This window comes from Larus michahellis, chromosome 4, assembly GCF_964199755.1.
Source record: "Larus michahellis chromosome 4, bLarMic1.1, whole genome shotgun sequence".
In the NCBI taxonomy this organism is placed as follows: Eukaryota; Metazoa; Chordata; class Aves; order Charadriiformes; family Laridae; genus Larus; species Larus michahellis.
This window is the reverse complement of record NC_133899.1, coordinates 14,567,049-14,637,981: the sequence shown is the minus strand read 5'-3', so window position 1 is coordinate 14,637,981 and position 70,933 is coordinate 14,567,049. Positions and strand designations below refer to the sequence as shown.

Sequence of the window (70,933 nt, the reverse complement as noted above, 5' to 3'; positions counted from 1 at the left end):
TAATACAGCTTTTGCCAGCAGTAGGAGGAAACTATTATTTGATTTAGCTCATCTTGATGCTGTGCTGTAGCTAGGCTCTTTGCCCTCTCTGTCAGCTCAGAACTGGCAATGAACTCTCCTTCTCCTACACGTTACAGCAGTGCAAGCATATACCCCTTTGTCATACATCATTAGCTGAGATGCTTCCTGTCAGGAGCACTGAGCTGTTATTGCCCAGAGGTTCCTACACTTGACAGGAAAAGGCAATGCTGAAGGTAGAATGTTTGTGAGCTGGAGTAATGCTGGAGGGCAACTGGGCTCATTACTCACTTCTCCATCTGGAAACAGCATATTTATTGTTATGAGACGTTACCTCCACCAGGGTATCTTATTTCTGAGATTATCAATACACTCAGTATAAGCCAGCCGCTCACTTAATTGTCAGCGTGCCAAATCCATGTACTGTAATTTTATTGACTGAGAAAATCAGCTTTTTTGATTAATTGTGATTGTTTCTGGTTTTAGCTAATAGAACTGAATGAATTAAAAGCCTGAAACTTTCAGGTATTCCCCCCCCATCCTCGCCCTGTATAAAAAGCCAAACTGTTTTAAAGCTTAATAAGGTAACAAACACTTAGCAACATACATACTGTCTTCCCATATGCAAATCAAAAAAAGCTCTTCTTCACTGTTCAGTGAATGTAGTTAGGAAGCGAGTCTGCAAACATACTACACTAGTTCTATGCTTTTCCTGTACAGAATCTAAATCATCTGACAAAGTCAAGTTGCCTGGAATATCAAAACAAAAAGCAGATCTGCCCACAAATCTTAGCTGCATTTTTATATAGGTTATGAAAGATGAAAGAGTAAAGCTGACTCTCTTAAAAGGATTTTAAAAGTCTGTCCACAATACCAGAACTCCCTTGACATTATACCTACTGAGGTGATGCTAACATGCTTGCCTACAAATAAAAATTTTCACAGCATATCACATATCATAACACCAGAATCAAAAGGTCACATTTCTTAGTGAACTATATGAACATAACACACTCATTGTGCCACCTTAAGCATCTGTCAATATTAACAGCCAGAAATAAGCCATATGGTTTCTAAAAGGTATTTTAAAATATTATTGAAATTGTTACTTTGTTTGGTTTTGTTTGTTTGTTTTTTAAATACACATACACAATAACAGGATTTAAAAATCTGCATCATCCTCTTTTGTCCTCAGACTTTTTACTCTGTAATTTCTGGTTTTCCCCATCCCATGGTTTGACAGCAGAGCACTTTATCTGTTAAAGGACAGACTACATTCCTACAATTAACAATACTACAGAAGAAGCTTCTGTCTATTCTGTTATTTAAATAATTAAGTTTTTCCTTTCAGCTAGTAATCAGAAGCCCCAGGATTATTGCCAAATGTGTCTTTCTTGGATACCAGGCGAAGTCTTCCTCTGTCTTCCATTTAATTCCTTAGTTACATTTTATGAGTTAAATTGAAGGCTCTACAATATATTTATTCCTAGTTTATAGAACTGCAAAATGGAGTAGGTTGCCTTCATCAACTCTTACCAATGATATCAGCAGGAAAACAGAAAATTTTATTTTGGGTATTCAAGTTAAAAATGAGTTTCTGAATAACTATTACATATAAAAACTATCTAAGTAACATAAAAGAGGGCTAGGAGATCCAGGCCTCTTCATAAAGTTATTTCTTGTTCCCTAGGAAATAATTTCTACACGTCTTAAAGGAGTGAGTTTTTACTCCTGTTTCCTCTGTGATGGATCAGGAAGTGAAAAAAAAAAAAAATCCCTCAGCAGACAAAGCTGTCTTCTGTATTAAAAGACAACATAGCGTGTTACAAGTCCTAGCTATGTTCATGAGATACTCAGGAGGGATGGTTACACTTGGCATTAAAAGAAACAGAGAAGTGGTTTTGGCTGCCACTCTCCATGCCACAGCACTTAGGTAAACTTTCCTTTTACTGCAAGATGTATAGCAAATAGAAGTCAGCCTCCGATTTCAATTTGCCTGCCAAATACAATTATTTTTTTCCCCTTCTTTTTAGATGTTACCTATAGGTTTCAAATTGTATTATTTTCCTTTTTTTTTTTTTTGAAAGCATTACCTTATTCTTCTCACTTATTTCTTTTAACAGTTTCAAAGTGGAAACATTGGGTCATATTCAAACAGGTTCCTCACATAGGCCAATAAATAACCAACTGCCAGAGTTGTCTGACCAGGCCATACGGAGCAGATTTTGCTCAAACTGACACTTTATTGAATTCACAGAAGTCCCGCTAAACTCACTATAATTACCAAAATTATTCGCAATTTAATTTACTGTCAGTTTAGTAACTTGTGTTCCTAAGCATTTATTTTCAAGTTACTACGGAAACAATTCAACATCCTGATATTTGTCATAACTGACAGACAATTTCAGATGAGTAGTTTTCATGAAAACTGTTTAGTTTGACAATGTGAAGTTCGGGGGTTTTTTTGTTTGTGTTTTTTTGGGGTTAAGAGAACTTTGAAGCAGGGTCGCGTCCTGGGCGCGCAGGGGTGGGAGTGCAGCGATCTCCCACGCAAGAGCTCCCTCTGGCGGCGCCCAGGCGCGGCGGCCCGGGGACAGCGGAACCGGCTGGTCCCCACTCCGTTACCTGCTGTCATTCTCCCTCCGGACAGTTACAAGAATACAGACGCAGAGGGGTAAACAACTCCTTGAATGAAAGGAGACGAGAATTGAGAGAGACAAAACAGTAACCAGAAGACAAGGAAGTTCATAACTTTAAGGCAACCGAATTCAAGCTTGAGAAGATAAGCAGCATCCCAAGCTGTCGCAACACATACAGTATTAAAAAAAACCAAACAAAAAACAAACCAACAAAAAAAATTACTTGGATTCGGAGAAGTGCCACACTTTAAATACCAGGCTTTTCTCCCCTTTGTTTCAAGATTTGCTGATAAAAATGAGACATGAACGAGAATGTTCTTTGAGCTGCATACTTCAGCTTTATTCAGAAATGAAGTATGCCAATTTCATCTTGCTTTAAGGGAATTAGCTTCTTCACTGATAGAAATAATAGGTTTCAAAGTTCAGAAGTTTATCTGAAGATATGCAAGATGAACCACAATAATTGTTTTTTTACTAGGATGACTGCTTCTCCAATAACCAAGGCAGAACAGGAAGTCTTCTGCAAGACAGCATGGCCACCCTACGCTATTTTCAGCAGTACATTACCTGATCTTCTGACACAGTACTAGAAATATGCACATTCCTCAACACAAAGACAGTTGCCTCTGCTTAACCTCCACACAGCAAATTTCTGAGATCCAGAAAAAAGTTTTCCTGCTTCAATAAGCAGCACGAGACAAGAGTTTAAGTCCTTATCAGACTCATACCTTTCATAAAGGGAGCCACTGGCATGTAATGTAACACAAAGCATATTACCTGATGACGGCAGTCTTTTTGGTCCATAATCTAAAGCTAAAAACTGTTCTTAGCTTTAATCAGAGATGGTTAGAAAGCATTCCGGGAAGGGCTCTGGCCTTGAGAACAGTCTACCTTTCTCAAGCCTCAGACCTCTAGTAGACAAGGGGTATTTTGTGAATAACCCCATCTCCAGGGGTCATCTCAGCAGTGCTCAGACACAAATAAGCTGGCTGCAGGTACTTGCCTAGTGACAGGTACGCTAGAGGAAACTGAGTCAGGATCTTGGTGGAAACTTGCTAGAGGTTGTGATGGGTATCTACTTGCAGAGATAAACAGAGTGGCCCTAAGCATTTCTACGCTTTCTCTTCCCATTTTCTTCACAGGGATCAGATGCAAAATTCCCTTATTCCTTACAGAGATGAGGTAAGGAAGAAAAACAAAATATTAAGAAATCTCCAATACCTTGCCGATATGCTGAGTTGCATGTCCAATATAATGCAGAATATTTAAGTGACATTTAAAAGCTGGGAAAGTTGCACAAACAAAAAAGCCAGACTCCCCTGTCAGTCTCCTTCTGCCTGGACTCCTCCCCATTCCTGTTTCATTTGCAATTGACATTTCATCTGGAGACACTGCAGTTATCTCATGAAAGGGATCGCTACAGTGCTCTATTAAAGCACTAACCAAAACGCATAATTGGGGCGAGTTCTTTAGAGCAGCAGCTTAATACCACAAATAGATGAGAATGAGAGAAGCTAGCCTTTACTTCAGGGAAACTTTGATTAGATGATCTTGAATCTCCCAATCTTCCACATGAACCATGTGACCAAATTGTGAGAGCCATCTTTGAGGACCATGAGTCTGAAAGTCTCAAGTATTACCATTTTTCATAAACCATTTCATTTTTCATTCAGGCCTTTCCTCCAAACTTCGATTACAAAAAAGGTCATTAAGTAACACAGGAAGAGACTATTTCCTCACCTCTTCCCCTTTCCAAACCTCTCAGAAAAAGTCAGAACAAGTCACTATTCAAGTGGAGTTTGATGACAAGTTAACACAGTTATTTTTCACACTCTCACAGAGTACAAAGTAATAGATACATGAATATGCAATTACTGCTTTTAATACTAGACAGGATCTGCAAGATAATTTTAATATTTCTCTCCACTAAGTCACATATTGTTCCCAAAGGTTTGTTGGTAGCTGAAAGGCAGACATCTCATACTTTCAGATACTCTGTCCACATTATTAATTCAGTGACAGATAAAAAGCTGTTCCCATTTTAACTTGTTATTCAAACATGTTTTAAATGGCAAAGTTTAGACAGATGTTTGGTAGAGCTCCAGACTCCCACTTCTGTTGAAATCAACAGTAAAACTGAGATCAACTGGAACAAGACTGAAGCTAACGTTATAAAGTAACCTTTAGAACCAAAACAAATAATGTCATCGATACTGGTGGATGGTCAAAGAAACTCATTAAAAAAAAATCATCTATATACGAGGACAGACTTGCCCTTTTGTGCACAGCTGTGAAATAGCACTCAAATTGGCCAAGAAATACTACCCCAGCTTGTAAAATTGTTTCATTTTGGAAAGCTCCAAATGTGACAATCCTCTGCATTTATCAAAACACAAAGATCTATCTAGTACATAAAAATTTTATCAGATGATCTCTCTCCAAAATAACACGTAACTCTAGACATCAAAATTTTGGCTATATAAAGGAAGAAAGGAAATGCAGATACTTTCATAACTTAAGGTGAAGCATTACTCCCTGTCATTTGTTTTGCAGTCTTTGCACTCATGGAAATAACTGTAGTGAAATATTTCATGTAAACTATTTTATCTGAGACAAAATATAACTGGAGAAAGCATGTACAATGGAAAATATTTATAAAAAGCCGATATCCAACAGTTTCTAATAAATTCCCTATGCATTTCCTGAACACTGACTATAAAAATGTTGATCTAGCAGTAATTTGACTTTTGACTATAATAAAATTAATTACAAATATAAGCTGAAAGCATAGAGGAAATGGTCAGTCACAAGCCATTGTCAAGCTGGAATTCAGTAACAGCTTTCAGAAATGTGTTTACCTTGCTCAAGGGCAAGATTCTGTCAAAAGCTGGACTGACTTCTTTTAAGAAGACACTGACTGATGAATTATTGGTAGACTAATGAATAGTTGGGGTTTCTTCTATAGAATAAATAAGCTATTGAGTGAATAGCTGATTGCTTCTATAGAATACTTTCATTATATTTTATACATGTCCTAGCCTCAAAATATTATAAAAAGCTAGTTATCTACACCTTTGCTGCCTCCTTTCTTCTAAAAGTGTATACAGTCTTGTAGATGGACACATTCAGAGGCAGTTTATTACTTTAAGAAGCCTTTTTTTCCTAAAGCATTCTTAAAACTGTGTATCTTCAACTCCCAATTTCTATTTTCCTTTGCTTCCCCCACTCATGTTAAGTGCTTCCTTCTCTAGCATACCTACACACATACACACGCACTCACTTCACTCTCTTTCCTTCAAAACCCCTGTAATAGCATAAGGTAGATCTGACAATATAAAGAAGGCTTCTGCATACTATCCCAAATTCTGTGGCTCAGAAGCCAGTCATTATTTGTCTGTATTTTCACTGCATCTGGAAAGAATTAAATCCCATATGACTGCTTACAGATTATCTAAGGATGATTCTCAGAAATAAGTCTTCTTTTCTAAGCAAACATTAAACAACTGCTGTTTGTCCCCAGTTACTGTCTGTAATGCTTTCTTTCATCCTTGCTCAAACCTTTGTACAGTCTGTTCAGCACTACCTAGCTACAACTCTTCACAGTTCTTACCTTCTCACCCTACATTTCCAGGGCCCAGTGTATTTTGTAACAGTTTATAGATACTTCAGGAAAAATGTAAATAGATACCACGGTATAACAACAATATCTTTACATTTATGTGCCAAGAAAATGTCCTTGTTACTCTCCTCTGAAATTAAGCTGTTTGTTGAGGATAGGCCTTCAATTAAAGAAAAGACACAACATGAAGTAGTAAAAGAGTATATTTTTTTCTTCACAGTGAATGTTCGCACGTATTACGGAAAACAAGATCTAATAAGGACAGTTTGTTAAAAGGATATAGTTCAAGAATATGTAAACTTTAGTCGCATCCAAATTTTAAACATGAAGATACACCACCTACATAAATCTGTCTTTGTATACAGAGACTTTGGTTTTGCATGTGTTTTACAAAGTGTAGCCTTTATCTTAAGAATGCCTTCAGTTCCCACTCCACACAGTTAAGGGCAAAAGTCTACACAACCAGCAGGACTTCTGAGTAATGCACATAAAGAGTTCTTAGAGTGCAAGTGAACTTAAATTGTTAATAAAATTGAAAGATCAGATACTTACAGTGCAGGCACTGATTTTGTATCAAATACTACTGGACTTCCTGCACACTGGAAAAAAGAAAATTCTTATATAAAAATAGTGAAGACAAAGGTAACTCAGTTATATTACAAAACATGATAACTAAAAAGAATAACAGTTGTCAAAGCCACTTCACACCATGTCAAGGGTCTTACTCACACCTCAGCTGTTACATGCAGTATACATCCCAATAAACTGAAACACTTTTTCTAAAGACAAACTTCATTAAAAACATTTTGTCTAGTATGATTCCCAGTAACACTGAGATCTTTACTTTAGAAAAGAAGGAAGCTGGAGCTCATTCAGGAATTTAAATAGAGAGACCACAAAAGGGAGGGTTGATTTTTTTCAACATTGATTTTGATGATTTTTCCTTTTCCTCCAAAATTGTATTGGAGCAAAGATGTTTTGTTCTAGATTTGGTTTTGTTTGGTTGGGGGTTTTTTTTAATACAAATGATGGTTTTGAAATTTAGAAATTCTTTGTCAAAAATTAGGTGTATATTTGAGTTGTGAATAAGTTTTTGTACTGCTCGCTCCACTCCTTGTGCTCTTTGTCAATTAACAATGTGGTGTTTGTCTCTCACTGGATAATGTAAACTTGAAAAAGGTTCCCACAAACAATAAAACTTCCCACAAACATTCTTAAGTCTTAAATTAATCTCTTTAAAAGATATTAAAAAAAATTCTAAGCAAAGCTTTGATTCCCTATCCAAACTGACTTTCATAACACCTTTGCTTACTATCGACATTCATATAACATACTTGTATCAGGCTCCTGTTGCCATAAGCTCTGCAGTCCATAAAAATCCCCCCAAAGAGAAGTTTTAGCACATGAGGAACAACAGACAAGAAAAGCCAAGCAAACACACAGGATAATGAAACGGTCAAATAATAACAAAAAATATATTTAGAATAATGAGCTGGAATCTTAGTGTGTTAAATGCTTATCCAGTGTTAAGACACAGGCACAGCTGCAAATACACAGTTTATTCTAAGACATTGCTTACTATAATGCTTACAAATTACATGGGTCCCAAGTAGCTGCAAAACAAATGGAGAAGGAAACTTCTTGCAATGTCAATTTTTCAATACATATATGCACACACATTTTTTTAGCTTTTTGTATACACACACTTCTTTTTTTTCTTCACTCATCCAGCTCTTCCTATAGGATAAAGTAACAATCCTTTTGAGTTTTCTCCTAAACTTTGAAGAGAAAAAAAAAAGAGGCTTTCCATCTTGCTAAAGACCATTACAAATTCAGCCTTATAATCTTAGTACTTTGTAGCTAGCTCAGAAGCTGTATGCCAAACTAGCACTGAAACTTTCAGTTTATCTTGCTCTGGCTCACAGAGGAAGGTACCTGACCAAGAGTTTATTGGGAAAAGATAAATTTGATTTAATTTTCTTTGTATATTTTTCTGATCTCCTCCCAATCTCCAAAAGAGTCTATACATAACACTGAACACCATTTGTTCATCACACAGCAATTATTTTCAGTGAGGAGGAAATTAAAGAACCCCTTTTCCCCTCACCTGTGTTGCTAACATGGGATCTGTTGGGAGCTCTGTGATCTCTGACAACAGCCTGTATGCAGGCAAAAAGGATAATTTCCGAGTAACAAAAAAACCAAAACAACACATGCAAAAAACCCCCAAAACCTAAATCCAAATTCAAAATGCTCCACTTCTAAGAAAAAAAGATTTGTCACGTACCCTTCAGATGGAAAAATCTAGTAGAGCCCAACTGCCTGGCTAACTCGGCATTTAAAAATGTGTAACTCCTAAGTTACTGTTCTTGCTATTGAGAGGGAAAATCCCTTAAACCATCTCCCTCCGCAGCTCCCTTAACAGATTCCTCCAGTACAGTCTTCTGAGCTTGTTATGACAGTCCCTGACAATGTTCCCCTCTTTGCTGATGTCTACTTTCATTTTGTAATGAAAAAATGCATAGCACTTAAATGTTTATGTATAAAAAAGGGAAAAAAAACGAGTTAAAAATGAGTATTTAATATTTTGATTTTCTATCAGTTAGTCAGCTACACTCGATTAGGCTTGCAGGCAAATGACAGGCCACTGACTGCTTTTTGGCACAAGATTCAGTTAACTGAACAAGATGTGGAAAACTACCAGACATCACATGAAAAAAATATCACTAGGAACTACAAATAACATTATGAGACAGTGACAAAAATTACAGAGTGCTGTAAGGGTGGCTGGATCCCACAGGTGCTTAAGAATGAGTTACAGAAATTGCCAGACATCAGAGACTATTGGAAGGGATGACTAGGGACTTTTTAGGCAGCAAAGTCATGCAAGGCCAACAGCACCTAGGTAACCATGTCGGTAACACCATATAAGGCTGAGATTATCTAAGTGACAGTATCTAAGTAACCCAATCTGAGTACGGATGTAGCAAAACTGGGACCAATGGGGAATAAGTAATTAGGGGTGGGTTGTTTATTTGGGAGGAGACTGGGATGGAAAAAACAGACATCTAAGGACAGCAAGAACGAGGGCCAGGAAAGGGCAAAAGGAATAAGGTATGCAACTCTCATTACTCACACTGCACAGAGGTACCTGTCAGGCAGCCCTGGGTTTCATCACCACAACCGGGGCAGGACAATACACCAAACCTGTTCTTCTGACCATATCACAGAACTCAAGCCTGCTTCCCTGGTAAGGGGAATTGGGGTAGGGACAGACAGGGTCCTCTTCCTGCCCAGCAAGGGATCAGCCAGCTGGCACGAAAGTCCTGGTTGTTTTGTCTTCTACACCTGCCAGCACAGGCAGCTGCCCACTCCCTAACAGGCTCTTCAGTTAGGGAGTCTTCAAATTCTCTACAAGGTTCAGGTTCTTTCTTTGTTCTTTACTGGCTTGCTTGCTTTCTTTCCGTAGTTGAAAAGTTCTAGAAATCAGACAGTGTGCAAAATACATCAACTGCCTTATCTGACAAAAGTTGATACCAAAAAGGTTCAAAGCAATCACCATATAGGCTCAGTGATTATTTTTTTTTTTTTAACAGTGTAACGGCACTCTTCTTCAGGTGTATTTAAACAGAACACTGTTTTTAATTTAAAGTTGATTGTATAGTATTAGATTAAAGCAGGATTCACCAATGCCTGCTCATATTTTTATGTTAAGACACATAACTTGATAAATAAACTTGAAGGAAGGGTGTTTTTCTTTTGCAGTAAGATGAAACTGACCTCTTTCCAATTCTCCAGTGATAAACATAATCAATACTTATTTGATTTCTAAGGAAGCATTGTAAAATGTTTCATCTTAAAACAAAATTACATTTGTTTTGTATAAAGAATAAAAAAAAAGTCTGAAACAAGAACTGAATTTGAATGATCTCCTTTTAGTCCCTGTGTTAGGCCAAAACACTACCTCAGAGAGCTGAGAATTGTGCAGTCTATTTTAAAAAAAAACACAAATAAACCTTCATATAACAACTGCTTTTCATCACATTGTGTGATAATAATAACATTAGAAGCTAAATGAAAAAGCTCTTATATGGAGGAGGAGGAAAATAAAAGACATAGAAAAAGACATACAAAATAAACACAGACAATGTGCAAGTATTAACAAAAAAAAAAGTGGGAGAGGACACAACATTTCAGCTGTATGCCTAACATTTCTGGCAGTACAACTCCCAAATTGATGGTAAAATCAATACGCAGGAAGAGGAAACTCTACCTTGCTATTCACCTGCATTTTAATTTAATAAAAAGGTAATCATCCAAGCTTGTGAATCTTTAGCTTCACTTGGAAATAAAATTTAAAGTTTCATCCCAGAGGAGTTTTCTTATTATTTATTGCATGGTTTGGTTGTACAAGACAAAACAGGCCTGTTGTAATAACAGGGATGTTTTGGCAAGGGAGAAGAAAGTATACAAACACTGTTTCCAAACTGCCTTCGTAGCTTGGGCTCAAGCTGGTACACCATGTTCAGCTACTATTCCTACTATCCGTCAGTCTGCTGGCTCACATTCTGGCTTGAGTTGCAAACAAGCCACTCAACTCACAGGACAGGTAAGTCTGGGCTGAATGATAGTTTTGGTGAACTTCATCCCTCCAGGTATAGATATGAATGGCACCCCACTGGTTTGAGTTAGCTCACCTTCTCAGATCTTTAGATTTATTTATTTTTAATATAAAGACACATATAAATTATATCCTATGGTATTTTAAATACTGCTTATATCAGTCATGCTGATTTTGCTTAACTCCTAAAATTATAAGTCTGACTTGCAGGGCAAAGAAGTGCTCCTCCACGTACTCCCAGCTTTTTCTCCTTCCTGACTGCCCACTAAAAAGAAAAACCTGTGGGGGGGAAAAAAAATAATCTCTAGAAACATATCAATCTGTAAGTAAACACAGTCCAAAATAGTCAAGCTGGGTATGCATGCCAGACAGTTCTGAATTCAGCCTTTACAAAATGAAAGATGACACCAAGTAGTGCAAAACACAAGTAAACCAAATTGTGAAGCTTTATTGGCTTTAGCCACATATGTTAAACCATACAATTACCAAAGACTGTATACACAGCCTCTAAAAATACCAGAGAAACGTCCCTCTCCTTATAAGATTGGTGTTTTTTTTTTCTCTTTCTGCACATCTCTGAACCAGACTAATAATTACAGTCCACAGGACTGTCTTTCCAATAGCTGTTCTCTGCCCCATCACTGTTCTTCTCCCTCCAAACCTAGTCTCCATTTTCCTTTGAAGCTCTTGACTGCTGCCACACCTGCAATACCAGAGGCAGATATTACCATCATCTCCTGAATCAGATTATGCCAGACTGAATAAACACAACAATGGAATTTAAGGCCCAATAAACACCAGACTAAGACGGAGCAGAGAAGCCACCAGCAGACCGCATTTCCCCAACACAGCCATTGCAGTCACAAGTTGCATCAAAGAAATAAAGATGAAGAGTCCTCCTACAGACAGCAAGAGAAGAAGCCTTACAGCACTCAGGCAAGGTGCCTATTCAAATTTCTACATCACAAATCCAAGAATCACTTCAAAGGGCCTTTTCTGCTTTCTCTCACATACCAGGTCACTAATCAGTTCCTAGCAGACTCTCCTCAGGGCTCAGCCTTGCTCACTTCTTCCTCAGGGAACACCCTCACTAAGGCATACCCCGGACTTACCCACAGAGAAGCCAGGAAGCTATTTTTTGTTTTTCTGCCCTTACAAAGATCCTATCCCCTCCTCCTCAGCCATACACCTGCCACAGCTTTTAGAGCCTTTCATCAGCCCCTGGCTAACGAGGGGCTAATGACCAAGACACTGCACCTGAGAAAAGGCTCACTAGCTGCTCTCCTGCCCAAGCTTTGAGAGAAAACCCTCTAATTAAACCCAACTGGGCTTTTTATTTTCCCACCTGTCTAGCTAGGGCCTCAGGGCCTCTATGCCGCTCAAGTACGCTTTGCTCCTATGAGTCACTTTAGGCCTAGCATAGCAACTAGTCCTTTTTTTAAGATCCAAGAAACGAAGCAAAATACGAAAACAGAGCAGATGGGTACCAAGGCTATTCGTAACTACTGTAGCTTTAGCACTACATTCCTGAAGAAAAATACATTGGTTCCTGAGGTTAGGGCAGCAGGTTGGTGCACGGGTGCCCCTTGCCCCATAAACTTCAGTTACATACTTCAGAGATCAGGAGAAATGGTGCCAGCCGGAGGGCTCCAGGGAAGTGCACACACAAGGCCCAGGCCCCGAAATGACATGGGGGAAAGCTGAAGATACGGCTGTCATGTGCAGTGCTCCTCAGCCGCAACGCTGGTTCATACATCGCCCCTACTCGGGGCAGACAGTCCCTGCCTCAGCCCCGCCGCCATCGCCATCCCCTTCCCTCAGCCCCTTCCCGCCTCCGCGCGCGGCGGTTACGGCGCGAGCGCCCCCTGCCGCGCCGCGCGGGAACTGGGTCAGGCGCCCGAAGTGGGCCGAGGGGGCGGGGTCGCGCCTGCCGAAGGGCGAAGGGGGCGGGCCAGCTCCTCCCGCGTCGCGGCGTGGTGACGCGGGGGCGTCTTGCGTGTGACGTCGCGGCGGCTTTCGTCCTGCTCCCGGTCTCGCCCTCGCCGCCCCTCGGCCTGTTCCGGCCTGCGCCCGCCGCCCGCTGCCGCCATGGCGAATGTGGCCGACACGAAGCTCTACGACATCCTGGGGGTGCCGCCCGGGGCCTCCGACAACGAGCTCAAGAAGGTGCGGGGCAGGGGCGGCGGCCGGCGCCCGGGGAGACTGGGCAGCAGCGCGGTGGGGTGGGGGGGCGGGCGCCAGCCTTGGCCTTGCGGAGCGGCTGAGGCGGGGGGCGGTCGGTTTCAGGGCCGGCAGGGGGAGCGGAGCTGAGGGTAAGGCCGCGGGGAGCGTGGTCTGAAGGCGGCGGCCCGCGCGACTGAGGCCTGCGGGGGGGGAGGGCGCGGCGCCGGCCGCCCGGTGCCGCCTCAGCCCGCCGGGGTAGGCCGCGCCGCGGGGCCGCTGGGGCCTGGCTTGCGGGCAGGCGCCGAGGGAGCGGGGTAGGCCGCGGGTAGGGCCCAGGGGGGCGGCGGGTGGAGGGAACAGCAGCGGGGCCCGGCCGTGCTCCCCGTGTGCCCGGCCCGGCGGCGCAGGGACTCTGCTCGTCTCGCCCCCGCAGCGTCGCGTCCCTCCCGCGCGGCAGAGCCGTGTGCGCCGCCGATGAAAGGCTTTTTGGGTGAAAAAAATCCTCGTGACGGACCAGTAGATTCTAACTGGTGCCATTGTCCGCCCCACGTGTAGGCCTTAGTAAGGGTTCGTTTTCCTTACATATTTGATCCCTCCCAGGCCGAAAGCGACAAGGTAAGGTAAACAAAGAAACGAGGTGAAAACTTGGAGCCCGGTCATCGGTGTAACAGTTCGCTACATCCATTTCGTCCTGTAGCCTGTAAACCACTTTTTTTGTAAAAGGACTTGATGACCACTTACACGTGAGGGAGGATAATTAACTAGACAGTTTACTAGCAGTGACCTGCTTCCGCTGATGGGTGGTGCTGGTATTAACAACTATGCGTTACCCATCATGCATGTGGTAGCCTAATTTGTGCAGGGATAGGCAATTGCAGTGTTGAAATAGTGTTAGAGGTGGAAGGCATGCGGTGAGAAGATAGTGCTGTATACTGAACGCAATCAAGTAGCATTTTTTTTTCCTTACTGAATTCTTTTCAAGGTATCTATGTCCTGCGAGAATGAAAGACAGACAGCAGTTTCCACTCAGATAACATGGGCTGCTCAATATTAGTTGCTATGGATTAGACTTGTCATGGAATGTGAAGTTTCCAACTGCCTGCAACAGCAAGAAATTCATCTATATCTTATTGTCACTGAGAGGTCACGTGGATGCTTTATTCATCTGATATTTTAACCTTTGTAACAGTTTAGGAAAATGAAAACAAATAGGTAGTAGCTTAGTCAAAAGGTGCTGAGAGAAGAGGCTTTAACACTGATTACTTAAATTAACTTTTATTGAAATTATAATATGGTACCAGCGTAGACCTTGATTCTGGATCTGTTTCTGATTAAATAAAGAATGGCAGCTTCCTTTTGGATCATAGGTAATATTAAGAATTGCTCTAAACTGGAATGCTCTTATCAGCAAAGACATGAGGGCTCTCTTTTTAAAGATCACAAGGCAAGCTCATTTTTTTCTGATTAGATAATGCTATGTAGGTTTTCAGTTTAGTGTTCTGTCTGCTTTTTTTCTTGGCTAGACTCCTTAAAATATGTGGAGAAAATCCTTTATTATTACAGAATACGTAGGTTTGTGGAAGATTATGGTTTGTTACTGATGGGTAATTCATCCTGTAAGACCAAGGTTTTTTCTTCTTCCTGTGGTTTAGAATATTTGGCGTGTAATATCAATGTTCCATTTTTGTTTCATTAGTTCTTTATCAAACTTTATTTCTTGATTGCATGCAGAAATACGGAGTATTTAAAGATAATCAGTAAAGAGAAGTACCTCTGCAGATACAAAAAAAATCTTACTTGTCCTAGTACAAAATATAAAGTTGTGGTGTCTGTAAAGCTTTGTGTGTGAAGCTATAAAGTTCTCTTAATGTTGTAGTTCTAAAGAGTTAGTTTAGATCCTCAGTTCTACAGAAACAGAGCTTTTGAAAAATCTACTCTAAGAACCAGTATTTCAGTTGTTTGCAGTTGCATTACTGTAGCTTTTTTTAGATGTATAATTAAAAAAATAAAAAGGCCTGCATACCATGTAATTTATTAATATCTGTCCCCTAATTATTACTGGGAAGTGGTTGAGGTGGAGTGGACGAAGAGTTGAGGTCTTTACTGTCAAAAAGTCAAATTGTGGGGAAAAGGCTCTGCCTGTCCTATTACTTGCTTATAGCCTAAAGTGTAAGCAAAACAGGTCAAGTACTGCTGTAGAAAAAGTGATGGTCCTGGAAGTCAAAGTACTGGTCAAAAAAAAGCATTCTGAAAAAAATCTTCTGGAGATATGGCTGTACTTATTCCTCATTCTGGTTTAGAACAATGAAGTTAAATAAAAGGAATAATCTGTAAATTTCTGCACATGTAACTCATATACTTAAAGTGAGATGAAATCTTCCATTATTGATAGGTAAGGAAGAATAAAAGGGTTATTGTGAGGATGACCGATAGAGTGAATGAGAAGCTGAGGCAGCCATTTTGTTGTTAATATGTTGCTGTGATTGAGGTGAAAGACAAATGGGTTGAAACTTAAACGCTCATATTGTAGGTTTTGAGTGAGTTCTGTAGAGTAAGTAATTTTAATGAAAGTCCAATGTGATTCTTCCTGTAAGTTAATGAAGATAAGCAGGAAAACTAGTTCTAGCTATTGTGTGCTATAGTTGTGTTTAAATCCAAGTGTAGTTAATTTATGCATATAGCAATGTCAGAATTTTTTCACCATTTCAATGTATGAGTAATTTCAAAACACTCATTTTCTCACTTTGCTTTTTTAGGATTTCCTTTCTTCCTGAAGATACCACTTGAGTTTCTCAGAAGAGAACTGATTAATCAAACTTTAAACTAATTTTGTACCTCTTTCAACTAGGCATACAGAAAACTGGCCAAGGAGTACCATCCTGATAAGAATCCAAATGCAGGGGATAAAGTAAGACCTTTTTTTTTTTTTTTTTAATTCCTGAAGTTTGATATTACAGTAGAATCTAAGGGACTAAATACATGTAGTGGAGGCTTGCTGTTACAAGTTGTTCAAAAATAATAACTGTGAGAGGGAACCCTGTCTTGTCTACTTCTTCCCAATCTCAAAATCTATGAGTGTACCTTGTGAATAAATGCAGCAGTTGGCTGAGTCAAATTGGTTGAGAAAGTAATGCTGAGGGAAAAACTGCCTCTCTTCATCTGCCGAAATGATGTCAACTGGCATGTCACCTACATAGGTATTTGAAAAAGGTGGAGTCAGTTTTCCAAATTTTTCCAATGTGGAAAAATATACGTGTGGAGGTTCTTGAAACTGCTGCAGCATAAAACAAATTGCATATGTGGGAAGGTTGAAGTAGATTTATTATGTTAATAGCAATTAAAAAAATGTCAATTAAGTTGACTCAGCTGATTCCGTTTAACTGAACTGAAGTTCTAATGGTTGCTTGGAGGTGAGCAGAGATGACTATGAAAATATATTCACTTGTTTTGAGGACAAACACATTAATATGCATTTTAATAAGTTGCTCAATTGTTAGTGTATTTTAAGTGCCTAAAGATATCTTGAAGTCTTTGCCATTAGCATGTAGCTGGATTTTTTTTTTTTTTTTTTTTGCCTGTTGGCTACTGCAGTATTGCATACTTGGGGGTTTTCTTCTTTGGTAGGATTTTTTTTGTTTCTTTGTAAGAAAACTGTCTTTTGCTAGGCACAGTAAAGAACAGAGTCAGTGAAGCTTTTCAATAAACTGTCATATTTTATGATAAGACGTAACACAGCTATGCCCAAATCTGACTGTTAAGTCTTGCATATTAGAACAAGCTGTTGTGTAGCTCCTTACTTGGTTGTTCATGCTGGCCAAGAAACAGTAGTAAAATGCTCCCTTGAATTTCTGAATTGTCATGCACTGTTTTGACTCTGTTCCTCTTCTAGTTCAAAGAAATAAGCTTTGCCTATGAAGTATTGTCAAATCCAGAGAAACGTGAGTTATATGATAGATATGGAGAACAGGGTCTTCGAGAAGGTAGCGGTGGAAGCAGTGGAATGGACGATATTTTCTCCCATATCTTTGGTGGTGGATTGTTCAATTTCATGGGTGGTCAGAGTAGAAGTCGTAATGGTAGAAGAAGAGGAGAAGATATGATGCATCCACTCAAGTGAGTATCTTGATACTGTAACTTGTACTTTCAAGCTTTCCTTATCAGTACTTGACTCTGCTAGTTTATATTCTTGATATGCTTCTCAGCTGAGACATTCTGCAGTCTGCATCTACTTTTCAGAGCTATGTGTAGCCCAGAAGGCAGTTATCTTGAGTTACTCTTCATGATTGGTTAATCTTATAAACTACCTAATACTTTGCTTTGCCTGTTTATTAGCCTGTATGTACTTTGTTAGCATTATTTTCCTTGGTTTTGCTCCATAATGACCTGTTTGGAAGTTCTAATCTGAAAAAGCATTCAACAGCTCATTAGCTGGATTCTTGGGGAAGCAGAGGTACTAAGGCTCTGGAAAGACTTAAGTTGACTTGCCTTCATAGCATAATACCAGCTGGAACTAAAGTTGAACTGCATAATTAATGGAAAAGTGTGTGTGGCAGGTTTGTTTCTTGTTTGTTTGGGTTTTTTAAGCCATGCTTGAATATCACATCTAATTGTGTTTTTTAGATCTCTGCTTGCAGCATGACTGGCTTTTTGGCTGCTGAGCAGGTCCTTTCTAAGTTCTTAAGCTGCATCTTTCCTGTGGCTGGCTAAACCATGCTTAGTAAAGTCTACATGCTTTCTTAGTTTGGTAGCCAGTACTGCATGCTGTGTTATTAATTAGCTTTGGTTTTGTTGTTATTTGTAAACACTGATGCCAGGCAACGTTTTCTCAATACCCTGAGTTGAAATTTCAATCCACTAACAAACCCTTTTAGGAGAAATACTAAATGTGTTCATAAACCTTTATCAATATATGAAGGTTATTGGAGTTTGACTGTATATTCAAGAGCTTCTAAAAAAAAAAAAAGATTGGAACATGAACATGTCTAAAGAATTAAGTCGCCTTGGGGACATGCTAACCCCTCCCCTCTAAACTGTTATTGGGAGTTGTCAACATGGATTCACCAAGGGGAAATCATGCTTGACCGATCTAATAGCCTTCCATGATGGCACGACTGGCTGGTTAGATGAAGGGAGAGCAGTGGATGTTGTTTATGTCGACTTTAGCAAGGCTTTTGACGCCGTCTCCCACAACATCTTCATAGGGAAGCTTAGGAAGCGTGGGTTACATGAGTGGACAGTGGGGTGGATTGAGAACAGGCTGAATGGCAGGGCTCAGAGAGTTATGATCAGTGGCGCGGAGTCTAGTTGGAGGCCTGTATCTAGTGGTGTTCCCCAGGGGTACTAGGTCCAGTCTTATTCAAAATGTTTGTCAGTGACCTGGGTGAGAGGGCGTAGTGTACCCTCAGCAAAGCAAAGAGTGTACCTCCCAAAACTGTGAGGAGTGGCTGATACACCAGAAGGCTGTGCTGCTATTCAGTGAGACCTGGACAGGCTAGAGAGTTGGGCAGAGAGGAACCTAATGAAGTTCAACAAAGGCAAGTGTAGGGTCCTGCACCTGGGGAGGAATAACCCCATGTACCAGTACAGGTTAGGGGTTGACCTGCTGGAAAGCAGCTCTGTGGAGAAGGACCTGGGAGTCCTGGTGGACAGGAAGTTGACCATGAACCAGCAATGTGCCCTTGTGGCCAAGAAGGCCAATGGTATCCTGGGGCACATCAAAAAGAGTGTGTCCAGACGGTCAAGGGAGGTCATCCTCCCCCTCTACTTTGCCCTGGTGAGACCACATCTGGAGTACTGTGTCCAGTTCTGGGCTCCCCAGTTCAAGAAAGTCAAGGAATTACTGGAGAGAGTCCAGTGGAGGGCTGTGAAGATGATCAGCAGACTGGAGCATCTCTTATGATGAAAGGCTGAGAGACCAAGGTCTCTTAGCTTGGAGAAGAGAAGACTGAGTGGGGATCTCATCAGTGCTTATAAATATCTAAAGGGCAGGTGTCAAAAGGATGGAGCTAGACTCTTTTCAGTGGTGCCCAGCGACAGGACAAGGGGCAACAGGGACAAACTGGAATACAGGAGATTCCATCTCAACATAAAGGAAAAACTGCTTTGCTTTGAGTGTGCCAGAGCGCTGGAACAGGCTGCCCAGAGAGGTTGTGGAGTCTCCTTCTCTGGAGATACTCAAAACCTGCCTGGAGGTGATCCTGTCGAACCTGCTTTAGGTGAACCTGCTTTGGCGGGGGCAGGTCGGAGTAGAAGATCTCCAGAGGTCCCTTACAACCCCTCCCGTTTTGTGATTCTGTGATCTCTTGTGGAAAGCCCAATAGAGTTATAAGTATTCTGTATGTAATCTTGTGTATGCGTGCTATAAATATTGTCAGGATTGTCTAGAGAGGTTTGTTTCTCACGTGCCTGGTAGAACCAAAAAAAATTAATTATCTATGACTATGTAATAAACCCTAAAATGCCAGAACAGCTTGTTCCTTGTTGAGAAACACAAGCAATCCTAGCTGGTTTCTTTTGATTAAATTACAGCTTTTCTCTGAAACTATGTTCAGGATTACATGTTTATATTCTTATGTGTGGAAGAGTTTTTAATGACTCCTTGTGAAAGCTAAAATGGTGCTTTAAAATCTTAGTTTAATGGAGATTTAGTCTTTTTTCGAAGATCTGTTTTTCTTTAATTTATCCTAGGCAAGTATTTTAATTACATGGGGAAAGTAAGTTGTTAAATGATAACCCAGGAGAAATGCTTTATTTTGTAGAGTCTCTTTAGAAGATCTGTATAATGGAAAGACAACTAAACTACAACTTAGCAAGAATGTCCTTTGTAGTGCATGTAATGGGTAAGTTGCTTATATTTTTGAGTTCTCTACTTGCTTTGTTGGCGTATAGTGTAATGAAGCATCTCCTATGTCAGATCTGTATCAGTATTTGACTTTCTGGAGCCTGCTTTCAGACTAGAAAATTGTTGAACTTGAATGATACTGTTGATGGAACTGGAACTATTCAAAGGCTTTGTTTGGGGGGAAGCGGGGAGCAAAGAACCTAATTATAATTGGCAGTGTAATTAGGCATGTTAACCTACTGATGTAGGGGTTTTTTTTTTTTGTCATATGTTTCTGAAAAACTTGCCATTCATGCAACCGGTGCTTTCTATTCTAGGCAGGGAGGGAAGGCTGGAGCCGTTCAGAAATGTAATGCTTGCCGGGGTAGAGGTGTACGTATCATGATCAGACAGCTGGCTCCTGGCATGGTTCAGCAGATGCAGTCTGTATGCTCTGACTGCAATGGAGAAGGTAGGCCAAGCTATTCTGTGTTACTAAATGCATTTAGTTGGATTCCACCTCCTGGTTAAATCTCAGGAGGAACTTATCCAGGACAGTTTTGCTCCCATCCAGTCGGTTGGGTCTCAATCTGATGTCAACGTGAAGAAGTCACTTTACTCAGAACAGCAGCAAGATTTACAGGGTTTAATGTGCTGAAAAGCAGCCTGGAAGCTTGAACAGTAGGGATTGATTATTTTTTTTAAAACACTTAGATGTGAATATTACTTATTGGTATTACTCTTGTGTTAAAGTAAAAAACAATATTTTGTTGTTTCAGGAGCTTTTTGTCTCTTTTGCAGTCTCCTAATGTCCAAGGATAGGTTTATGTTAAAAATGGAAACCTAAAGTTGGGTTTTAACTTCTGCAAATCAAGAAGATGCTTTTTGCTGAATTGTGCGTGTTTGGGGGGAACAAGTTCAGCACGTGGTCTGCACTTCATGCAGTTCCTTTTTAGATCTGCCATTTGCAGAGTACTAATGTTATCTTGTGGATGATTTGTTCTTCACAATACTCAGAAATTACAAAGAGTTGTATTTTGTGACTAGTCAAAACATTTCATAAATGATGTTGTCTGTGAACATCTTGTTTTCACAGTTTACATACCTAACCTACATATTTAGCAGTTTCAACTGCATCATTATGTTACGCTTTGTTTCACAAAAAGGTGGTTTAAGCTGGCAAGTTTAATGTGTTAAGCCAAGTGCATCTGCTTGTGGCACTTAAAGCGGTATTGGAAATAAGTATTGAAATTGTACAGTGGATGTGGCCTAATAGTTTGGTGCCTCTATACAAAGACAATAGCTTACTTGAAAAATAAAGATGATGTAGAACAGAGAATTTAAGCTGTTTTGGCTAGTTGTCCTTCAGTTTGCTGGGAGAAGTAATTGCCTTGCTAGAGGCAACAGACAATGTGAAAAACTATTCATTTTCAGTGTGTAAAGTGAAATCCCTTATGTGTCAGAAAATGTTAGATCCTTTCTGTGGGAAAACCTATATATTACTCTTGCATGAAATTCTGATTTCACCAGCTATCTTCCCCTCATTTGTATGCAAGACTCTGTAGTTCTACTGGCTGCATTTACATAGTACTTGGTTGTGGTGGTATACTGCAAAATGTGGCTGTCAGTGACCAGAACTCAGTAATCCTTTTTTCACTCCTGTTAACAGAAGTGGAACTAAGCTTCCTAAATTCATTGAAATAGTTTGAAATTTGTATTCTGACTTTTAAGGGAGGGGAGACACTTCAGTTTGGTTTTAGCTTCATCCTTTCTCTTATAGCTGTCATCCTCCAGTGTAACAAGGAATTGAGAAGTAGGCTGTCTTTTTTTAAGAGTAGTAAGTTGAGTGGTAAGGATACTGGAGTCAAATTAAGATTTAAGGAACACTAGAAGCTACGGATAGAGTCTTGTTTTGCTTTCTGTAAAGCACCCTCGCCTTTCAAAATCCTTGATAAGACAGCTTGGAAAGTTACGTGTATCTTTTTTTTTTTTTTCTCTCCTCCTCTTTCAGCTATGGTAAATGGAGCTTGGCTTTCTTCTTGTGAGGAATTTATAAAGCAACATCTAAATCAGTAGTTGTGTTGCATGTATTCTTCAGCCTACTTTAAAATAGTTTCCCTTCAGAATCAGGTGGAATTAGAGGAAATCTGTGAACTCAAAATTTGTCTTTCTTTAGGTGAAGTAATTAATGAAAAAGACCGCTGTAAAAAATGTGAAGGGAAGAAGGTGATCAAGGAGGTAAAAATACTTGAAGTCCATGTAGACAAAGGCATGAAACATGGGCAAAGAATTACATTCAGTGGAGAAGCAGATCAGGCTCCAGGTGTGGAACCAGGTGATATTGTCCTCTTACTCCAAGAAAAGGAGAATGAGGTAATGCTTTTGAGTTTATATTTTAAATGCCTTTTACCTTAGTCTTTAATATTTAAGTGATAGAGATGGCCGTTCATTTTAAAGTAATTCACATAGTTGCAGCTCTGGGAGAGATGGTGAATAGCTTTTAATAGATTTATAGCGAGTAACATGTCTTTCATGGTAAGCCAGAAAAAACTTTGCAAGTCTGTAGCCAGAGGACATGTGGATTCTGGTGCTTCCTAGTACTAATAAAAGGTAGCTTTCTTAGGTAAGCTCAGGCTGACTTTGGTACGCAGTGAAGAGCCATTCAGGATGTTAACTTCAATCTGCTTTGCTTGTGACACTAATAAAATGCTAGGTGCTGCTTTTTTTCAATGTCTTGTGACATGGCACGGAACTCCTATTAAAGTCCCCAGATGGTGCTTTCTATCTATGCTACTGTGGTTGTGGAAATGTAACACAGAATGCTGATGTTACCGATTCATTTAACGGAACAAAAAAGCCTATGATTATTTTATACTAGTTTGCTAGGGCTTATGCTTACTGTGTTCTGGAGTTGCACTTTTGAATTAAATATTGCAATCTGTTTCTTTCTGTGTTAAAATTCCTGTAGGGCAGAGTTGAGGTGATTGCTTTTTTTTTTTTAATGCTTTTGTTTAGAAAGGCCGGGTATTACTATGATGAAATAAGAAATAGTTTGTGTGTTATACTCTGGAAAAAATGTTGAATGGAGTAGTGGTGGTGGGAAGTTCTGTTGTGACACAAAGAATAGCATTGGGTACAAATTTAAATTTCAGTCACATATTTAGAATATAATGTTGGTTATCTGAAAATTGGGTACGTTAGGTAAGCTTTTCGAAGCTCTGTCAAGGACTGCTAATTTGTCAATCAGTTTTGCATAGCTCTTTGCACATTCTTCTTTAGTCTGTGATACTGGTTGAAATGTCGCATCACAGTTGATTTTTTTTTTTTTTGACTACAATAAGGGAGAAACAGTCTGTAAGCTTACAGAACAGATGTGCATGATGGAATCAAATTACAGATGTTGGATGCCACTTCTCTCTTAGTCTTCTAGTGAACTACATTTAGTTTTATCGTATTAATAATTCTGAAAAATACTGTACCTTGTGTCCTAGTAAGCAAAAGTAGACTGACTTTTGGTGAAGCTTTTAGTGTTCTTAAAAATTCCCTTGAGGTGGGAGTCATGGTTCTGCCAGTGGATAAAGCTTACATGTAATCTGATTTAAGAATCCTGAGTGATATGGCTTAAAGATCAATTATGACAGCTGTGGACTAATTGCTCAAAGCCCTGCTGTAAATAAAGTTAGCCAAAGCAGATATGTGATGACTAGTTAAATGTTGAGAAATAAAGATGGAGTTTTTGTACTCCAGTGCAGGGGAAGTAGTGTCAAACTGTCCTAAGTTTTGTGTATTGGTTGCATGTGTAGAAGATCTTGGGGGTAAGAGCGTTCTGGTTTAATTTGAACTGTACATCATAGTATATAGTATGGCCTGCCTTATCTTAGATGACACTTCCATCAGGCACAAATTTTCCAAGCATGTTAAGCTATTTGAATTAATAGAATCAAGTTAACTTTGTACAAAGGCTGTTGCTCTGAAATTGAATTTTAAGAATAGATAATGAATTCTAAATAATGAGTCTTGTGGAGATGTGATTGTAGGCCTAGAAAAGGCATCTCCTGTTTTTGTTTAGGTGTTCCAGCGGGATGGGAATGACTTGCATATGACGCACAAGATTGGACTTGTTGAAGCACTGTGTGGATTTCAGTTCACATTTAAGCACCTTGATGGACGTCAAATTGTGGTTAAATATCCTCCTGGAAAAGTAATTGAACCAGGTAAGCTTGAACTGGTAAGGACTTCTTTGACTGTGCTTTTGTGATTCTTGAACACTTAGTCCCATTATTGTTGTCCTGTTACCTGAACCTGGGCTAGAGAAATGAAGAGAATTGTACAGAGAAAGATTTGTTCTGAAGTAGCACTCTCCAGCTCACCTCTCTTTGAATTACAGGTTGTGTTCGCGTAGTCAGAGGTGAAGGAATGCCACAGTACCGCAATCCTTTTGAGAAGGGGGATCTTTACATTAAGTTTGATGTTCAGTTTCCTGAAAATAACTGGATTAGCCCAGAAAAGCTTTCAGTAAGTAGTTTTTCCAAGCATAAATGTGGTGGTCTTATTTGACAGTGTATGCAAAGCGTGTGTGTTGACCTCACGTGCTTGCTTTCAGTGCTTAAATGTAGATGCAAGTACAGTTGTTCTTTTAATGTTGTTTATGAGCAACATGTAACTTGAAAATACCCACTGGAATATGAATTTATGGAAACTGTATTTAAGAGCTGTGCAGATGTTGGGCAGATGAGGAAGAAGAATCTTCCTGCTGCTGTGTGATTAGTTTTCAGAGTGCAACTGTACTTACTGATTGCACCTTTGGTTGATGATATGTAGAGCTGTTGGTTCTCTTTAAGTGGTGTCTTCCCGTTGATACAAATACTTTGGATACTTTTAAATGAGTATGCACTTCAGAGTTTACATCAGCTTAAGACTTCTAAACCAAACCTGCTCTGAGGGAGCCTTAAAGTTGTAGGAAACTGCTTGCTTTATTTAGCAGTTGTAGATGCAGTACTGAATACACTTCTCTCTTTGGGGCAGGAACTTGAAGATCTTCTGCCAGCTAGACCAGAATTTCCCAATGTAATTGGTGATGCAGAAGAGGTAGATCTTCAGGAATTTGATACCACTCGTGGTTCAGGTGGTGGCCAGAGACGTGAAGCTTATAATGATAGTTCTGATGAAGAAAGCAGCCATCATGGACCTGGGGTACAGTGTGCCCATCAGTAAACCTTTGTCTAAAAAGTTGCACAAGGATTTTCTTTCAAATTTTGCCTGACTTGTTTTCAACAATCCAGCTGGATTGTATACATAATCCAGACGAACCAATGGACATCTATTGCTGTATGTGTAACTTTTAAATTGGTCTATAGTATCTACAGAGTGTAATTTAAACTAACCACAAGCTTACATCTTCATTTTGACTGTGTAGCAGAATAAAGCACTTGAAAGGAAGACGAGACTCTTTTTCACATGGGTTTTAAGTTTGTCCTCGTATCTGTGCTTGATTTTTACCAGTTTTGTGTAGATTTTAAGTTTCATATTTTAAATTCAAATTCTACATTGTAAAGTTTGTGTACAATTTGTCCTGAGGCTTGGTATTTGGCTGCACCTGCATAAGCTGCTACAAGTAGAATAAAGAATTTCATAGCCTGTATCTATCATCTAGATGCATGGTAAATGGGCTTTGCACATAATGGGTTTAGAGCTGACTGGGAACAATGGAAGACTAAATTAGAAGTGGTTGTAAGTTTTTTTTTCTACCATCTTGTGAACGGTTTCTGAAATTAAATAAAAGCAGTTGGTGTATAATATATTTCTTTTGCCTTGTAACTCTTACTTTTCTAGTGGCTTTAACTATTCTGTGTAGGAAAGAGACTATGTAGATGGTAGACACTTTATAAACACAGGGAGGCTGAAGCTGCTTTCAGACTAGGTTGCAGTTAATAACTTTGGTGTGCCACGTATTAAAGTTTTTTTCTTAAAATGAGATATGACTAAATGGGCACGGGGAAGGCTGCAGCCATGTCCCCTTTGTAGGAAGAAAACACAAGGATATCTGAGTTCAATCAGAAAATAACAAAACCTTTTAAATAAAGATGATTAAATCCCAAAATAATGGTGCCTTTCTCTTAGGCTTGGAGTCCTATCCAAAGCCTGATTCAGCCTGACTTCCTAGCAAAATGTTTCCTTTTTTTTTTTTTTTTTTAAGTTCTTCATAAAAATGAATATTATGCCTGGCACCTTGTGGTTGCATTAACACAGTTTGTAAAGAAATTAAGATTGGTATTGTACTAGACAAACATTTTTGACCTGGAAACATACTAAATGTAGATGGTTTTACTACTTTTCCAGTAGTTTGCACTTTCTGTTTTAGCTATTAAGACATTAAATTTTCCAGCTTCAGTTCTGTTCCTTTTTATATGCTTGTAATTGGTGAAAATACAGCAACAAAGCAGAAGTGTGACCTTAAATAATTATCAGGTGCAGTTAGTTATCTAAGCATTTTTTGTTACAATGTTAAGGAAATGTGCATGAGGCTTGGTTGGTATGCTGCTTCTCTATAGCGAGGTTTCTCTCCCTGCTGAAGCCAGGAAGTTGAAAGATGCCTCTACTTTTCTTTACAAATCTGAAGTGTGACTTGTTTAATTATTGCTGAGGTAGTTGTTGATACTTTACCAGTGAGGTTGGATGGACAAACTCCAAGGGTTTCCATGTGCTTGGGTAGGCATTGGCATTTGAGTATTGCTGAACATCCTTGTTATAGACTCTCAAACTGAAGTAAGAATAAATACTGTTTGACCTGTATTTCAGTATTGACTTCTTATGCTGTGGCATTCTCATCTAGTGAATCTTTATTTTCATTTATTAAAAGTTGAAGTTGCTTTTCATGAAGCTGTGGTTACATACTGATCCTTTCTCTGACTAATTTTCAAAGAAGTCAGTTGTCCCACCCTGAAATGCTTAAATAATTAAAATGCCTGTCTTCTGCTTTTAAGTAGCAGCTTTAGGACTTAAATCCTTGGAAAACAGATGATGTACTCTAAACTTTTTATCTTCTTACTTTCAAATTGCTTTTTTCGTGGGGGTGGGGTGGTAAAAGTTACCATGAATCCGTTCTTCTATCCCCCCTCAAAAAAGCAATGCTAGCATGCTGAAGTGGAGGGGAAGTTGATCAGTGGCTGTAGTGCGAGTTAGTCTAGTTCTGTTTCAGTCCTGAGATTGTGTTAATTTAGGTTCCTGACAGTAGCATCTTTCAGTGAGTGGTGACTTCTTCAGAGTTGCCCTTGTTATATGTATCTCCTGCTTTACGAAGTTGTAGCATAGAAAACCTTTGCATAAATTCACAGTCTACACTGCCTTGGTTTCAATATTTAAGTTGCAAGTAATACACTACTACAGTTACTAGTGCTTTAGTAGTTTACTGATGGAGTTCAATGTTTAACATAATATTAATGCTTTAACAGGGCTAATGTGACTTTCCTATGAATAATCAAATAAACATTACAGTGTTCTCAGTAATAAAGAGCTGCAAGTTAAGTACTGATGTTAGAGGTGGCATTACAAACAACAGAATATTCTGTATGTTGGGGGAGGAAGAAAATATGACCACATATCAGAACTGTATTAGAACCATTTTTTTAGTTGACACTTTTCCTATATCTTTAATATTGGCCTCAAAGCTGAAAGGAAAAAAAACCCTCAGGAAGTCTTGTCTAGCTTATTTTGTGACACATCTATTTCTGCACATAGAGGGACTAAAATTAACCTAAAGTTGACTCCCAGGGAAAGTCTTATCTGTCCCTTTGAGTGTGTTTAATTTACCACAGCGTTTGCAGTGAATATTTAGTCACAAGGTACTAAGAGTGGTGTGGTTCTTGCTCACAGAGAAGATGAGCCTATGTTCTTCTCAAAAGAAGTTAATCACTGGAAGAAAGATTACTGCTGTTTGAAAAAGAATGAATCTGTTAATATGCAGCTATTTCTCAGCCCTCTAAATGGGAAGTAAGAGGAAAACTGTAGTGTAGTTATTAACCCATAACCTTCTGCACTAGCCTTAGGCTCATGCAAGGATGAAGTTAAAACAATCACTGTAAAAGAGGTGTGGGGCATTTAATTGTATGCCTCTCTTGGCACACTTAAAAAGAACATTGTAGCTATAAAGGGACTTCTGGAGGCTTGCTAGCTTGGTGACAATTCATAAGAATGACTTCAGTTGACTGAAGAGTCCTTGTGCTTCATTACAGTGTATATCCTGTGAATTTGCATCAGGGCCCAGAAACACTTTCCCAGCTCTTAGGAGCAGCCTTTTAGTCACAGAAAAAAGCTAATCTCTAAATTGCAACTCAGAAAATACTTTAACAAGAGTAGACTGGATTAAACAGTAGCAACTATTTTTGTAATATGGCTACCACCATACCCAAACCCCAAGTGAGATGCACAAGAAAGGTGTGTTGGCCTGTCTTGCAAAGCATGCCTAACACTATACCTTTTCCAAAAATTCAAAAAACTGCAGGTTTCAATACTGCATTTCAATTTTGCTTACCTTAGTAAGCAGTTAAATCATTTATGTTGAAATGTCAGTTTTTCTGCAATAATCAAAAGCTTATACCACGTTGATGTGATACTCTTAGCAATTTAATGGAGGTTAAACTACTGAGTTACAGAACTAACTATTCATGAACGTTCTGTAAATTTCATGTATAATCTGAATGAGACAATTATTCCTGTATTTTTTGGTTACCAAATCAGAGTGTAGTTTTAATCCACTTTTGATAGTGTTTTAGCTTCATGTTGTTTATCAGTTTTGTCTGCCATGCCTTGGAAGGCTTTCTTTTTTCCTTATTTGAAACTTGACTGCTGGATTGGCATCTTCACCTGGAAAGATGTTAAAAGCCTTTCATACAAGAGTACATAAGTACTAGAAAAATAGGGTTGACACCACAAGTTACAGTAAGTCTGGGTTACTACACGTTACCTTGCCCATAACTGTCATGTCACAGCACAAGACAAGAAGTAAGTTTTATTCCAGTGTCAGATTCATATATGCCACTACAGAACTACAGCTACATGCCTTAAAATGCTATTTGAGAAATTAAAAATTTGCACTTCAGCTTAATTTTAAGAGTTAGATGCAAGGAGACTGACACTGGGAAGACAAAACGTAAGTGGAAAACTAACACTACATTCTGCTTGTGGCATGCATGGAAGGATGCCATTAAAAAGCTCTACACTCATAAATATTACATACAAGAAAACCCCACCGCACACACCTTAAAGAGTCCTATTTACAATATCAGAGTTAAAAGCTTACTTCCTACATACAGTCTCGTACTGTTCATTTTACTGCATACTGAGGTGAGGTGTTAACTAAGCCCTTTTTATAAAAAGAGTTGGAAAAGTAGAATTATGTCCTTCTGTTTTTGTATCCTTCACAGGGATAACAAGAATTTAATAATACACATGACAGCGTAAGCTTTTATATAAAAAAACATTTACTAGACAGTATACAGCTTTATTAAGACATTATAGGCATTCTGTAAAGACTTCAGAGGCAGCAAGAGCTGTCATGAAAATTCTTTAGTCAGAAGACAGTTCCATTAACTCAGTTTAGCTGATGCCTTTCCACATAGTACAGTCAGCTCGCTCTAAGGAGGGGGGAAAAATTCATGTTAGTTCAAGCTATCCAACAGAACTTGGAAGAAGAAAGAGTCACAGTTGCTAAAGCAACCTGTGAGCAAGCACTCCCCCATTCCTTACCAACGGAGGCAGGTCCATGTTACCACATACAACACAGTTTTCAGACCTTTAGTTTAACTCATATAGCTGCGTTCGAGTCTAAATACCTGCAAGACTGTAAACTCACTAATGTTTCTATTTCTAGTGCTGCACATCACTTCATCCAAAAGCCCAGGCACTCTCAGAGAAGTCAGCCACTATGTGCTACAGAGTTTTGTTCAACTTCATTCTACTTAAAAACAATTTACTTCCCTGAACCAAAGGTAAGGCAGTTACTATTCAACTGCAGCAGAGAATAACAGGAGTATAGTTCCTACTCGGCAAGGGAGAGAGAATAATAGGGAGATTATAACAAGAATTGAAACTTAGCTGTAAGCTTTGTAAGCCTCTGTGAATGAGGCAGAGAATGGCAGTTTGCTCACATGGCAGGAGAGACACCAGAGCAATCTAGAAGGAAGAGTTTATGCTTCTGTTGTCCCACTGCCAAACTGCACATGCTTATTTAAGAGCAGTTACTTTTACACATTATCTATGTGCAGCAGTTCTCCCCCCCACCACCCTATTCCTACAGCCAATTTAGGCTTAACCTCAGAAGAGTTAAAGCACTTAGAATTTGCATTCACAACAGTCTCTCACATGAAAACCTGAGATAAGGTGTCTGAAGTAAGCCTACTAGTTTAAGCTTACCACCAAGTTATGAATATGCTGTACTGTATCTTGATTTAGTAGTTGCACATCAATGTTATGGAGGTCTCCACCAGCCGTACAAAGTGTCTAAATATGAAAAGAAACCATTTTAAGATAAAAAAAAATCCCACTATTCTGAAAGTTCTCGCTTGCATGGCCAGTTGTTTTTTTTTTTTTGTTTATTTTGTGGGTTTTTTTCCACTGCAAAACTTTAGTAACCATTTTTCCTTTTGTTTAGCAGCGACTCATTTAGGAATAGCAAGAGCTATCACTATCACACTAGTCACAGTTTGTCAACTACTCTAAGATTAATTTTTTTTTTTTTAAAAAAAAAAAAACAAGCAAAAGTTTGATACCTGTCCATCAGCCAGGGGAATGTTTACAAACGGAACAGTTTTATCCTGGGGTACTGATTTACTTCGTAGTAACATGCCTTGAACTCTTCCACGGGTAGGTAGAGTTCTTGAGACAGGCTGCTGTAGTCCAGCACTAGAACAGAATAAAAATGTTGCTCCGAGGTTAACTTCCTATGCTCTGCAGGAAATTTTCAGGCATGAAACAAATGCAAGTAGTAGAAAACATACCTAATAGAAAGGCAGTCATATTTAAGTTTTTCCAGTTCTGCCAGAAGACTACGGGAAATACAATCAGCAGCAGCATTTACTAGCACCACTAGGTGACATTTTATGACCCTGAAACACTGCATTAGCCTTCTAAGCCTGTGTTGCAGGCCAGTGAGCAAGGTGACATTTGGACCACTCGGTAACAAGAACATCCTCTCTCCAATATCAACAGTGAATGCTTATAGTTTTGGAAAGATGAAACTTCATGCCTCAGCACTTAAGATGTGTGCTGTGTCTGTCTGCTAGAGGGAGATACCAAGAAACACCAAAGCTGCTGGCTTTCAGAGGCACAGGGCACGTCTTAGAAAATTCCTAAGCTTCTTTCATGGTACAGTTGTTCTTATTCCACTCCACAAATGTAAGATTTGGGTATCTTCTGCAGGGAAACAAGCCTCTAAAACTTATAGCAGGCCAAGGTAAAATTAAGCCACTTGCTGGTTTCATGACCCAATTAAGTTTTTGGGTTTTTCCACCCCCTCACTTCAGCTGATGATTTCTGCCAAAACCAAACTCTGTAACATATGGCGAAAGATATTAACCAAAAACCTTAACTGTTGAATATGTAAAAAAAATTGTCAATTTATTTGGCTGTGCTTCTTTGGGCGTTTGGTTTTGGGTTGGATTTTTTTTTTTTTTTTTTTTTTTTTTTTTTTTTTTTACAAAAACCACAAAAACAGCAGTATTGGTGACATTTTAAATCGAGCTTGGGCTCTGAAAGTTAGTTTAAGCTCTAAGCTATACCTTTAAACTACAGTGGGTGGGAGTAGAATTTATACTCTAAATCTGTTGTTTGGTTGGGGTTTTTTTTGGTTTGTTTTTTTTGTTTTTTTTTTTAACTGGTTAAGTTATGACATCAAATCCTGGACCTCAATGACAACCTAAGTTAACACTCGCAATCAAAGCAGGAGGTGCAACTGGTTCACATCACCACTACCAAATTTAGTGGCAGATCGTGAATATCTATTAAATCTAGATTAATGATGATAAATTAATATCTATATTGTGATGAATGTAGATATATAGTATCTCGGTATTTAACAAAATTATTTATTAAGAACAAGCCAAAAACCCCTTACCTTTTAGATAGCTTTGGCATGGCTTTGAGGTTTGTGGCACTGCAATCAGAAGCAAGAGACTTAACAGCCTCAGTCACACATACAGAAGAGTGAGCAGACCTAACAAAAAAAAAAATACAATAAGTGTAGTTGTTGGGAATTTTTTTTTTTTTTTATTTCCTCCTCATCTACTGTAGAGTTTTAGCTAGGATGAAGATAGACAGCCGGTGAATTACAGAATGTTGTCCATGACAGATGTAGTACATACACATGTGAAGAAGCCATGCTGAGGTAGACATGATATGATGGGACCTAACACCATAGGGGAATGAAAGGATGATACATGTTAGTAGATAAGAGGGCTGCAATACCCAAGTTGGGCATAATTAAGGGCACATGCACAGCTTTTGATTTGAGTGTGCAAGAATTTATTGGGAAGTTTCTTTTTCAGCAGGAATTAACTTTTCTAGATGACTTCTCAGGATATTTGTCCTGGGTGGTTGACCTGAATCCAGAGAACAACTTTTTCCAGTTTTGGATTTTAACTCAGTTCACAGAAGTATTGATGACAGAAGTTTACCTCACTCTTTCCTCTTGTCTCCCCTTTCACACACGCATTTTGGGAATACTATAAGGGCATGTGTTTTTATCCCAGTGTTCCTGTACTTGAATAAAAGCAACCTTCAAAGACTGAAAAGTTAAACTTCCCCAGGTAACGCAGCCTTCTATAGTTTGATTTTGTTGAGACAAAAATTCTATAATCCCAATTTAAGATGGCTAAGACTTTTTAAAGTTTCTTTTAGGCACATTAGACACTGATACATCATTTAAATTGCATTCCTCTGAAGACAGTTTGAATATATCAAAATAAGTGCCAGTGGGTACAAGTAGGCACACTGGAGCTGTAGGTATAGCAGGAGCTTCTCAAAAAAGTGTTCCTGCAGATATCCACCAACTTTTTAATTCATTATATCTTATAGTGAGACTTGAATTTGGTCCACCATGACTGTAAGTAGTTCTAAGGTGTTTTTACAAGTGTGCATTTTCCTGCTAAAGACACCTCCATTTCAGCTATGTATGAAGGCAAAATTATTGCCGAGCAATTCATTAGTCCTAACAGAGCAAAAAAGATGTTTTCCCTTACATACTCTTCTCCATGAAGTGTTGTTTGGAAACCTATACTGATTACATAGATCCAGAACTGTGCACCATTCAGTGAGAGAGATACAACAACATCCCTTCATCAGTCAGGGGTGCTTTTTTGTTCAAAGTTCACATCGCTACAGTGCATCTGGTTGAGGTTAGGAATACATTTGATAAAGATTTCTTCCATATTGTCCTCCAAACTTTATCTGAAAATAGTTTTATTCAGCATTCACGAGTTCAGGTGAGTTAAATAAGCTATCAAAGGTCAGTCTTACCTAGAAAGAGGCTTCAGTTTGCTATTTAAACCAGAGGCCAATGAAACCAATGACTTTGTTTTGGAAACCTGAAAGTATATATGTAAAACTGCAGTTAAAAGAAGTGGCATTTTAAGGCAAAATGATAGATATCACCAGGGAACAATACTGTAAGAATACCCTGTTGATAAAGAACAGTTAAGCCCCATAGAGCTGCCTTTTATATAGTTCTACATAAAATGGCAAATATGCATTCCAAAACAAGAGTTACATAATGCAAAAAACATTTTTTTCATACTGAAATTCTGTACAAACAACCACCTTTCTAATATACATCCTTCCAACTTGTAAGCCCTCTTATAATTAATGCCCATAACTCTGCATATAATCTTTTCATCTTTATTGTCATCTTGCTACATACTTCAGTGTCTGGCTGAGGCACTGCATTGCACAGACTGGAGGTGGTAAAATTAATACACCTGTGCTATTTTGTTTAGAGATCAAGGTGGACAAGGATGCACAATTCAAATACAGAAAAGAATGTATTAAAACATAAAGCTGATTTATTTTTTTTTAAGTTTCAACAGAAAAATGGTCCCTCAAACCATCAAGACTTATTAGCAAGTCAAGAGAGAATGAGTATTTGCAAGTCTGTGTGAATGAGTTATCAGAAGTGCAGACACCATATTTCATTATGAAATTAACTTACTATACAGTTTAGCCTTGCTTGACTTGAATTTAAAACAGCTGATTTTTCAAACAAACCACAGGCCATTGGCCTGCCCGGCCATGGATCTAGCAGGGTTCTGAGCAGGTCAGAACTGATTAAACCCTTATCTTGTTTGTTCAGAATAGACTTACTTTTTTAGATATTTTCGTTGCAGGAATATGCTTGGCATCTTCATATTCAACAATTGTGGTTACCTTAACTAGAAATATATTAGAAAGACAAGAAAAATAAAAATATCATTAAAAGCACAAAACACCACTTCAGACTGGTTTGTTTGAAGCCTATTTACCCACTGACAGCGATGTATCAGTTCTGCTATCTGATGGTCATTTGCCTGGAACAGAGTTCAAAGGAAACTATGTGTGTTTGTCACAGATGCTGTGACACACAGGACAGTTAAAAGACACTAGATAACCCTTCAACTCCCAGACAAAACAGAATTACATTTCAGTGGTAGTGTCCTTATTGCATATTTTGGTGCATGAAGAAATGGTATTTTCCTTACAAACCTCAATGGGCAGGAGGTCAAAAGGGGAACCAATGAGAGAACAGGGGTGACTTCCCTAGCGCTTCTGCTATACCATAAAGCACTGAGAAGTTGCTTAAATCTGTCTCTTGTCACCATTTTCAGTGATAAATCCAAATGGCAGGAACTCTTATCTCATGTTTTCAAGTACTTCAGCAGTAGCATAGTTCATGATCCTCCATGCTGAACGCTGACGGGACCTGTATGTTACACTTCTAGTTACACTTTTCCCTCTTGTATCCCTCAGGCTTAACATTCACTTTACAAATGCTCAGTTCAACCAATAAAAAAAAAAGAAAGTTTAAGAACCAAGCTATATATTAATGGATTGACTTGCCTTTTTTGCTGTTGGTCCTCACCAGTTTTGGATTTGGTACGTCTTCTAGAGAGCAGTCAGTCTAAAAAAAAAATGTTTATTCAACAAGGAAAAGTCAACAGATTTTGCCCAGTAAATGTATATCATCCTACAAAAGGCAGTGAACTAAAGCAAGTGAGAGAACTGGGATTGGCTAAACACCAGTTTATTTTTTTTCAGAAACATCTGGATTTCTGCCTGCAGATGACCCTAAAGCTTTAGGTAATGTTCATAACTGCACCATGGCTGGCTGGCTGGCCTTTTCATATCATCTTCTATTTGAACAGACAGCCAAACAAAACCATTGGTCTGAAGCGTTTACAGCAGGGAGAGAAGAATTCTATTCTGTAAACTATGATAAAATTTGAAGACACACACTTACCACCGCAGCAGCAAGAGCCACTTCCTCTCCTCCTTGCAAATCTGTAACTCAAGAAGGTATGGCTTGTTTATAGGCTATTTCTTGCATAATTATTATCTGCAGGTCCTTATCTTAAGGGCTATGAACCTGAATATATAATTCATGATTCCAGCTGCTTAAATAGTTAGGCTTAGCTAGCATATATGTTGCATTTAAACAAGATTAAAGTCTTGTAGGATAGTCACTCCTACAAAACAACAGGGAAAATCTCAGGCCATTTCAGCATGTTTATCTTTGAAAGGATACTAAGCATAGTCACACAGTGTATAACCTGAATTCAGAGAAGGAAAAACCCCATACATTGCACTCCTGAAAGCTAATGCTTTTAGGCAGAAGTTTTCAAGAAAGACTTTGAAATACATACTCAGCAAAGGCTTTACTGTAATCTCAAGTTCTTCAAGAGTTTTAAGTTTGATCTTTGTGCAGCCTCCGCAGTTTCCAGCTGCAAGGTAGATTCTAAAAACATCAGTTCTCACCAGAATATATATCTGATGCTGCCTGTACACCACATCTTAGATTGCTGCAAAAATGTGAGATTAAAAATTGAACTTGTTTGCTTATCACCGGTAAATGAATAGATGAGAAAGGCTCAGTAGTAAAAGACTTCAAATTAGCAGAAAGACAAAATAATCTCTGTGGCTAGGATGAACAGATTCACATGGAATGAAGTATTTAAGTTTTCACACACAGAAAATACCAGACTTGTAATTATTCCTTGTCTCTTCAGGCTTTAAATAAGATGACTTAGAGCACACCTAGAAGAAGGCTCCAGACGCTATACAGTGTTACCTACTAATTCTGTACCCTGTGTTACACAGCTCAGCCTACTTGAACAGGGTGCTTGCTGAGCATCTGTGCTCCGATACCACTGCTGCCTAGCTTAAAACATTCAGCAAAGTAAACTTTTTCACAAAAGTCACCAAGTTTCCAAATTTTCTCACAGTGGTCAGGGGCACATCATGCTGTAATGATGTCCACATCCCTGGCAAATACAAGGCCCTGCACACTTACTAAGCAAGTCTTTTCTTTTCATTTTCCTGATGGCAACTGGCATCTTCAGCAGCTCCACCGTAAGCGCCTTCTCGGCTGTTTGCAAAAGCGAATCAAGCTCTTTCTTCATTTCCTGGATGTTTTCCTTGGCTTTAAAACAAAAAACAGGCTTTTGCTGCCACAGCTGTTAGTCCTTCCCAGGTCGCCATCAGCCGCGCTCCCCGGGCTAAGGGCAAACGCGGCTCAGGCTGGCAGCCACAGGGGCCGCGCCTGGGACCAGCGGCGGGAGGGGAACGGCGGCCACCGCTCGCCATCGCGGGGCTCCCGCCGGGGCCCCCCCGTCCCAGAGCCTCTCCTCCCCGGGAGCTGCTGGCCTCCCCCCCTACCCCCTTGGGTCGCCGCCCCTGGGCCTACCCTGCTGGTCGAAGTCGCTGAGGAAGAGCGCGATGCGCTGATCCTTCTTCTCCTGAGAGAGGGCCCCGCGGTCGGGCTCCACGCCCGAGTCGGTGCTGCGCCGCTTGCCCGCGGGCTTCCTCAGCGACATGGCTGCTAGCCCACAGGACACAGGCCCGCTCCTCGCCCGGGAAGCTTTTGTAAGAGCGGGGGCTTCTCTCTCCCTCCCTCCTCCTCCGCCCCCGGGCCCGGGCGGACACACCCTGCGGGGCGGCGGGAGCGGGCGGTGCCGCCACCTGTGAGGGGACGGGGCGTCCCGGGAGGGCGCGGTCTGTGGGCGGGGCGGGGGGAGGGTCCCCCGGGGGCTCCCGGCCGCTCCTGTGAGGAGAGAGGGCGGGAAGGAGGTGCGGGGCAGCGGAGAGGTGGGAATCGGGGGTCCCCGGGGATGGGGACATAGCTGGGGCCCCGCGTCCTGACAGGAGCTGGGCGGGTTGCCGTGTACCCACACGCGCTGTGTCCTGGCGGCGCGACATTAATTGTGCTTTTTTGTTAATTGCTTTGAAGCGGCCGGTGGTGACCCGGGGGCAGGAGGAGCGGCGGAGGGGCAGGCGGCCGCTGCCATGGCGGGTGAGTGGTGAGCGGCGGCGGAGGGTGGCCCAGGCAGGCCCAGGGCCCGGGAAACCTTTTTGCTGTATAGGAGGGATCCTGAGACTTGGTTTTTTTAGCTGTTTTGCTGCTGTTGAGCGCGCAGAACATGCAGTGCTTCAAAGCTAGCGAAGTGATAACCTGCTCTGCCTGGTGCAGATGGTTACAGGTTGCGCAAATTCTCGTCAGGTGAAGAGAGTATTTATTAAGCATGTAAGAATGTGGAACATTAGAAAGGCGTGACTACGTGAAGTATTGAATGTATAAAAACATTCAAAGCCATATACTTAAAAGTAGAATTCCTAGCAGAAACATTATCTTACACACATCCAAATAAAAAAATCGCACCAGAGGTGTGAATATCTCAGGTTTTGTACAAAGGACCAAACCTGTATTCTTTACTGACCTTTTCCTGTGTAAAAAGGAATTTAGATAATGCTTTAAAACACTAGAGGTTTTCACACAGTGTATGTAGTTGATGTTGCAAGCTCTCTGAAGTTAGTAGCTTTTTCCGTGTGACGTGCGTCTGGCGCAGTATCCTTATCTACTGATCCAGATGGGACAGCCCACGTCACTCAGAAAAAAAAGCTGTAAAAAATCTGACTGACAATTCATAATATAACCATTTTATATCATGTTCGTAAAACAAACAACCCACTCCCCCAAAAAAACAGGTAAATGTTGCTACTCCAGGAAACATTCAAATACCTGATACAAAGAAGAGAATAGCCTGCTTTTGCTTTTTTTTTTTAGTGGTGCTGGCATACGCATATATGTTTTGGGAAGCAGGACTATCTTCCCTTTTCCTAAACTTCATTTTCTTTTCAATTACCAAACAAAACCCACTAAAGTCATTCTGCAAAAAGACAAGATTGTGTTGCTCTGTAAGTTTAATCTTATACAAGCCATTTAAGAAGTCTTTTAAAAAGGAAAACAACTGACAAACGCCTCACCAAAGCTTTCAGGCCACAGTTGATCAGCCTTAACTGACTGATTGATCTTCTCTATGAAGACAGAAGTCTGGTTTGTTTAACTTCTGGTTACAACTCCTTACATAAAAAGATATAATTAATTATGAGCATGAAACATGCCTAAGACTGTCTCTATGTACAGTTCTGTCTTGGTAGGGAACAGATTTGTGGTAACAAGTTTGACGAATTTCAAGTCCATAAATTGGAGTGATGCAGAAATTAACGAGCTGGTACACGGATTAAAGTAAATGCTACTTTGAACACAAAGTTAAATGCCTCATAGTGCAATCCAGCAAGTGTTACTTCAGTGACATAGGAAATGTAGAACTATTACCTTTTTTTTTTAACATGTGCTTTATTATTTGGAAGTCTCATACATCTGAAGTACCATTATAAGGAGCACCTGTAGGAAAATCAAACCTAGAAGCATGCATTTGAAAGTAAGGATTGTCTGTTATTAATGAAATATTTCAAAGACATTGAAAATAAGTCTCTTTTCTTAGCTTTATAGGATTGTTCCACAAAAATGCACATTAACTGTATCACAGTACATACAAATATTGTGGATGAACAATAGAAATCACCACCCTTCCATATGAGATGCATCAAGAACAAATTGTTATCCCTTATAATGTCAGAAACATAAAAGGCACCATAATAGAATGTTTAGAAAAAACTCGGTTTATGCCAGTATATTTTGATTTAAAATTGTAAGAATTGCTGTCCCGACTTAAAACAAAAAGTCTTTCACACCTGTAAATTATCATTAGAAACTTGTAAACCTTTACATTTTTTTCCAGAAGTATCAGGTGCAAATGCAAGGCAAATATAAAATCTATTGACTTATTAGATTACAAATACTACCCCATGAAAAAGCTGTAGTTACAAAAATATAAAAAAATATTCTAACTCCCATTGTTAGATCTTAGTTTCAATCTACTCTGCATTACAAGTCCAAAGCCAGATCTGATTTGGACACATTCCTGGAATAGGAAAGTGCGTTTGTCTTATTTTTACATTGATATTCTGACCTCTTACTGCAGTTTTGCTTTCTGGAATTGTTTTATTAGTGCATATTAAGGATGCCAAGTGGAGAGTGCTAACAGATAAAAAGTTGTATTTATCAATGGATAGTAGCAACATAAGCGTTCTCAGTCTGCTGTCCTCCAAGAAGTACATTTTTCCAAGGACAAAAGTATAATCTTTTTTTTCCCCAAGCCTCCATAGTAACTTTGTGTAGCAGCGTGCCATTTTCATTTATGAATCTGTGACCACTGGCAGGTGATTGAGAAGTACTAAATTCTTCTCTCAGACTTCAGTAAGGAACTGTGAGAAGTACACCAACTGCTAATGCTCTGTCATAGACTAGTAGCTGCTGTTGCAAGGACAACGACTGGCAACATCTCTCATCTTCTGCACGTAATAGATTGGCACATGCTGTACCCATATGGTGATTCTCTAGCCCTTGGCTTTAGTAACCTAGATCAGCATAGGATGTTGAACCAGCTATGAAGGCAGCCTAACAAAGTGCTAGTAGACACTAAAATGACTTTACTTCTAAATAATAACTTAAAATTAATGACTAGATTAAGTGATACATTCTCAATGAATAAACTTTGTAAATGCTGAGCCTAAGCCTGACAAATGCTGATGCTTTCATGGCTGAATACTGGACGTGATGTTCCTCAGTCCTTTCTTTATCAGTGCTAGCAGGTGTTGTCCAGCTTCCAGCTCTAGAGAAATCAAAGCCTTCTTTCATCATGCAGGGAAACCAGCATAGGTTAGTAGAGCAATACAGCTGTACTCCTAGGTAGCGACCTGGTTTAGATGGGTTTTAATAAGCACTCAGGATCATTCAGCCCACAGTACAACTGTGGAAGATTTAAGAGTGAGCTGTACTATCGTTATCTTTATGCTTGGTGCAAGATATTTTCATTTAAATACCTTTCCCTTCATTAGAAACCCCCCCCAGCATTTCTCCTGGTAACAACATTTGTTAGTCCTTGGCAGTTCAACCTGGATTTTGGCCAGCTAATGGGTCTCTCAGCCATGTGGTTCCAAACAAATGTTCTCCATAGATAACATGATTCTGAAATAGTGTTGTATTTCACCCTACTTGAAAGGATTGACAGTACTCACGTCTGCTTTGAAACAGTAACTTACTATGTTCCATGTATATAAAAGATGTGAGTTAACAGGAGACTCATGGAGTTGTTATGAGAGGAAGTGTTCAGTGCTGTTATCTTAGGCTGGGATAACGTGTTCAATAGCATATGAATAAGAAGTTAATATTCCTCATTATGTTTCAGTTTCATAAAAACAGGGTTCAAGCAGACACCATGTTTGCTCCTCTGATCAAAACTGTATTTTCCACTCAGATTATGCTGTGATGGCAGGATTTCTTTTTAACAGAAATTCAAAGGTATCTGCACACATCTGCCAAACTTGTTTTGTTTTTAAATAAGCATGCTGTACCTACATGCTTAAACAGATTTGGAGAACACTTCATACTTAACAACAACAAAACTGAAACCAAACAATACCTATAATGTAGGCTTTTGATTTTTTTTTTAGTAGAATTTTAAGATGGGAAACATGTCCCTAGCTAAACAATTGCTCTTGGCATTTCTGTTTTGTAAAAAACCCCACACAACAGTAGTAATTTTAATGCGCAACTCCGTTCCCCAACCTATGGAGAGAAAAGTTCACGAATGTAATTTCCAATCAAGGCACAAAATCATTTACTGACTTTCTTGTCACTGCTTTCTTCACATTCTCCCCTTCCCCTTAAAAAAAAAGTTGGTGTAACAACTTCTTCTATACCAGACATTAAATTTAATAGTCCAATAAGTTGTAGCAGTATCTGAGATTGGTTCTATCTATTTAGAATTTAGTTAAATTAGATGAACAGCACATTCTCAGCACATCTTTGTTCATTTTCTGCATTCACCTTGAAGGGGAGGGGATGAGGGGAGAGAAGCCCCAGTAGTTTCATGCATATTTTTCAAGAAACTTTATGTGGAAGTCTTTCACTTTCTCCAGTAGGATCTTCAGCTTCTCTACTGGAGGAAGAATGGTCATTCTGAAAAATAACAGTTAAAGGAAGAAGAAAAACAACCCACGTTATCTTCAAAACAAACTAAAATTTGATCTTTGCACAGATGTGATTAATCTCAGGGCACAGCTAGTAATGTGTTAAGTTTAACATCTGTTTTGATATGATTCTCTTATTTTCTGCATTTATGCTTTAATTGAACTATACTATTAAACTAGAGCAATTTCTTTCAACTGGTTAATATATAGGAATTCGAGAATTGTTATTTCCTGTTGAGTGGTAAAGAAGTTTATCAGTAAGAAATAACAGCACCTCAGTTTCCATTTTGGGGGCAGTTATGCCAAATTATACTCATTTTTTTGAGCTTTAGGGTTGGGCAGTTATGAGTAAACGTACATTTCTTTTTGAATTGAAAACTTAATTCAGAAGCATTAAATCAATGCAACATCCCACACTGCAGTTTTTAGTCCCTTTTTTTCCTTCTTCTGCACAATCCGAAAATCATGTTGAGTGATTGCAGATGATGCAAGACTGTATGCAGTATGTACAGAACAAAATGTTTTTCCCACACTGGTACAGGAATGGACTCACACTAGCTTTTTTCCTGGAGCTGCATGCACCCAGATATCTAACCCAGCTATCCGTGTTGCAGAACTATCATGGCTAAAGGTACTCTCTGTTACGTTGCTTCAGACCAAACAAGACTAAATTTCGTGATAAATTCCAGCTATCAGTGGCTCGGCTGGAGTAAAGTGCTGTTTATTGGAAGCAAAAGCAATAGAGTTTATGTTCATAGTTTTGGTATTAGAAGATTTAATTCAACGTTGTGTTTTGGTAAAGTAAAGAGTTATTCAGTGTGTCTAAGGAGCAGACTTATAGGGAAGATGCTGCATCTTTCATGCAGTTTTTCCGTATGGAAACACTTTTATCCGCCCTCCCCTCAGAAGAAAGCAGGGCAATTTTTATAATGCCGTAGCCAACTTTAAGATTAGAGTATAAGCTATTATTATTGTTTGTATTCGTGGAGAAGGCACTTCAAATGTCAGTGTATAAAAATAGAATAAAACTGTGTCAGCGTGCTGTGAAAACACTGTAAAAACCTGAATAGCTCATCTAGCAGACCAGGTCGGTGACCAAGCTGTCAGTCCACAGAAAATGTCCAGTATAAAATGAGACAACATAAACTTAAATAAAACTCAGTATATTTAATCAGAAGAGAAAGTACTGGGATGGTACTTAGCTTACTACAGTTCATTTGATTTCAAACAAACAGAAACTGTACCTGAAATGGTAGCTTCCTTCTCTTTGTCCGAATCCGCTTCCAGGTACGACACATATTCCGGTCTCTTCCAGAAGTTTCATACAATAGAACATATCAGGTGCCATTTTGTGAGCCTAAGGGAATGGATGCCTTGGAATTATTGAACTCAAAATATTCCAAATATATAGAATTTCATGATTGCTTTTCTTACTGAAACCTTATCTTACATTATTAGTTTCTTTATCTACTAAAGAAGCTGAAAAACAGTTGCTAATGGGACAGTTTACACTGTGAATTAAAATAACTACTTCATAGAGGAACAAGGCTGAAGAACCTCTGCAAAACACTCGCTTCAAAAGAGAGGTTTTAGATATTTTTGTTTTTCTCCTTGACTTGCTTGTAACTTTTTGTAAAGTCTCAAAATTGTACTTACAAAAATCTAAGCCACTGACATTTGACAAGATTAAATTAATGAGAGCTGTGTGTTCCAGTTCCGTTGGCAGTTACTATTTTTTTCCCCTGAATTATCTGCTGACTAGAAAGTCCCCTGATTAATAAGTATGAAGTTCTTAAATACATGCAGGTTATGTGCCTAATCAAATAATCAGCTGAAAAACAGCCCTATTTTTGTCCTCAGCTATGCTGATAAAGTTCCCTTTAAAAAATGTATATTACATATTAGGTAGCGGAGCCCTAGTTAGGAACAAAAAGACTTGTCATTTAGTAGTACAGCTTACTGACCCAAATGCAAAAAGGTATTTACAAAAGTAAAATTTGTAAGAAAACCTCCCTCCCTCTTTCCCACACTTGCTGAATGGCTCTTCTTTTGCAGGGTCAGTCGCACGCTGCCATTCACAACCCCCCGGGCACGTGCTGGCCTACCGAACCCAGCCACAGGCAGCAATTTGGAATTTGCACAGGCCCTGTGACTTCATCTATTTAACACTGGTGTCCTTGGGTAACATTCTCAACCTGGAAGCCTTACCACTGTGATGAAATGCTCTGTTCTGTTTTCCCCTCTTAAAATAAAGGTCATGTTATATTTAAGATCATACGTAGTCAATGAAGTACTGCTTTTGTAACTATATGAGCTTACTCTATCTCTTGAATAAAAATTCATCATTAGAAGTGGCAGGCACAAGTGTGTGAAGGTTAAAATGGATCGGGGTAAAAATGACTGACTGACCTTGGCTTCCTCAATGGCTTTGGAAGGAATAAAGATCTGTGGGAAAGCATACATAGCTCCTTGAAGTGGATTGCAGTGAATTCCTGGTACCTTGTTAAACATGTCTTCTGTTAGTTTGGCTTTTTTGGCGAGATTGTTCAAAACAGATTCCTTCTCCTGTTTAAAAGGAAGGTGTTTGGTTTGACATATTTGAAGTGGCAATAAAAACACCAGAGAAAACTATGATGCTCTAGAAGCCTTCTCCGAAATCAGTGTTTTTAGGGCTTTGTTGAGCTATTAGAGAAAGTGGTGTTCCTAATTCCAGTCATACTCTTAAAGACAGAAGTGCAAAAAGGCATTAGCAGGATACAACTACAAAGTGTTGTAGATAGACAATAACCTGCAGAAGTCTCTATCTGCATGCCCTCTTCTTACATTATTCCTTCTGAGCATCCACTCTTGGCTATTTTTAGAGACCATGTTAGCTGAACCTTTGATCTGACTCAATACTGTAATTTCTTACGCCAGATTCAGTTTCATTTTTACAAGTGAGAAACTATATGTATACTTTAGTACAGAATACCATGTTGTTCAGTATGTAGAGGCACCAGATACCTAAGAATAAGGCTGATTTTATAACTGTATTTGAACTTACAACACTGTTTAGATTTTAGTAAAAGCAAATCTTATTTAGAAATTCTTTTCTCATGCTAAACACAGGAGAAAAGTCGAATTTATCAACAAGAAAGTTCAGTTGATAATGCCTTCTTAGCTTTTTTTGGCTCCTAAACAAAGGAACCATAAAAGGAATAAAAAGTATTTTAAAGGTAGTCATATGGAGTTAATTTAAAATACCCTGCATAGTTCTGTAAATCGGTGTTATTACAGGCTTGCCAGAGAAGAAAGAAAGAAGTCTGCACTCAGCGCATAGTTTGAGTTCACAATACTTAGGATAGGTTTAGGAAATGCGCAAAAGAACAAGAATGTCATTGCTGACCTTTATGAACTGTGAATAAGATTCTTCTCCAGGTATTGGAGGATTCACTACAATATCCATTGCTGCTTGTCCTGAGACTGGAGGACAAAGGCGAACAGAAAGCAGCTTAACAAGCTGTCCTTTAATTTCTGGGTGCAAGTTAATGACCTCCATGTAACCTCCTCTGTAGCCACATCTGTGATTAAAGTGAACAGAACAGATCGGTTAACCTCGAGTGTATAAATACTGGAAAAGCAATGAAAATAACTGCAGAAGTGGAAAGACAATTAGTGAGGATCTTACAATATGTAACATACAGGTTGTTGAAGCAGCTGCTATACTCATAATGTTTTAAGATGGAACTAAATGATATGTCATTAAGCCCTAGTATCTCATACCAAGAAAATCATGTACATGCAGCTTCCCTATTAGGCAAGTTAACGACTAACTTGGATTGTTTGTTCTTCAGAACAAGAGCATATGGCTGTAGCAGCAGTCATTTAGTCAGAAAAGTCTTTTTCTTCCATCTCTTCCTCCCCAAAACAACCAAAACCAAACATTTGTAATATCAAATGTCCCAGTGATTCCAGAACTGTTCCCTTGAACGTTGGAGACTGTATTGTCCTTTATCACAGGTCTGGCTTAGGACTGTAGGATTTCACCTTTGTGGAACTGAGGTATTAGGTGTCTGAAATAAATACAGTTATTATTTTGTACTTTGAATACCACTGAGCTAATCCATTACTTTGTGCCTTAAATGCTTGTTTTCCTTTTCTTAATAGTCTTTAGTTAAAATTAATAGAGGACAGTGGATTACCTTCAGGTCACTAACATGAAACGGCTGCCCAACCAGATTAATGAGGAAGATGAAATAAAAAAAACAAACTAAAGCAGACTTACTCGCCCATGTATCCCTTAGAGGTGGAGTGAAAAGAGGCCAGCTCAACATTGTTATAGTACTCGGGTCCCATCTCATACAGAATCTTTTTGAAAGAATGAAACTGGCATCCTTCAGAGTACACATTGTCCTGGTAAACCTGAACAGTCAGAAGACATTAATGTGCTCTGTTCCCCCAACTAAGGATAAAAGATGGCCTTTTAGAGAGCCAGTACTAACACTCGAAACTTAAAGCCATTAGAAGACACAAGGTTCTTTGTTAAGTAATATTTACTGTACTGATACATTTTATCTCGTGAGGCCATAGTTAATAGTTTAGCCTTTGGAAGAACAGTGAGCTGCTTTGTATAATTTAACCTTTACTTGTATGTTTAAATTGATCTTCCTTCTGTTTCTTTCAGTTGAAGTGGCCCGAGTATCACACAGATTTTTAGGTCAGTTCCAGCAAAGTTCCTCCTTGTGTCTCCTTGCTTGAGTCCCCTATACTTTCTCTCTAGTTAAAATCCAGATCAAGCTTCCTCTCATATTATTCCTCTGATATTAAGAATCTTATATGTTTGTTCATGTCTTAATATGATAACAGAGAATCTGTTCCCTGTACTTAAAAAATACCAATACCACACATGGAATAAAATTACACCTCATGTGCATACTCTTAGCTGTGCTTTTGAGAGAACAGAGTATTCCATTACCTCATCAGCCATAAGAAAAAGTTTCTCTTCCCAAGCGAAGTGTATCACATCTTCAATGCACTTTCTGTTTTGCACCTGTCCTGTAGTTTGATTTTTAAAGCAAGAAGAAAGTTAGTGGAGCATATATATACAAATCTTTTCGACCAGGCCTAGTTAGATTACCAGCTTTTCAGTAAGATATCCCTCTTTCTCAGAAAAGTGCTATTGAATTTTCTAATTCAGTTCAGTAAGTGTGAAATTAAGGAACATTTTTGGAGGAATTATGGCTCAAGGTAACTTAGTCCATCTCAAGCAAAGGAAGTGTTAGATACGGTAATCAATCCATAACTTATTAAGAGTAGTACTCTGTGCATAACTAATCATTTGAAGTACTCACATGCACGATGGTTAAGTGGGAGCTAGTTTCTCACTAATCAACCTCAACTACTCAAAAACCTAAATTCTTCAGAGGGAGGCAGTGGTTGCTGCTGAGTTCAGAGTGTATCTGTAGTCATTGCCTCTCAGAGGCAAGATGCTACAGGCCACGTCGGAGACAAAATCTTTGATAAAGGCCAAAAGTGACTGAAAGTCATTCCACAAGTCTGCAGAAGTTCAGTGGAAGCAGTGGCTCCAAATGGGATCCAGTGAAGTGAACCTTCTCCCTCCTCTCTTCCCAAATCCCTGGAGGTCCATGATACTGAAAATAAGTTTCTAAAAGCATGACATACTGTCCTACTTACAGCACTGATCTCTAGAATTCAGCTTTACATATTTGATATGTATTTAGGATTTGCCTGCAATGTCGAATGAAAGGGGGAAAAAATGAAATTGATCTTAAAACCCATCCATGAAACAAAATTGCCACAGACCTGTGGGATTTCCAGGGTTGATGATGCAGAGGACTTTTGGATTGCAATATGCCTTAGCTTCATTCAAGGAACGGCGAAGTTCATTCACATCTAGAGCCCAGCAATTTTCTTCATCCAAATAGTAGTTCACCTGGATAGCATCTAGTTCAGATATGGCTGCTGAATATAAGGGATATTGTGGTATAGGGATCATCACTCCTGTTCGGGATCTTCCACCTCCTGAGACCAGGATCTTCAAAATTGTCTGGGGAAAAAGTAGAAAATAAGAAAAAAAAGTCACACGTAATTAATATTATATTCTACAGTAAGTTACTGGTCTTCCTTCTTAAAAAATCTGGAGTTAAGGTAGATTTCTATTCTACAAGCATACAGTCACTTTCTTATACCAACGAGGACTTATTTATTTCAAGTTAGGTTACTGGCTGAGTAAGGATGGTTTAACTCAGCTTAATGGAATTCCTCTGCGTGTCACGGCTTCTAAAGATCATGTCTGATAAACTGCAAAATTTAGGAAAAACATTCCGAGCACAAGGCTAGAGGGAAAGTTGGAAACAGGAGTATCAAGATCATGGTTTTCCTACCGTGCCCAGTTGTAAGCAAAGAAGCGTCAGCTAGTTGTTGCTTGTTACCTTCCACTCATCTTATCTCACTCAACACAGGAGGCCAATAAATAAAACCAGAAATTAGAACTGGGGCCTGTGGAGGTTCTCCTTTGGAACAGAGACTGGTTTAGATTAGGAGCTATTGTGTCCAGGTAAGAACAAAGCTGGAGACTTGCATTATGGTTTCATTTTCAAGTAATAGAAGAGACCAAAAGTCTGCATGTCTTCGGATGGAAATCTAATGTATGACGTGCAGTTTATGCCCAGAAGACACAGACAGAAACATAATGCTTGTGCTAAGGTCAGTCCAGAGGATTTACCTGTGCCCAACAGCTGTGTGTCTGTGTGTGTCAATGTGTAGGCTTTTTACATGTGAATTAAATAAAAGAGTGCATTTGGTGTGGGAATTGGAGAGATTTCTTGCCTTTATAACCAAGGGAGAATTCTAAAGTACAGTGACGATCAAAGTGAGCATCCTTATCAGCATGTAAGTGATAGTGTAAAACCAAAAATATTTCTTCAGGTATTACAATGGTATCCTTTAAGTTTCTTGTTGGTTCTAGAACAAAATCTGCCTTTCTCATCACATACTAATTCAGCTGTCAAGCTCATGATTTATAATCGACATAATCTTGTACCCACCACTAGTTTAAAAATACCAAGCATCCAAAATGTATAATCAGGACCAAATGCTGATTTAAAAACTCTTTAACACTCTCTGTCCCCCAACTTGTGAAAGAATAGTTGTTTTATCCTTGGAAGCGCCAAATAATGAGACTCATTGTACTGCTGACTTTTCATCATTGGTGAAATCAAATAAGCATGGTACAGATTTGATATGCTACGCTGCCATTCCTGACAAGCTGCCAGTGTAACACTTGGCATCCTAAACTCTGGAAAGCCAATTCACTGAAGACATCTGGAGAACTGTTCATGTCAGAACGTTGTCATTCTGAACTCTGCCACTAGATGTCATTTAAAAAAAAACCTTTTACGAACGAGCTATAAAAGGCTGCCTTAATAAAAGCAAAGAACTGCTAGTTGTTGTAATATCAGTAAATGTGTCTGTTTAAAGGAAAAATCTAATAGATCGTTATTCCTGTCTTAACTAAGGACCATCTTTGAACCTCGGTTGAAGCCAAAACTTGAAGTTTTTCCCAAACAAGCTGGTTACTGAAATAGATCTTTGGGATTTTCACTGGCATTAAGCTACACTAGCAGAGAGTTTACTAGGAAGAAGAGCTGCTGAGACTTCTCACCTCCGAGGTCATTCCCTCTTCTCTCTGCCATTGATTCACACCCTCTGATCTTCAGTGCTTATGTATCTGAACCACTGAGGACACCACAGTCTGAATGGTCTGAATCTCCTAAATTTATATTTAGGCACCCATGTAGTTTATACTACCTTTACAAAAGGTACAAGTTAACCTATATTAAGAGACTTCATCTTCATGTGCCTGTTTCTTGGATGGCATCTTACATCCACTCAGTTGGGTTTATTGGATATCCACTTAATGTCACTTCAGTACCAGATCAAACTCACAGGAGTTTGTGAGTCCAGATGTTCAACAAAGATCTGTATTTCCAAAGGTAACTGATAAATTGTAGTTTATATCAAGAAGGGACAGGTTTAATTTTAACACTTACAGCAATACCATCACTTGCCCCAGTGGTAAGATATATGTTATCTGGATCTGCAGGAACCCCTCCATCTCTTCTTTCAATATATGAAGCAACATCTTCACGGATGCAATTTATACCTTGACTGGCACTGTAAGATCCTGTGAAAAACAGAGAATGAGATGAGAATTGAGTACGATGAACATCAGATTTTCTGTTTGCTATCAGAACTCCTGAGTATTGTACGAAGAAGCTTGTATATATGAGGGCTTTGGATCCCCAGGATTGGGTTGGTTTTTTTCAAGGAGTAGGAAACGGAGTTGGTTTTTTCATAAAGCAAAAAAAAAGTCATTTGGAATTAGACAAATACAGTAAGTATCACTAAAATACAAAAATAATATACTGGATTGGTGAAAAGTAGGATTTAAAGCCTACTTTGCAAACTGAGACAGCAGTCCCATTTTGACTATTTCCCAGTTGCTTTCTTTATGTTGAAAAACCTCTTTACAATATCAGCCAACACCCATTTAAGTAACGGGAACAAAGAACAGAGGTAGCATGTGCAATAGAAAGGAAAATAACTTCTTTAAATCCGTGACAGAAAATAAGATTTCTATCTGCAATATGAAAATAATGTAATACCATTTTCTCCCACAGTCTGAAACCCAAAAAATGCTAAACTGCTTCTCTCTCCCTCCACAACATCTCCCACAACCGTTTTCAGTTATTGTAGCAGAAACATCTAGGATCCCCCCAATCTATAAGCCTCGTGCAGTTTACAAAGCACAATTAATAAATAAAATAAGATGTTAGATGCCTATGTGTATTATTGCTGAGCATGTGCAACAAATAAAGAGTGAAAATAAGCTTAAGCCAAGGTGAGGAATGGATTCAAGCTACGAAGCCTAAGACTGATGGACAGTGAAGTGACAAGCATATATCTAATTTAGAACATTGTCATGAAGCTGCAGAATCTTCTTTGCTTGTTGGGTGGAGCGGAATAATTGTGCCTGACTTAACTTTTATCACTCAGTTATATACTAGTATTCTCCCTGATAATACTTCTCTGAAAGAATAATTTATAAAGACAAAGAACCTTGGCAAGTACTGTACAATTGCATGGAACAAAATGGTAATTCAGGGCACAAAGTTCCCTGATGTCCTAAATGTTTACTTTTACAGGACTAAAAGTTATATTGGGTCTATACATGGGTCTTTGACCACAGGGAGGAGGACAGTGGGACCACAGTAGGAGAAAAAACCTAAGCTGTCATTCTGTCTTGTGCTCCATTGAGGGCTGAGTCCCATGACTCAGTGAGGATATACAGAAGACATGAATTCAATTTTCATGTCTTCTACACTTAATTGTACTCAATTGATAGCTTTGACTAGAACTCACCTGTTTGCACTGTGGGATGCAAATAAACAAACCCAACCCAAAAAGCTGCATGTGCATATATTAGATATTTTTATATATAGGAGAGGGGTAAATTTCTCAGCTGCCTGGGAAGATATGACAGTTATCCCACAGGCAAAGGAAGTGATGTCAAAGGAATCCCAGAGTATTTGAACACAACAGAAGTTGAGGATATATCTGAGCCTTCATGCATGGTCTGGGAGTAGCAAGACTCAATACTATAAGTAAGGTTTTCCAAATGAACATTCATTGGAAGTGCGGTTATACTAGTTCATATCCAGAGGTCAAGACATTCATATTAACTTTGCAATTAATACATTTAAATAGGCTGGTATAGATGAGAGTACAATGCTTCAAATAGCTTGACCATATGTAGTGAAGCCACTTCTGTGCTGGATTGACAATTTTTTTGAAAATAAGGTTTTATCATAACACAACACAGCCCTTGAAGCTACCTTGAGGGATCAGGTTTTGACCTTTGCTTTTTCCCAAGAAAGCCAGTTTCTCCTTCTCGGCCATGAAGAGAACGGCAGTAAGTTGTCAGACTACCAACAAAGTGATGGGAGTAACTTCCACCCAGCTGCACATCCACTTGCCTCACACTGCCTGTTTGTGGACTGCCAGAGAAAGGCTGATGAGCAACTGAGGCCAAGAGAAGGGGCTGATAGATGATAATGGAGACAGGGAGGGTGGAGAGACAGTGTAAACCAATACAGCAGATCGCTAAGGTCTACAGGGGTTTTAGTTTTCAGGAATTTAGAGGGACAGTTGTTCTTGGTACATATCATATCAGGAAAAAATCATTTAGACTCCAGTCACTTACAGAACTTCAGTTTATCCACTGAAATGAAAAGGGTGTCTTCAGATTGATCATCTTATTTGAATATTGCAACTGTTCCAGGCCTATTTCCTCAGCATCTACTGAGCTAACGAAAATTACTTGAAATATGTGATCTTCTGACGAAAAGAGGATTTCGTACAGAGTCAACATATTTCTGAAATATCACGCAAGGCTGAATTCCTTTAATTTCATTCCAGCATGAGGCCAAGACTCAGCATTATGAGAACTCTTACCATGTCCCTGAATTTGAAAATCACTGCAAAGAAAGATTGAGGCAAAATTCAAGTGTGTCCCCAGTAACTCTTACATGAAAACTACTACTATGTGGATTAACTGTTCCAAAGTAAGCCAGGAATGGGATTCATGTAGTGTTCTACATACAGAAACAAAACCAATACAAAAAAGGTGAAGATAAAATACATTCTGTATTAGGCTGTGTTGTTAGGATTATTCCAAGGCTGAAATACTGCTAACGTAACCACTGTTTAGGTTTTGTTTATTTTATGAAGTTTCACAGCACCTACTCTCAATATATGCCAGTGGAAATAGGTACTGCAATCAAAAAGATTAAGAAATATGCCAATTACTCTAATAGATACTCCGCAATGTCACTGTTAGCCTGCCTGAAAGAAGGTAATTAAGTGTGCCAGGTTCTTTGCCCTACCCAGCAGCTGTAATACTATCTGCAGAGTGGAAATTCTAGTGGCATTTCCCAGGTACTAGTAGGCAGTACAGTTGCTAGATGATAATGAATTTGTCTCTTCCATTTTCTCTCTACTGAATATGCAAAGTTTGTACTTATTTATGTGTATATTATACGTATACTCTTGCAGGAACAGTGGTTGAAGAACAGAGTTCTTTAATTCTTTCAAGGGTTATTTTACCTTGTAGAAATAAGGCTTTGATATCTTCAGTTAAAACTATCTCGGCTAAGTAAAACCTATGACCTTTCAGCTGTGTAGCCTTCCCTTTGCAGAGCGTTTATCGCCTTGGTACCTGAGTTTCTGATACACTAGTTCATATCCTCACAAACATACTTAAACTGATGGTTCAAGATTAAGATACAGGACTGTGAACTGGATCAGCTGAGATGGACATACGTTGTTTATTGATACCATCGTTATAGGGACAGTAGACTCCTTGGCAGAGAAACATCTAGAGATGATAAAATTGTAAACAGCCCAGTTTGTAAACAGTCAGAGCCCAGGATTAACAGATGTCATAAGAACAGTAACAAAGCTTCACTAGTAATCTCTGCCTCCTACTTTTCTTACAAAAAAAGTTCAGCATTCTGTTTGGGGTTATGCCTCAATGTTATTGCGGTGAAGGCTCCATAACTGTATAATCCTCATCTTCCTCTTCTGTGACAAGTCTCATCAAAAATTTGCAGTATTAGTCACTGCTGCTCAGTAGGCCACACCATGAACTCTCCCCCTGTCATTTTGCCCTAGGCCATCTCCCATTTGACTTGTAATCATATAAAACACGATTAAGAAATTTCAGCACTGCAGATACTGAAACTACCTTTGTTGATTCTAATACCAACAGGAGCAACTGAATCAGGCGCTTACCTAAGCTGTTCCCTCCACAACCCTGCAAGATCCGCCTGGCTCGCTTTTTGGCATCTTCTGGAAAACTTGGGCTGTCCAGCAGGTTTGGGTATGTACACAGTGCCACTACCTAGAGTGCCAAGAAAATGTAAATTGACCACTTCTCAATGGTTATTTTAAGTTGGAAATATCACTGTTAACTTTGCTTAGAAATGAAGATCACAAATACTAGCTAATTTAAAACAAAGGTTATTGATGAAGGGTTTGCAGTTGTTTTTCTAAGGGTAATGCTTACAGAAGTGAGGAAATCTTACCAGGTTCCAAGTTCTGCTGATAAAAACAGTTATAGAATTATTAACTATTTGTGTTACAGACAGAAGATTGGAGTCCAAGTGAGCTATGCATAGTGCAAACACAGTAAAACACAGTTAATTATTCATATGTTATCTCTAAACAGCTCTATCCTCCACTCTGTGTATTACTAGCCCACTTTATTGACAAGAAATCGAGAGCTTAAATATGGAACAGAATTGAGAAATATGATCAAATTTTGAGGTCCCAGATACATGTTCTAATAATCCTTCCCAAAAATAACTTATAGTTATTACTAATGTGAATTTGTGGGAATTATTTGATTAAAAAAGAAGTGGTGATATGGAACATAGTAAAAGTAGAAACATGACCTAGCAGAATTAAGTTTATGAAGGAATGTAAGACACACACAATCTAGAGGTCTTGCTTGAGATCAGCTTAATTTTTTCCAGTCTCTCTCTCATTTTTATGCATACATGGTGTAATAGGGATAGGCTGTTGTCGTCTTGTGGGACAATGACTAAAGAATTAATCGATGTGTGCACACAGTCATGGGGAGAAAGGATTTCCCATTTACCCAGTATTTTCTTTAATAACATTGGATCTGAATGATTTGTAAGAATCTCTGGTCTTCCTAGTTTGCTGACAGTTTGCTGTATAGCTCAATTTGATAATCTCATCACGTGGACGCCCAGTTTGATACGGCTTCAGTTTGTCCTGGAACTCTCTGAATTTACATTATTGTAGACTGATGATTTTACATGTGTGTACGGGATGCTCAGTAAATAGCGTAGTAGTAGTTTTAAACCTTGCTTGTATTTCAGGAATAATATACAAATGTGGATTCTGTTGTAGTCTTTCCTAAAAGTTAACCTACCGATTAGCTTGCCCAGAGGTATAATGTGCAAAGTCAGCAATGGTACAACTAGCTGTACCCCACTGCATACAAATCTTAAAATATACTGTCAGATGAAGAGAGGCATTTGCTTTTTATTTTGAGGACAACCACTTTCTTTTTTGAAGTGCATTATTGATAATGAATGTGCTGACTAATAACATAGGAGAAGTGGCAGGAGATGGGGAATGATCTGAAAGTAAGAAAAATTACTGTTGAAAGAGGACACTCAGCAAGCAAGGTATAGGACTTTGTCTCAGAAATCAAAATTTGTAATTCTTTACAACAGAACTATTTTAAATCCAAGTGCATCTAGGGAATAATTTATACTAATACACACATCAGACAGATTTTAAGGGATTCTTGGTAATCTAATAAAAAATCAAGAATAACATTCTTACCTGACGGAGGAAGGTGATTGGCCTCTGTCCCATTGCATGTGCATCTCCAATGTTGGCTTTAATTACTTCAGTGAAAGGTTTTTTGATTCCCTAAAAATAGATAGTTTATAATGTATTGTTAGGGCTGAAGTAGATGATAAGGAATTCCTCTTTTTTGGTATCTGTCGTATGGCTAACTAAATAGTGCTTGATCTCAGAGCAGACACAGTGTTTAATGTAAATATTAATGCATTTCTTGTACAATACTGCCAGTAAATCTTAAATGCTTTATAGAAATTATGCTGACTGTGACACATTTTTAAATGATAGGCTGGTGATTTTTTTGTGATAGCTACAAGTAAGAAACTACACACTGAAGTAGAAGGGATGAAAAAGAGGCATTTTGAATTGTCAATATTAGAGCAACTTGTTTGATACACCTAAGGGAGGGATGGAATACTCAAGAAGCTAAAAAGATTTGAGGACAATTTGAGAAATCCACCAACAAAAGAAACCTTAAGACCTATAGTACTTTTTAGAATAAAAAGAGTAAAGATACTGCTTGCTTATTTATTTTCTATTTAGATTGAATATTACTTGTGTCGTGACCCCACTTTTCCATATACAGATGTTTTACAAAGTATATCATAGTGAGGCTCTATGTGATAAACAGCAGAAGTGCTAAATAATCACCATGAATATTTAAAAGCTTCCTAATCTCTGAAATCTGAACAGACAGCCATTTTTCCTGTAAGGAACTGAATACATCATGAGAACAGGGGGAAAACAGTTGATGAATGTTGATTAGCAATCACAGTGCTTTAAAAAGCAAAATAAAATATGGGAAAAAAGGCAAGGAACTGACTGGTAGGAAAAAAACGCCATGGATTTAAATAAAAAAGATTAACTGAAAGTAAAGATCAGCATTACACGAAGAATAAACAAGGTAGCCAAGAACAAATTTATATCTTTTCTAATGTATATTTAAGTATGAGAGATAGTAGGAAGGCCTTCTAATGGTGACGGAATTTTCATGTGGACTAATGAATTGCAAAATTAGACCGATTAGTTTTCTGTGCAAAATTACATACAACAACCTCCTCTGGCTGTGGACTGAACTCACAAAGCCTTTTCCTGGCCCATGTATTTACAGCAAGCTGTTGGCTTTGGATATAGAATATATGGCTGGAAATCCGTAACTAATTTTTGCCTTTCTGACATGGATTATGTGTGGACTTCAATAACAGACCAGAACCCAGATATGCAAAGATAACAATGACCAAAATATCAGTAGTCTCCAGGGATACAAATTCCGAGGCATGCCAAGATTTAGAGGTTTACAGCTGCATAATGTGGCTGAGAGGTTATGTGATAGTGTGATTCAAATCCCCACAACAGATCCAGTCCATCATATAACTGATAGCATTTAGGTTTTTCTTTTTGAAATTAAATACGTAGTTAGAAATGGCATTAAAACATGGGAATTGGACTTACGTGATCCTGACTCAAAAGGGTCAATTTTATGTGGCCTTAAATTTAGCAGGAATTGAAAAATAATTCACTTAGAATAATTGAAAGTGACATACTGACTCCATCAAGTTATTTGCTTTAATGTTTCCTGATCTGCCTGATTGTCTAAATAAGAGTTGTATTTCAACGTTAAATAAAGATTTAGGAATAGGGACGCCAGATAAAGATTACAGGTATCTGAGGCTGAAGTTTAGCAATTTATGAGAAGTGCAAACAGCTAGAAATAGGTTCTTTTCAAACTATCCCGCATCCACTGATAACACAACATGGTTTCATTCTGATTTACAAATAAGCAGGAAAAGAAAGATACATGTAGAAGGAGAACAGATTCAGTTTGCATGAAATTAAGAAAAATTCCCCCAGATTTTGATTGCATTTGGTCCTTCTTACAGCAGACTGAATCAGTCTCACTAGATTTGCACAGTAATACAAATCTGTTAAAGAATAAAGGATGCCTTAAGTTAGGCAGTCTAAAAAAACATAGCAGTTCTCAGTAATAAGATGAAACAGAAATACCCTGGTTTACCAGATTAAAAACACAACAAACAAACCCCCTAAAAACATAAATACATTTATATTAGACAAATTAGATGGCTTTTGCACACAAATACTATTGTGATCTGCAATAAAAAATAGCTGCTGCTTTGGTTAGTGAAAAGCTGAAAGGTACCCTGCATTTCATAATGTACCTTTGGAGTTTCTGTAGTGGTACGGCCTTTACAACAAAGGTAACAACAGATCTTTTTGGTGTCTGTGTCAGTTTTATTGTAAATAATATCATAGTTTATTAGCATTGATACCATCCAGATCTCTGCTACTGCCAAACTCAAGTTTTTATGCCATCACAGCCTTTGGGTATCAACTAACTGCAAGTGTATAATCATCACCTATTCCAATAAATCCCACACTACCTTTGCTACTACGATGATTGACCTGGAGAAAGTAGCAAAACATACATGACGGTTACCTTACTGTAAAATCCCTGTAGAGATGGAACAATTAGGTTTTCTGTGTTGTACACGCTGTTCCCCATATCTGCTAAAAGGCCTGTGGTCCTCTTGACTAATTTGTATTTCTTGGTCTCAGCTACAAGAGCTGTTGCCCTTTTTGTCTTTCAAAAGAGAGATGCTGGGGCCTTTGCCTTCCCTGACAATGAGTTAATGTCTGCAATTGTTTAGCACTGTCTTCACAAGATTCACTATATCCCCTCCTAGTGAAACCTAGAAGAAAATTGTTATGACTACTTAGTTTTTTTCTCCTCTTTTTCTATTACTTGATTTCCAGCCTTTCTATAGGTAGAAGGAATATCAGAAGTTGTTCAGATTTAGTTTGATTCCTCCAGAACAAAAGGTCCCATCTTACCACTTAAGAAAGAATGAACATGAAACAGTAGCAGGCAAGAACAAGTGTGAATACTAATGAGTCAAAGTTTCAAAGCAAGAATATCAGAAGCTGGCATCAAGGGAAGTCTAGACAATGCCTATGACTCTACAGATGAGCTCCAGGTGGAATTCTATTTAAATCCTTAAGACAGAGTGGCATTAGTCACCGCTTACTTGTGTCAAGGTTACTCTGACGGTGATGGCCCTTCCCAGGGAAGATTAATGTAAAATACTTTTTGGAAGGTCTATTAAAAGATCTGTATGAAAGGAGGAAGTGTAAATGTGATATTGGCAACATCAGGTTGTAGAACACAAGGAAAAGTGCTGCAACAGGACATAGTTTGTTAGGGCAAGATTTATTTCACTGCAGAAGGCTAAGCAGTCTTTGACCATGTCAGCAACATGACTGTGCTGAGACAATTTAAGTCCCTGGTAAGCCAAGGAACATACAGGGGGGGACAGAAACTAGGCCATTTGAATTGTTTTGCTTTCTTCTAGTGATAGAGAGCTCCACGCCTATTCTCTCTTTCTCATATTCTCTCTATATCTTTCTCCCTGTCTCTCATTCTCTCTGCCCCTTGCTCTCACTCTCGTATTCTCTCTCTCAGTAGAGGCAGGGTTTCAAGGTGTGTTCCAGAGGCAGTCTGACTGGATTGTAACTGGCCTCTGCCAGCAGGCAGAGATTTGGAAAAGTAAAGCTTGCAGAACAGGAGCTCTAATAACAAACTCGGGAGCAGTAAGTACCAGACTGATAATTGTGTGCTGAAGCGGGTATGAACCACATCAAGGAGGAAAACCAAGCCCCAGCCCTACAATACAACCACTGCCACAGCATTCTGCCTTTGGTGGCACCTCACGCTGTCCTAACAACATGATTCATCTTCTTCTTGGGAACAAAGCCAATCTTCTGCCATTCTTTTGAAATTGTTAGCAAAGGGACTAATTGCAGTAGCCATTTTTAAAGCTGAAATAGCCATCTTGCACTTTCAAATTCTGATGTAAAGCAGAAAATATAAAAATGTGTTCATTTTTTTCCAATTGCTGTCTTCTTGGTAATGAAAGGATTTTAATGGAATAAAGGAATCTTCCCAGATTTGGAATAAGCTCTTTGGAAATTATCTCCTTTAGCAGTTACTTCTGTCACTCTCTTCTCAGAGGATATGCAGTCTTTTAAGAGACCAGATGAAAAGCCTCTGAAACCTGAAACAGGTCAGACAGGATTATTCTAACAACTGTATCAGTGTTCTAAGTCACACAAAGTTGGGAGAAGGGACTTTTGTATGTGACCAGAATTCATTGGTGCAGAGTCAATACAAATCTTTATGTAGTTAGCCAGGTTTGGAGAAGGTTCCTCTTCTCCTAGACATCCCCATGGCCTCAAGAAACCCAGCAGGTAAGGACTGCAGTATGAAATGATGAGCTGTCTCTCAAGGAGAGAGCCACCATGCAAGAAGTGTTGGGAGAATTATTTGATCAAAGAAACAATATGATGCCAGAACATACACAATCACAAAGAACTAACATGAAGGCAATGCACTGCCAGGAGCTGGTTTGTCTCTTAGGAGTTTTAGTGTGTCTGGAGGTTCCCATTATGATGGTGCCATCTACGAATGCTGGCAAATTGCAAAATAACTCTGTGCCTGGGAAGAGTAAAGAAGGGTGCAGACTGACCAAAAGCTGTCTTTGCTAAAGTCTTCAGCAAATTTCAGAGGAAAACCCTCAGTCTGTGGAGAGGTTTGTGTGATTTGGATTTGGTAATAGCGATAGGAGAGAATTGAAAAGGGTTCCTTTGAAGAGGCCATGAAAATGTGAGGTGCTTTTAATCCCAGAAGAGCAACGTGGTATTTCAGCTATTTCTGAATCAGAGTTTGCCCACTCTTGGCTGCTCCTCATTGTTTCATGTTCATTGCCATTGCTTTGTGCCTCCTCTTGATGGTTATCAGGCAGTAACATCACACTATGAAACATTGTGCTATTTCCTTAGCACAAGTTGCGTCTGTTTTTGCTGTGACTTGCACAAACAAGCTGTATAATAAGACAGCTGGCAAAACCAAGCATTTCAACATAGTGGAGATCTATGCTGTAGTAGCCAAGTTGCTTGCTTGCTTTTTCTTTCCCCTCCCTCAAAGGGCCAAGAAAGCACCATCCAGAGGCCCTTAACTAACAAGGACTTGAAGGCCTGAATTAGCATTCCAATCTTTTTATTAAAACAGCTCACAGCAGAAAAATAAACCTGACCTGCTTACCACAGAGTAAGGCTTTGGGTTTGTGTTACGCATGTGTAATTCAAGCTGACATGAACTGTTGTTGGAAGGAAGGAGAAGGCAAATTCTGGATTTTGACTTGAAATGGCAGTGATGACTTGCATGCCCCTAATATTAGATGAGAAAATCCATGGGGCTGACCATTAATTGGCAGCTGTGATTCACGGATTACAGAACAGGAGTTGTCCTTAAGTTACTTTTGCCTTATACATTGTTCAAAGTGCATTTGCTTTCAGAAATTTTGCCTATATGAATAAAGGCCTACGTTTTCTCTGTAAATGACAGAATTAAAATAACATTCCTTAGAAGGAGATTAAACATTAAAAACCTCTCAACTTGAAGACCTGTTGGAAAAGGGCTGTTTTGGAATAGATTTTGCTACTGTGTTCAACCAGAAAAGATCAAATAACTGAATCTTGTGGACTGTGTGCTTCTGAACATATGATTTTGGTGATCGTACTCTTAAAACTGATTTTCTTTCGTCTTCATCTGCAGTAGTTTTTGCCCTGTTAAAACACATGGCTTTTACTACAGATTCGCTTCTGTACGCAACATGTACAGGCAACTGAGGAACAGCAGTTCTGTCTTAATGAGGTCAAATGCTCTTGCCTGGAAGATAGTTTCTTAGTGTGCACACAGTCACGTATTCAAAGCAGAAAATTATAGGATGGCAATTTAAGCTTAACATCTTTCATTACTGGGTGTACCAGTCAATCTTGTATCTTTTTCTTGGCATGTCAAATTATATTTCTGCATGTCATTGTCTAAACTGTGTTTTATCTTTCCACAACTGCCAGGGACACAGTCAACTCACATTTACAGTTAAGTCTGGATTCTAAATGAGAATTCTTTCTATTCAATTTAAAAGCCTGGAGAATTAGTAAAAAAAATAATAAATAAAAGCTCTACAGTCTTTTAACCAAAATACTTTAGCAGAAGCTGCCTGAGGTTATAGCTACATAAGTAAAAGGGATCTGTGTAGTTTTATTATCTAAACAGAAATGTAGGGAGTGAACCAGTGACTTGAAGAATAAACATGCAACAGGAACCTATTTGCAATAGTTATGCAAATTAAAAACGTGGGCACAGGAGATGAGCGTACAACCCTTTTACTGTAAAAGTAAGTCAGTGGCTCTTCAGAAAAAAAGGGCTTCAATGTGTAGAGACTGCGTATTGCCATTGAAGGCATGTAATTCCAGACCCAGTGGTGGGATATGCTGACCACCTACGCTGACCTGAAGGAACTTTCTACATGCTACCAACGTATCTCTGCATACCATCCCTCTACCCCTTTCTGCCCTACAGTTCTGTTTTAGTAGCTTGGGAGTTTTGAACAGGGACCAAACATCGTGTGACTTACACTACGCCAGGCAGTTTCCAATCTTACATGCGCTGACTTGTGGATCCTAAAATGCTGTTTAATATGCAAGTGCTTTGCAAGTATGTGTAAGCCAACTTTACCTGGCATAGAACTTGACATTATATAAATGTTCCTAAGCAGGAAATGGGGAAAAAAGGAGAGCGTAAGTGGAGAGAGATGTCAGAGTAACAGGTTTGAAGGGACTTTCCATAACAAGGTCAGTTAAAATTGGCATGAATGCAAAGCAACTAATCAGGTATGTGTGCTGCCTTTGTAAAATAAAACTAGCTTGTTAATACTGATTAAGTAAAGGGAAGGGCCCTGTCCAGAGATTACATTATTCTTGCATTGAATTCATGTTCAGGCTAAAAATTCTAGTCTGAAATGTAATTAAAGTCAACACTTGATACGGTGGCCATCTGTTAGCAAGTCTAAAAAAAAGGGGATAGAAAAAGATCTTATTTGTTTGAATTCTATTGAGAATGTAATAATTTATTAAACTATGCCTGTGCTCTAGCTTGCTGTAAAAAGTTTCCAGAAACACCAAGGAAAATGGCTGAAAGCAGTTCTTTCTCCCTGTATCACCTTAGTAAGCCAGAATCAGCTCATCATTACCATTAGCAAAGGGGAAGAGAAATCAGGTTTTTGCTTTTGAAGCATGATGCCATTTCAAAATTATAAAACAAAAATAAAATATTCAGAGAAGTGATTCAAGTAAGTAAGTGATTTTGCATGAAGATTTCCAGCTGGAAAGACATGATGTAGATCAAACACTTGATTTTCCACCTGGATGAATACAGGTCACAGGTCAACAAAACTTACTAAGTCCAAGTACAGCGTGACCCATCTGTACTCCTGAGCAATCAATCTTATTCTGCTTTAATAGAGTATTCTTGCTTTTCGCATACATTGGCTTAATCCTGAGCACATTAGTTGAAATTAATGACTCATTTTTATTTACTTTTTTAAAGAACTATCCCTTCTATTGCCTAGTCAGAGACTTCTCAAGTAACACTTTAGTCCTTATTTCTGTGTGCACTGTGCTCCTGTTGCAATCATTTGCAGTTAATATACAAAAGAAGCAAGTGCCAGATAGAATAACACAGGAACTGCTATTCAGAATGTGAAACAGCAGAACAAAACTCAGAGCAGATGAAAGCTTACACTGTGCAAACAGGTTCGAGTAGCCGTTTTGCAGTCTACATGACAAGCTGTATAAGTTACACAAGTATGGAGTCTAACTGAATTGAACCAAGTTTAAACAGGGAAAGCCTCTGTTTAGACTAATTAGACAATATCTGCATTTAAGATGCTTTTAGTTTAGAAACAAATGACCCAAAGGCATCTGGGCAGAACAGGACAAACGCAGATTTACTAGTGGGTATATCATTGCTTCACCTCTGCCTGCTCTTGCTCCCACCAGCCAGTCAGTGGTTCCATGTCAGACTGTGGAGTCCGTGTGCATGTTCATGCCTGTGCAAAGCTCCTTCCCCATCGTGTGTAGCAGAGTTGCTATGGGGCAACCCTTTTGCTGTCAGTGAAGGGTAATCATGGACCTAGAGATGCTGTGGGGCATCACCATTCTCTGACAACCGCTTCAGCCTCTTTTCTTTATCAGGCAGTGTTAATTCTGCTGGCGGTGGTTGAACTAACTCTGTGAGCTAAGGTTGAGATGGACGAAAAAAGTAGCTGTCCGTTTTTAATTAAAAGTAAACAAAGAAGTGCTATTGACCTGTGATCACACGGAAATCAATTTTAGACCAAAAATTAGACACTTAGAAAATCTATATTTCAATTATAAGGAACCTACTCAAGGCTGTATAATGTACCAGAGTTTGATTAAACAATAGGAGGAATAACAGTATTTTTTATCAGAAAAGCAAAGAGGAATTAATAACTTGAGCAGTGTGGAAGAAAATAAAGTCTTTCAGCTGCTTCCTTAAGTTGATTAGTGTTCTCTGCAGACACATTGTCTCAACTTTTGCAGTAATACTGTCCTCCTTCCCTGCCAAGGGAGGTTTTTGTTTGCTTTAGTCATGTTAAGAGCATAGTCACATGAATGCTGGTAGCCATTGATAATATTCCATGAGACTAGTTCATGAAAAAAAACTTTTAAATGGAAAATGCTGTGTAAGCGGACACAAAACTGCCATAACAATCTTTTAATAAAGTGATTGGCAATGTCTTGCTCTTGCTTTTTTAAAATGTGGATTATTCTGTCTGCCTGTGACTGAGCTGGAAATCGAAGTAAGCAGGAGAGTTGGGAGGAGTAGTGAAGATCATATTATATTTGTTTTGCCAAGTAATATCTCCTGACCTGTGACGTTAACTTGAAAACATACTCAGTGAGAATACTGGAAGATTTTATACTCTGGAAAATGCACCCACTAGAGCACCTAGTTGCATAAAGTCAATGACACCTTTATAAACAAACTTTAAGGCAGAAATCAAAGCAAATGTTCTGAAATGAAGTCCTCATCACCACTCTGAAGTTTTAAAGTATAAATCTAAAAAAGAAGCTGTCTTTAATAATTATTGAGCTAGACATAAGTAATTGATGTATATAATATACAGTGAGCTGAAAACATGCTTTACCTTCTAAAGCAAGGGGAAGCAAGTAACATGAAGACTAAAGCATTAAAACAATCTCTTCTTGCTAGCATTGCTATGGCACTGGTTTTGTTCAAACTGCTTTACATATACTAATCAAATTGGCCTTGCAGTAACTGTAATAACATATTGGCAAGACTTTCTAAAGCAGTGAAGGCAGGGAATAATATTTGAAATCAGAGAAAAGTAACTATGCTAGATGCTTTACTCAAAAACAAGCGAGTCCTCATGCTGACAGGGGAGGATGTGATGTGAACAGTACAAGCAAAAAGCCACACCTGAATTGCAACGGGTTTGGTTTTTTTCAATGGTAAGTCTTAATATTAAGATAAGGAATAAGAGAAAAATAAGAAGATCAAAATGTAAGCACTGACTGATTTGGATGCTCTATTTGTTACATTTTGGGCCAGACCCTCATGAGTATCTTGTGTCAGGGTTTAGTGCCCTAAAAGCACTAACCACCCAAAACTTTGGGCAGCGTTACCAGGCGTTTATGCTCTGAGGGCTTGTTGTCCTTAAGTACCTCAACTTGCGCCATTAAAAAAAGAGAAGCAGTGTCAGTGGTCGTCTGGGAGGGCGTTAGTCTGCCCGGCTCTGGAACGGCCGGAGGCAGAGGAGTGTTGGGTGGGCCTGGGGAGTGGTGACCGGGGAGGGCTGGTCCCTCTCCCCTCTTAGGACACCGACGGTTTCCCTGCCCCGGCGGAGGCAGCATCTCCGACATCCTCATCACCGTTCTAAACGCTATCAGTATGATGAAAGCCGGTCAGTCACCCTCTTGTATAACACAAAGGACACGGGATTGCAGCAAAGGGTCAAAGTGGCTGAAGAAATGTAAACGCTGCTTTATGGGGGTATACTGTATTTGCCTTACGCAAGCAGTGACACGAGATAAACAGTAGCCGGAGGGCGGGTTTCTTTGTTTTGTGCCTCTCCCGCCTCTCGTGGGAGGGGGGGCGAGAGAGGGGGTGTCCCGCAGCGGAGCGGGGCCGGGGGCGGCCCGGGGCGGGGAGAGCGCGTCCGGCCACGGCTTCGGGCAGCGGCAGGGATGGAGGAGGAGGGAGTGGGGGAAAGATGCTCGTGTTCTACGAGCTTTTAACTCGGTGCGAAGCACGGCACCGGCAGCACCGCCTCCCCCGGCCGCCCGCTTTCCCGAGGCTTCGGCAGGGTGGCGTCTCAGCCCCGCGGGGTGTCAGCGTCCCCGCCGGCCCCACCGCTTGCCACGTCGGCCCCACCGCCGGCCGCGGCCCTGCCGAGCCCCCCGACGCCCCAATCAGGAGCGGCGGCGGCGGAGGAGTGCCCCGGGGGCAGGGCCAGTGCGGGCGGCGGCGGCGGGCAACGCCGGGGAGCGGAGCGGACCGGGGCGGCGGGGAGCCCGCCCTGCCCTGCCCTGCCCTGCCCGGCGCTGCCCTGCATCCCCCGGCGCTGCCCTGCATCCCCCGGCGCCCCTGCCTCACCTTCCGCAGCTCCTTCTCGATCTCGCCAGCTTTAAGGACGATGGGGCCCCGCACTGCATATTCCACTGCCTTCACTTGCGGGTTCATGGACTCCAGCGTCAGGATCTTCTCCCTGCTAGCCTTCTCGGTGATCTTCACCGCGGAGGCCTTGGCAGCGCTGCTCCGGCGCACCGTCCCCTCCCGCGCCGGCGGCGGGAGCCGGGGACACCGCGGCTGCCGCCCCGCCGCCAGCCAAGCGGCGCAGCGCAAAGCCATGTCTCTCCTTCCGCCTCGGCAGCCCCCCGGCCCTTGGCAGCCCAGGCTTGCCGCAGTTTGCTTGGCAACCGAGACAAATCGATGCATGGTCCCTCCGGTAGTTCACAAAGCTAGAGTAAGGATACTAGTGCTGGGGATCGGTGTATTCTGTAATCGGAACTGGGAGCTCGTCAGGCGCACACGAGCGAGAGATGCGGTGAGAAGAAACGCCGAGGAGCTGGCACAGTTACACGCTCGATCCTCCCATGTCCAGATCCTGCAAACTTAATTGCAACGGATACAACTGATCTTGCAGCGTCGCGATGCCACCAGAGGAGCCATAGATCCCACGATTGCATCAGAATAGGGTTGCAGACCCTTCTCCCCAACAGAAAGCGCTAGTGCTCCGGAAGAGTCCCGGGTAAAACCATCCTTCCTCAGCCGGCGCCCACCGCCGCCGCCGCCCCTGCCCGGCCCCGGGCGTGCGAAGGTGGGGATTGCAGCAGCGAGACTGCCGGGCGCGCTGCCTGGCGGGTTTTGTAGTTCCTGCAGCCCTGGGCTGCGCCTGCCCACAGCATCAGGTGATGGGCAGGGAACTACCGCGCCCACAGCCCCCCCCGGCCCGCCCGCCGCGGGGTCCCGCATTGTCTGCCGCCGCTCGCGGGCGAGGGGCGCGCTCCCGGTGCTGGAGATGCCGGGTGGGACCGGGGAAGGAGCAAACCCAGGGGCGTTTCCTAAGGGAACGGCGAAGCCAAGTGTTTTGGGTGCCAGCCCCGGAGCGGGGCCGGGGAGCGGCGGGGGCCGGGGGGCCGCAGCCCCTGGCGGGCGGGGGGCGCCTGGCTGCCGCGGCGGGTCCCGCCGTGCCGCCGCCTGCCCGCGGCGGAGAGCGCTGCCTTTGTCTGCGTGTGGTTTTTTTTTTTTCTGCTCTGCGGTTTGGGGAATGCAGTATTGCCCCCGCTGATTCTCCGCTGGCCGTCGGGCCAAAAAAAAAAAAAAAAAAAAAAAAATCTTCCCGGTGTGTTTTCCCGGCTTGGCGGTGGCGTCGGAAATGCCGCGGGAGGTGCAGCGGGCGGCGGGGGGGCTGCGGGTGGGTCACCTGTTGCTGGGGGAGAGATCGGGCAGCGAGGCTGGGCGCCAGCGGCCCCATCCCACACCCCGTCCCCCTGCCAGGGCAGCTTTTCGCCTGGTCCTTCCCTCCCGCAGGAGAGAGTTGGTCCTCTCTCACAGTTTCCTCATTGTTTCCAGATGATGAAAATGTTTTTATCTCTCGGGTTCAGCTCAGCTTTTGTAGCAAATGACTGGAGATCTGCCATGAAATACAACAGCAGCAGAATTCAGGGGAGAGAGCGGTAAATGCTCTCCCCTTGCTGCCCCAGGGGAGGAGAAGGCCCGTTTTACCCGTCCTGGGTGCCCAGAAGAGACTCCTTGTTTGTGCTCAGAGAGTGGAATAAGGGAACATTCACTCAGGAATATTCCTATGACCTAATGTTACCTCCCTGAGTAGGAGCCTGGGCTGTGAATCAGGCTTATTTGTGAATTGTTTTTGTAGAACCTTCTTTTTACTTTCTCCACTGGCTTACAGAGAATATAGAAAACCAGCTTCCTATTTTAGGTGCCTAAATTAGATGGTTTGAGACTTGGGTTCTGTCCTCTGTGGTTTTGGTATCTTTCCTTGGTTGATGAAGAGAAAACAAGCTGCTTTTGCTGCATTTGATTTTATTTTGTCCCATACAATAATATCTCGAGACTTTTTGCTGTTTTTATTCTTTCTTCTTTCTAACGAATTTCTGCTTGCCATAGTTCATAAGTAATTTGTTCCAGTCCTTATTCTACAAGTGCAATATTTTAGCTCTTGCTCTGTGCTAATTTAAAAATAATTGCTACTTGAGAATTTTAGTCAATTCACAGTTAACAAAATAACAGAAATGGGATGGGTTTTTTTGGTGCTGAAGGGAGCATCTTGAGATGGTGCAGAAAATTCATTTGTTTTACTCAGGAATTAAATTTTGTGTATTTGCAGTCATTGTACCGATTGTACTGAAAGCTTTTTCTTGTTCAGCGCTCAGCTTGTGAAGGCTTAGTGGAGTGTGTCTGAGCCTGCTTATCCTGCCTCCAAAATTCTGCTCAAAAAATGACCCAGAGGAGCCCTGTATGTTAGAAATTCAATTTCCAAGAAGGACATTTTTGTTTATTTGCAGCTTCAATAACTGTTTTGGGACATTACAGTCTGCATCTCCTTCAGACTGTTTCACACACACACACACACACACACACACACCCCCCATATTGTAAACCTTTTAACTTTTGAAATGTCAAGTTTGGGAGCCTGAGTATTTCGACATTTTCCCTTTAAAGTTGTCGTCAGTCATGTATCTGGAAAGCTCAGTGTTACCTGAATCCAGCTTTTTGACTGATAATTAACAAGCAGGGTCATGGTACTTTTTTTCCAGGTTTGATAAAATGTAGTTCAGAAGAAAAGATTTTAAGCTGTGGTAAGACTTGTCAAGGTCAATTTTACCACAAAACCAAAACCAGAACTGATTTTGCAGTAAGCTTTAATCAGATGACCTGAAATGTCCAACTTATTTTAAATTCTAATATTTATATTCAGTGTATACAAGTAGACTTTCCATCTTGATTTCAGTGTGAGTGTTTCAGGGTTCATTAGAAATTGAGGTTGAAATGTTACCCAGCCTATTCAAAATTGAAGCCCAACAGATTTGGAACCACTAATTCTGCTGGGGGAAGAACACAAATTAACCTTTGCTCTTGGTCCACACAATGCTGTTCCACCCCCTACCCGCCCCCCACAAACAGCTGGTGTAGCAGAAAGTTTTTAGCTGGCTCTGCCACAGTGTCTCCGATTGATCCCCCAGGAAGGAAGGGTACAGACTGCCTGATGTCTCCGTTTCTGCCTCCACCTGACCATCCAAGCAAGACCTCACACCCTGTTTGCAAATTCTGTAATGCTGCGTGTTAGCAGGTGACATAGCACAGCAGCGTTGGAATAAGGCTAGCAATCTTAAAATGCGTGTTGCACAAGCCGAAGCATACGTTTTTAGTAAAACATTTGCGAACCTGAAATCCAATAGTCTGATTGATTTCCTAAGTTAAGAAATACACAGAGGAAATAAGTAATATGAAAAAAACCTTTCCATGTTCAATGTAACATGAAGTCTTGTTTGTATTATAGAAAAAGTATCTGTTGCTTTGATTATGATAAATGTGTCTCCAATTGTTATTTTAATAGAGATACTTTCAGGAAAGGAAGTAGCGTATGATGAACTTGCAATGTTGAGGCAAAGTTGTGCCTATCTTCTTGCCTTTTGAAGGTAGCAGCAAAGCTCCTGCAGACTTCAGGAGAGTCAGCATTCCACTCCGATGTCAGTGTGACTGTGTTTCCATGCATGGCACTCTGACTTATTGTGGCTTGGCATATCTACCTATAAAATGAGGAAAAGAAAACTTAGCTCATGAGCTGTAAAATTAGTTAATGCATGTTTGTAAAAATCTCGTGCAATGACCTGTTAAGGATGAAGTATCTTTTTGTATTTACTTACAGAAATCTTCCTTTCTCTCTCTCTGCTGCCCCCAGAGTTGAGCTGCAGATGGCACGCATCATTACAGGCTCATGCTATACCCTTCAGAGAAGATTTTGGCTTTTGCAAGTTGGCCTGTGGTGATCAATTGACCTGGTCAACAGACAGTTTATGTGTCCTGTACAAATCGTATGAACACAGATTTCAGACAAGCCAGGCAATTACTGCTTACCTAGGGCAGTTCCTTGATCCCCGTGTTGCATTCCATCTTTAGTCATAAAGACATAGGATGGTTTTCTTGCAGTCATAAGAAGCTAAAATAAAGAATTTTATCTTGATGGTGAGGAGCTGGAGGTACAGATCAACAGCAAATGCATAAATGCATAGAAAGGTAGATAATTGGAGGAAAAAGACCTTGATAGACTAACAGCTGCTGTCACATTTCCATTTTGGCAGACCTTCAGCAAGCTTCTTTGTCATGAAGAGTTGCATGGTTTAAACCCCGTAATTACAATAATGGCATGTGGTAACTAGGCATTCATTTTTCTTCTGCTGTTTCATTTAAATAAAGGCACGGGATAGAAAATTACTCCTAATAGCTTAAAATGGCAAAGTGTTGTTAATGATATTTAGGATTCTTTGAGTACTCTAAGTACATTACATTAAGTATGGAAACCACAGTACAAAAACTATGGGTTTTTTAGGCAAAAAGATCAAACCCTTTCTGTGTTCCATGTTGTACAGGTATGGAGGATGGTCGTTTCCTGTGGAATACTGCTGATGGTAGCAGTTCAGAGTATAATGAGCATCTTCAGAGAAATTACTGTTGCTACTGTTCTTCAAACTGAACATAAAACTTTAAGATCTGGTCCAAAGCTCAGTTCAGTCAGTGGAAAAAGTGCCAGTTCAGTGACTTCATATCTTAATGTTTACCAGCTCTCATTCTCTTGTGATATGCAAAAAAAAAAAAAAAAAAAAGCCAAAAAAGCCCAACCCCCTACCCTAAAAACAAACTCAAAAAGGAGTATATGAAATAGTCTATTGAATGCTCTTAAGAATTAATTGAAAAGGTGCTCTATGAAAATAATGTAATTTTATTTTGTGAAGCATTTTTTATATACACTACATTAAAACTGCTCAGAAGATTTTTGCTGAAAAGTGATGATTTTGTTGAAACTGAACTGTTCTAAACAACATGTGAATTTTAATAAAGTTTCCCATGAAAAAGGCCTGATATGTGAGAATAAAATGTTGGAAGCCTTTCTTATGGAATGGTAGATGCTACTGGCATTAAATAATTTAAATTATTACTATTTTAATAAAATATTATTTAAAAAATCTCATCTAAAGCTGACTTGCTTCACAAAGCAAATAGATCTTTTTTAAAAAACACACTGTTGACCTGGGCCATAAGTCTAATTTTGTAGGTTATGCTTCAGCTTGATTAGAGAGGGATCTTCCCAACAGGTTTTTACCCCTGGAGGGTTTCAGTGACATGTAACTCATTGTTATAAATTGCATGGCCAAGGTCATTGCATTGGACACGTTTACTTTAAGAATCAAGTAAAATGAAGCAGTTGATGGGAAAAGTTCAAGGATTTTTTTTCCCATTACTAATATAGCAACTTACAACAATACAGGAGCTAGAA

The 70,933-nt window shown here is 39.8% G+C and overlaps 3 protein-coding genes and 1 long non-coding RNA gene across 6 annotated transcripts; 2 read left to right on the top strand and 2 right to left on the bottom strand.

Moving 5' to 3' along the window:
* The first annotated feature begins 12,792 nt into the window (after positions 1-12,792).
* DNAJA2 (DnaJ heat shock protein family (Hsp40) member A2) lies at positions 12,793-25,680 on the top strand. The gene is made up of 9 exons (XM_074583047.1): positions 12,793-13,063; positions 15,909-15,968; positions 16,950-17,173; positions 19,819-19,899; positions 20,219-20,352; positions 22,057-22,253; positions 23,950-24,094; positions 24,268-24,395; positions 24,906-25,680. Exons 1-9 carry the CDS (start codon positions 12,986-12,988, stop codon positions 25,092-25,094), a joined length of 1,236 nt encoding a protein of 411 aa, XP_074439148.1. The 5' UTR covers positions 12,793-12,985; the 3' UTR covers positions 25,095-25,680.
* Positions 25,681-28,583: 2,903 nt separating this feature from the next.
* On the bottom strand, positions 28,584-37,105 carry LOC141741895 (borealin-2-like). Of its 3 annotated transcripts, none has more exons than XM_074583050.1 (10): positions 36,805-37,067; positions 36,412-36,540; positions 35,362-35,408; positions 34,962-35,022; positions 34,230-34,297; positions 33,390-33,457; positions 31,990-32,088; positions 30,647-30,779; positions 30,291-30,377; positions 28,584-28,742 (listed from the first exon to the last, which is right to left on the bottom strand). In XM_074583050.1, exons 1-10 carry the CDS (start codon positions 36,932-36,934, stop codon positions 28,707-28,709), a joined length of 858 nt encoding a protein of 285 aa, XP_074439151.1. In that variant the 5' UTR covers positions 36,935-37,067; the 3' UTR covers positions 28,584-28,706. The 3 variants fall into 3 exon arrangements, with proteins under 3 accessions (XP_074439151.1, XP_074439149.1, XP_074439150.1); XM_074583048.1 differs by lacking the exon at positions 28,584-28,742 and adding an exon at positions 28,818-29,512 and having other exon boundaries at positions 36,805-37,105; XM_074583049.1 differs by lacking the exon at positions 28,584-28,742 and adding an exon at positions 29,319-29,512 and having other exon boundaries at positions 35,362-35,402; positions 36,805-37,103.
* LOC141741898 (uncharacterized) lies at positions 36,861-43,773 on the top strand. The gene is made up of 3 exons (XR_012586515.1): positions 36,861-36,983; positions 37,348-37,410; positions 43,548-43,773. It is a non-coding gene; the product is annotated as an uncharacterized LOC141741898 (long non-coding RNA).
* On the bottom strand, positions 38,735-66,301 carry GPT2 (glutamic--pyruvic transaminase 2). Its single transcript, XM_074583046.1, has 11 exons — positions 65,512-66,301; positions 54,933-55,022; positions 53,346-53,454; positions 49,544-49,677; positions 47,295-47,538; positions 46,447-46,526; positions 45,757-45,893; positions 44,878-45,052; positions 43,902-44,057; positions 42,737-42,849; positions 38,735-41,481 (listed from the first exon to the last, which is right to left on the bottom strand). The coding sequence occupies exons 1-11, from the start codon at positions 65,851-65,853 to the stop codon at positions 41,391-41,393; spliced, it is 1,671 nt and encodes a 556-aa protein (XP_074439147.1). The 5' UTR covers positions 65,854-66,301; the 3' UTR covers positions 38,735-41,390.
* Positions 66,302-70,933: the final 4,632 nt, after the last annotated feature.

Excerpts from the sequence above, each read along its gene's own strand:
- DNAJA2 (XM_074583047.1), top strand. The coding sequence starts at position 12,986 with ATGGCGAATGTGGCCGACACGAAGCTCTACGACATCCTGGGGGTGCCG. Across the intron at positions 19,900-20,218 it reads CTTTGTAGTGCATGTAATGG|GCAGGGAGGGAAGGCTGGAG; the intron begins GTAAGTTGCTTA and ends TTTCTATTCTAG. Across the intron at positions 24,095-24,267 it reads TGGAAAAGTAATTGAACCAG|GTTGTGTTCGCGTAGTCAGA; the intron begins GTAAGCTTGAAC and ends TTTGAATTACAG.
- LOC141741895 (XM_074583048.1), bottom strand. The coding sequence starts at position 36,934 with ATGTCGCTGAGGAAGCCCGCGGGCAAGCGGCGCAGCACCGACTCGGGC. Across the intron at positions 34,298-34,961 it reads GAGGACCAACAGCAAAAAAG|TTAAGGTAACCACAATTGTT; the intron begins GCAAGTCAATCC and ends ATATATTTCTAG. Across the intron at positions 30,780-31,989 it reads ATGCCAAAGCTATCTAAAAG|TGCTGGACTACAGCAGCCTG; the intron begins GTAAGGGGTTTT and ends ATTCTGTTCTAG.
- GPT2 (XM_074583046.1), bottom strand. The coding sequence starts at position 65,853 with ATGCATCGATTTGTCTCGGTTGCCAAGCAAACTGCGGCAAGCCTGGGC. Across the intron at positions 53,455-54,932 it reads CAATCACCTTCCTCCGTCAG|GTAGTGGCACTGTGTACATA; the intron begins GTAAGAATGTTA and ends TTGGCACTCTAG. Across the intron at positions 44,058-44,877 it reads CTTATTCACAGTTCATAAAG|GAGAAGGAATCTGTTTTGAA; the intron begins GTCAGCAATGAC and ends CCTTTTAAACAG.